Raw genomic sequence first — 72,089 nt, forward strand, 5'->3', positions numbered from 1 at the left:
CTGTCGGTCCATATCAGACCGGGGCTCTCCTCAACGCGTTTCACTAACGGCCCTTCTTAGTTCATCAGGAGGAAATTATGGGAAGGTTGTTCTGATAATTTGCAGTGAAAACTGCAGTTAACCGCGTCCTTGATGGTAGGACGCGGTATCGGATATGCTGCCGACGTGCGCGCCGGTCATCTGAGCCTTTATAATTTAACCACGCCCCCAATCCGTCCCACAACTGAGGTGGTGCGCTCCCACTGGTCAATCAATTGGTCACGCCCACCACACGGGCTTCTGATGCATTGTATATGGCGTGTACATTGGTAACAGACGCTCAAGTGGATCCTACGTAATCCTGGCTGGCGAACCTCAAGTCCCAGCCAGTCTTTAAATGACCAGAAAAGCTATCGATAAATAGCTAGATCTTACAAGTATATAGAATATGTATAATTCCAAGATGGAATAGAAGATGAATATCTAACGATGACAAGGTAAGTATGTTTCATCATACAGGGAACCATAAGTCTATCAGTAAATAATCTCTACCGTCGGATACCAAACTCACGTACAAAATGTAACAAAGTATCCATCCACGGCGCATAGGAGATAACATAAGCGCATATTACGGATAGCTACCAAGATCCATAAAGATCCTTATCCACATCCATATAATCAAGTGTCAGATGGATCATACGACACTAGTCTAGAGTCAATAAACCACTTTGTAGACCCCCCACAATAAAAATTGTGGTGTCTAGTTTAATTCACAAATGTGAACAACAAAGTAACCCATCTGTAAAGACACAGTCTTTTCCATATCAGGGGCATCCATAGCTCATACGTCTCAAATGAAACAGCTATAGTTAATGTTTTCATTTAAACCCCTTGGAGCCAGGCTTTTCATTCTAAAAGTCCATTCAGCCTCCTTTTGAAGAATTCTTTTATCAAGGTCACCCCCCTTGGATTAATCCTCACCACTTCAATACCCTGGAAGACTAAATTCTCAAGATTGCCCTCGTGGACCTCCCACATATGGCGACTCAGCGGGCGATCGTCTTTGCGTCTAACATTTCCAATATGATCTAATATCCGCCTACAAAATTTCCGACCTGTCTTGCCAATATAATTTTTTGGGCATCCACAAGTAGCCATGTACACCAATCCTGATGTTTGACAATTGATAAATCCCCTAATATCGTAGGAGGTGCCAGTCGTGGCACTCGTAAATGTGGGGCCTGTTTTGATGTATTTACAGGCTTTACAGTGACCACAATGATAATTCCCTTCTGGGATATGTCTATTCAACCAGGTTTTTTCAATTCTTGGTAACAAGTGGCTATGTATCAACCTGTCCTGTAAGTTTCTCCCCCTATGATATGTGATTGATGGGGAAGGTGACAATAAGTGCTGTATATCAGGATCTAGTTTTAGTACATTCCAGTGCCTAGACAGAATAGTTCTAATCTGTCTATTGTGATCATCATAAGTCCCAATAATACGGATTGGATTGTCTTCCAAAGTTTTCGGACGGGGATTGAGAAGTGCTGTCCTGTTCTGATTCGATGCATATTGGAAGGCTCCCCTAAGTACATCCAAGGGGTAGCCCCGATCCGCAAAGCGAGAAGTAAGATCCTCGCTTGCTGTTTTAAAATCTGAATACGAGGAACAGTTCCGCCTCATACGCAGATACTGCCCTCTAGGTATTCCTTTGCGCAATGGGAGAGGATGGTAACTTTGCCAGGACAGTATACTGTTAGTAGCTGTGTCTTTCCTATAGATATTAGTAGATACATTGCCCTGTCCATCGATCTTAATAGTAAGGTCCAGGAATGTGATTTCTTTTTCACTGATAGTTGCTGTGAATTTTAAATTCATACTGTTGTCATTCAATACCCCGACAAAGGCTTGAAATTCCTCCTTGGTCCCTGACCAGAATAACAGTATGTCGTCAATGTATCTGATCCAATTATGGATCTTGGATGTAAATCTCCCATTCTTCCACAAAGACAAGCCGCTCCTCCCACCAGCCGAGATACAAATTTGCAAAACACGGTGCGGCGGGACTCCCCATCGCGGTCCCAATCGACTGGTGGAAGAAGCGGCCGTCAAACATGAAATAATTGTGTCTGAGAATGACGTACAGTAAATCCATAACAAATTGGTTATGAGATAGATGTGTACTACTCCTTGCCTCAAGGAAGCGCCCCACAGCCCCACACCCCTGATCATGGGGTATGGAGCTGTAGAGCGCCTCCACATCGAGACTGGCAACGAGTGTACCAGTCGGAAGGACTATGTCCTCCAATTGTCTCAGTACATCCTGGGTGTCGCGTACATAAGAGGGTAGGGCAGTGACAAACGGTCTTAGGATTTTGTCAACATAAATACTGATTCCCATTGTAATACTCCCAATCCCAGACACAATGGGCCTGCCTTTTAGGGGATTTACCCCTTTGTGGATTTTGGGGAGGCAATAGAAAGTGGGGATGACAGGTTTATCAGGTATCATAAATGCCCATTCATTGTTAGTAATAATACCCTCATTTAGTGCTCTATCCAGGATGTCCCTTAGTTCGGTGGAAAATTCATTTGTGGGGTCTCTTTGAAGGATGCGATATGCGCCTGGGTATTCCAAAAGATCGAGACACATTCTTTTATATTGGGAGAGATCCATGATGACAATGTTCCCTCCTTTGTCCGCTAATTTCATAACGATAGTGTCATCTGTTTCCAAGTCTTTGAGGGCCATAAGTTGTTTTTTTGTTAAATTATTTCTAATATGATAGGGTCGAGCACTAAGTTCAGAAAATTCCCGTAGTACAAGCTGTTCAAAGATATCGATATGTCTTGTGTCAAATAACGGGGGGTTTCTCACACTTTTAGGTTTCAGATTAGTATGTGCTATGGGAGCTCCCTCACCCTCCTCCCATAGGGAATGAAGTAGTGCAACATCTGGAAGGTCTTGTTGGTTAATCCCTAATTCCAAACACCGCTGTTTATCAGAGATATTCATAAATTTCGCCCACCTCACTTTTCGGGTAAAGAGCATGATGTCTTTTACCCACGTAAATTCCTGATACTTTGGTGTGGGGACAAATGAAAGACCTTTAGCCAGAACCTCTTTCTCAGAGGTAGAAAGTGCACGCTTAGATAAATTCATAATCTGTAATGCAGAGGAGTTCCCATATTCATCAGTCCTATTTGTAATGACAGACAAAACCCTGTGTGCTATACCCCGCTCAGCCGTGTTATCAAATTCTATGTGGTGTCTCCTTTGGTTTGATTCCGCCCCCTCAAAAAATAATTTGTCATCTGAGGGCCCTCTGACAAAAAACCAGTCTTTCTCGAAGTGGATCTCTCCCTTCGTGTCTCACGATCTGAGGAAATTTCTCTGTGTGTGTCCAGTCTGCTCCTATTTCTATAGCCACCCCTTCCTCTACGATTTTTTGGAAGGTATTGTTTTGGTTTCTCATTGTCTGAACTGTCTATGTCTGATGTAGATATAGCTCTTTCAGCTGTAGGACGAAGTTGTTGATAGGCTCTATGTTCCTTGAACTCAGTACACGATGTAAGGGAATTGCTAAGACAGCAATTCCCAGAACTGTTAAACCCTGGGAGGGGCACAAGAGACAGTGAGCCCTAAGCTGAAGCCCCCCGCTTTCCCTTCCTATTGCCAGGCCCTATCCTAGGTAATAGGCGACAACCACGAGGACAATCCCTCCCTGAATATGTGAGACACAAAACGCAGACAAGACGAACAACAACAAAGGGAGGTCAGCTAGCCAGGGTTCGGTAACAGGAGAGTGATGCAGTGCCAAATCGGAGTCAAGAGAATAGTCAATGAGAAAAGCCAAAGGTCAGGTATAATAGTATAAGCAAACAGGGAACGTAAGAGCAGGTATGCGCACGGCAATAACAAGCACTGGTGTGAATGGGAACCAAGGCTAAATAGGTAGGAAGAACCCGCCCATGGAGTTCACAGAAAGGCAGCTGTCAATCAAAGGGCAAGGCCAGATTAACCACTTAATGGACAGAGGCAACCTTGGCAGAAGACGGGTGTGGTGCAAATCCAATTAAGGACTAGAGCCGTGTTCACACAGTGCAACTAAAAACTTTAAGCAGATTCTCAAACTGCACATGCCTCCTGCGCCGCAGCACGCGAGCAGAGGGTGGCGCAGAGGCCAACTTTTAGTAGCTGAGACCTTCTCCTCCGTGACACAATCTACAGAATGTAAAGCAATACAGTGGGATGAGCACTGATCTCCCCACTTTACCAATTCCTTTTTACCCCAATCCAAAATAGGGTTATGGAGCTTCAGCCAGGGGAACCCCAAAATAACCTCAGCAGAGAGATTCTCCATAACAAAAAGGCTTATGACCTCTGAATGTGTAGAACCCACTTGCAAAGAGATCAAGGGGGTTTTAAAACTGACTTTACCCCTGGCCAGTGGAGTAGAATCCGCTCCAGTAACAGACATAGGCGAGTCCAGTGGCAAAAGCTCAATGCCCAAAGATTCAACAACTGAATATTTAACAAAATTTGCTGCAGACCCAGAGTCAACTAGGGCCTTGCCAGAAACAGATCTGTCCCCAGAGGACAAAGACACAGATAACAACATCTTATTGTTATTTCCACCAAATACCTGGTTGCCTGAGTGGTTCTTCTGATTACCACTCAGGCACTGAAGTTTTTGCGCAGGTGACCAGGGTCTGATAGAGCAGTTTCGGATGACATGACCAGAGGAACCACAGTACAGGCACAGGTTATTCCTGAGACGATGCTCTCGTCGTGTCTTGGCGTCCATAGCTCCCAGTTGCATGGGTTCCTCACCAGAAGTGACGGGAGGAAAGGTAGGTTTTTCAGAGGAGAGAGAGGAAGAGACAGAAAACTTGGAGGCAACAGACCCTACTCTCTCTTTTAAATTTTCTCTAATCTTGCGGTCAATACGGACCGCCAAAGTCATGGCTTTCTCAAGCGTCGGGGGATCTGGGTGACCAACCCAGAGCTCCTTAACACGGTCACACAAACCTTTTTTAAAGTGAGCCTTTAGAGCTGACTCACACCAACCTGCAGCTATACTGTACTTACGGAACTCTGCGCAATACTCCTCTGCAGAGCGTTTTCCCTGCCGCATGGTGAGGAGTTGAGATTCCACAAGCGCAATGTGGTCTGGCTCAGCATAGATAGAGGCCAGAGACTTAAAAAAATTTTCCACATCAGACCACTCATCAGCCTCAGCAGGGAGTTTAAGGGCCCAAGCTTGTGGATCCCCCTGTAGCAGAGATATAACCACTCCCACCATTTGGGCCTGAGTCACATGTGGATTAATCCGAAAATACAAGCGACAAGACTCCCTGAACGTCTCAAATTTTTCACGGTCCCCTGAGAAATGATCAGGGAGTAACATCTTGACCTTGTAAGGTGCCAAAACAGCTGGGGATGATGCAGCAGGGTCAGTTAGGGTCTGAACCTGTTTAGCTAGCTCAGCTACCAGGCCTGTCAATCCCTCCAACTTGGCTGCAAAGCACTGAATGGGATCCATGCTGTCTGTAGGGAAGCAATGGATGTAGGTTTTTGGGCTTGTTATTCTGTAAGGGAATTGCTAAGACAGCAATTCCCAGAACTGTTAAACCCTGGAAGGGGCACAAGAGACAGTGAGCCCTAAGCTGAAGCCCCCCGCTTTCCCTTCCTATTGCCAGGCCCTATCCTAGGTAATAGGCGACAACCACGAAGACAATCCCTCCCTGAATACGTGAAACACAAAACGCAGACAAGACGAACAACAACAAAGGGAGGTCAGCTAGCCAGGGTTCAGTAACAGGAGAGTGATGCAGTGCCAAATCGGAGTCAAGAGAATAGTCAATGAGAAAAGCCAAAGGTCAGGTATAATAGTATAAGCAAACAGGGAACGTAAGAGCAGGTATGCGCACGGCAATAACAAGCACTGGTGTGAATGGGAACCAAGGCTAAATAGGGAGGAAGAACCCGCCCATGGAGTTCACAGAAAGGCAGCTGTCAATCAAAGGGTAAGGCCAGATTAACCACTTAATGGACAGAGGCAACCTTGGCAGAAGACGGGTGTGGTGCAAATCCAATTAAGGACTAGAGCCGTGTTCACACAGTGCAACTAAAAACTTTAAGCAGATTCTCAAACTGCACACGCCTCCTGCGCCGCAGCACGCGAGCAGAGGGTGGCGCAGAGGCCTGAACAGGCAGAGATGTTACACACGCCATATACAATGCATCAGAAGCCCGTGTGGTGGGCGTGACCAATTGATTGACCAGTGGGAGCGCACCACCTCAGTTGTGGGACGGATTGGGGGCGTGGTTAAATTATAAAGGCTCAGATGACCGGCGCGCACGTCGGCAGCATATCCGATACCGCGTCCTACCATCAAGGACGCGGTTAACTGCAGTTTTCACTGCAAATTATCAGAACAACCTTCCCATAATTTCCTCCTGATGAACTAATAAGGGCCGTTAGTGAAACGCGTTGAGGAGAGCCCCGGTCTGATATGGACCGACAGGGATAGATGGCCACTGTGCCTTGTTTCATCTGGCTAGTTAGCAAATGATACAAAGGAATCGATCTTACTAGCTTAAACATTTGCTGATACACTTTTTATATATCTCCAACATATAGGAGATGGGAATTATGTGTGGCATTTTCAGTGGGGATATTATCTAAGCATACCTATGACGGAAGTTACGGGATTGTTGGTTATATACGGCAACCCTGCTACCCATTGCATTAAATAGCTACACCTAACCCGTATGTATCAAGCATATATAGGCATCAATATTTTGAACCTGAGCTATCAACAGGTTTTATGGGAAATTGACACCGAGGGGTTGGATACATTTGAGGGCAAATTTAGTATCAATTTATGCCCATATTATCCAACACCCTGTGGCTTGTGTTTTATCTTTTCACAAAGAGCACTTGGGTGATATTTTAAACGAACAATAAAAGTTATGTTTTACTCTTAGCCTGTGTTAGTTGGATTTACCAGCCTGTACAATATGTCGGGGGACAAGTTCCAAACATTACGGTTATCTATAATGTTAAGAATCTCTGCAATGTACTGTCCCTTATTGTAATCACTAAAGGTAGGGATTCCTAGTATCATACATACATGGCTTAGTGCACAGAAATGTGAATCACGAAAGACAGTTCTTGTAAAACTAGCTTATGGGAAAGCATTCTACATTTGCTCTGTGCAGGAATGGGGGGAGGGCATAAATTGTCACATCGTCTATTGTCAGTAGCGGAAAAAATGATGGGTCAATGGTGTTATTTACAGAGGTGTTATATTGTATTGTATTCTTGTGCATCTTGTCTGTGATGTAATTGAAGTGACTGCTGAAAACCCCTACATAACTTTCAAGTGTCAGTCTATTATTAGGCGTAGTGGCCAGAGTAAAAATAGTAGGATTTAGTACTGTTTATAACTATAGATAGTGAATTGGAATTCTGTGATCCTAGCACTTTTTGTAAAATTCAATAGATTTGCATCACTAGCTTGGGCAGACACAAAGGCTTTTATTAAGGCTATAACTAGAGGCATATGTTTCTATACTTTTATAACTGAGGTTCCTGAATGGTATCTGGTCACCCGCTATTGTATATCCCAAAATGCAGTTAACATCTGCAATGTAGAATCATAAGACATGAAAAATGACACAAGAAATCAGACTACAAATATCTTATAAAGAATAACTTTTATTCTTTTCAAAGGCACCAGTGAAAGTAGAGACACCACATACTATAGCTATCACTATTGTTTCTGTAAAGCAGTTGTAGAGCAATGACTTCATGTAACATATACTGTATAAAGTGCGCGCCATTTTATCCAGTTTGGAATGATTTACTGACCTCATTTGCCATAGCAATATTTTTGTAACTAAGTTTCTGTACATTATGTAACATCAAGCTTACAATAGTTCAGTTTATTAAACATAAGCAAAAATTAGTTTTCATGGACTGATACAAAGAGCAATTCAGCAGCGATTGTATATGTATTGAGAAACATCATAGCATGTGCATTGCTGCTCTATACTGAAAACAGACAAGCTCTGTCCCATAGAATTCTATGGAGCATTGCACATGCTTGACCGTCTCCCCTTGCATATGCTGGTGAGGAGGTCTGGTGGATTCAGTACCTCCTTACTAGTGATCTGTGGGGTTACCAGTGGTTAGGCCCCCAACAAACTAACATTTATTATCTATTAAGCAGATATATAATAATGTTCTTTAAGGTTGAGACCCAACCTTGCAGAAAAGCAGTTTTTTTTGTTGTAGGTTTTGCTACGTTTTTTTCTTAGCCAAACCTATGAGTGGATTGAGCAGAAAGGATAAGTATAAGAGCGTCTTATATATTTTCCATTCCTATTATAGAAACTCTTGGCTTTATCGAAAAAAAAAAAAAAAATCTGCAACAAAAAAAGTAGGTTTTCTGCAACCCTGTTTACAAAAAATGATGATAAAATTGATATGGTCTCTGAATAAAAAATATTTACATTTAATTTTCCATAAGCGATTGTAGATCTAACAATTCTATAATAGTGCACAATTTTCTGTTTATAAAAACATCATATATATTAAATTATTATATTTCTATACTTTACTATGTAACAAGATTTAGGTAATTTGCATGTAGAAAACCATAAAGACGCCAAATTGTTTTTCTTTTGTATATATTTTGTTTCCCAGTTTTTTCCTATAAATTATTGTACTTATACAGTCAACACTGTAGATAGCTTAAATATATTCAATAAAAATTAGGACGGCAAAGCAAATAGTTAACCCTGTCTCTTATGTGGGATCGACTAATCCACTAAATCACTGAGCTGTGAAGTGTAGGTTCAGTTTCATCGAGTTTTTTTTTTTTTTTACTAAATCCACTGCACAAGTGGATACATTATTACAATATATTATTTTATAAAATGTCACAAGGAATTATCTTTATTTTTATTATTCACATTCAAATCAGGAAAATATGCACTGACAGGAAATGACACATTCCTGACGTCATCTCTATTTCCCCATAGATTGTAAGCTGTTGTGAGCAGGGTCTTCATGCCTCGTCTGAACTATTAACGGGGTCGTCCAGCTTGTTTTTACTGATGACTTCAGGATAGATTATCAAGAAGTGATTGGAGATCCAACTCCTTGGACCCCTGCTGATCAGCTGCTTGAAGGGGCCGCAGCATTTCCTATAGAAGTGTATGAGATGAGGCCTAGCTGCTATGAAACAGACAACATGCATTGTAAACAATGAATAGGACATGGTGCTTGTACGAGTATGGCGCAATGGCTCTTTCACACAACTGATCAGTGGGGTCCTGGGTGTTTGTCACAATCTTCTATTGAATACAGAGCATCAATAAAAATGAACTGGACAACCACTTTAAAAATTTTTTTTACATGTAATGTCTAATGTTGAATGACTTAACAAAATCAAAAATTTTGGATTTGTCTTGGATGAACTAAAATGGCCGATGTGATATGACTTGGGTGTAGGCCCATGGGAGGGGTAAAAATTTGTAAAAGACTAAACATTTATTTTCACCTTCACCTCTTTTGGTCTTCCTCGTGATGTCTGGCCATTGTGTCTTCCTCCTCCAGGTACTCTGGGGCTCTTCTACAACGTCTTGTGCTCGGGGTCATTGATGAGTCCTGTGTTTGGGCCTTAGCAATGACATGGGTACATTGATCATCATGATATCATGACACTTGGCGTGCCCATGTCACTGCTGAGCCCCAATTACAGGTCTCAGTGGTGACTCCAGACGCATGACGTAGGCTCCGGCGCTCTTCTGTGCCTGGAGAAGGAATATACAGGTCACCGGACAATGCGAGGAGGCCTGAAAGAGGTGGGAAATAGAAGTATAAATAATTTATTGTTTTACATCTCCCTTAGGCCTACTCCTATTATACTCCGGGGTCTGAAGATATCCCAGAGAATAATAATTTCACATCCAGTTCTATCTGAACAAACTCATACCGAATCAGAGGAAACAAATCCTCAGAGGTTCACCCATCCGTAGTAATGTCTGCTTTTCTTTGTACACATATCCTTTGATTTGTGAAGTGCTACAGAATATGTTGAAGCTATATAAATACTATTGCTATGGACTGTAATACAACTATCTCACAGTTGTCTTCCATAGTAACCAGTCACAATTATTAATGGATAAGGGCACTTTGTGTGTGAGATCCATCAAATAACAAGTACTATATACAAACAATGATGGTAACAAAGTTTTGTTATAAAGAATCCATGTAACCACATGTATCCAGTTGTATAAATATAATTCACAATTAATCCAGGTATACTAGATGGCTTCAGGCATCTTCCTAAAAAATCATAGAAAAAGCTCTTTATATCCTAGTGGACTTCTTTAAGAAAATTCTGTAAATGCCCCATTCATTTACAAGGTGCTTGATAAGATCACAGTTTTACCTTTTTTACTAAATAGTCATAACAATATTAATAACTATTTCATGTGATATGTGTTACTACTAGTTTTACCTGTTCCTTAGTGTTTGTGTTCCCTGTAGCGCAGGAAACCAGAATAAAGTATGAGCCTGCTGATTCCTAGTGCTACAAATATGTGGGTATGACCATATCTGATAACATCATGCTGTATCCCAATGATATTCTGCATATGTCTCACATGTTGGAGACAAAGACTAGGAGGATCTACAGTATGTGCACTGTAAATAAACCAATGGCTCCATCTACTGTCCACTGCCATTGCTGTTCTTCATGGTGACATCCCAGACACACGGCACAAGCTGTGATCCATATTTGTAGACATTGATAAAAACCCAGTACCTTGATATATATTGATTTATGTCTTTTATATTATTTATTACAAAATGTTCCCATAGCTAAGTAAAATGTTTAATATGGAATATCTTTGTCTGTAGAAAAATAGTCTCATCATATCAAATCAGTAAGAAAAAGCTATGCCCTTTAACTAGACGCTGTTGTTGCAATAAATTTTGCATAATTGAATAGTACAACAATTATAAGAAACTGTGCAATATATCTTATTACAAAGAAATGCCTCTTTCTGCTCTTATGTGTCTGGTTTCCTGGTCCCCTCCCTTTGCTAAACTGAATTTCATGCTGGGTATATGCTCTATCCATCTCAGGTCACATGGCTGAGATGACTCACTCATTGAGATGAAAGGGTGTAGGAGTAAGCAGGAGATAAGAGGCTTAGTATGATGCTGTAGCTACTTATGAGGCTGTCTATCACAACCAAAGCTTTACTCACATCAGTACAAGTCAGTACTTCTCTATATATGCCCTGCATGGTCCTTGGCTGTTTCTGAGTGAGAGAGAGACAGTTATAAAGCAGATTCTTCTCTAGTTACTGTGTACAGTGTAAGCTAGTCTCCACCCACTAGATCAGATAGGCACGCAAACTACAGATACAGCATGCAGAGGGAGACACTGCTAAAAAATTATTGCAAACTATAACTTATATAATGATCATAAATAGTGTTATTCCTCATGTACACACACACACATAAGAGCTTATCCTAAAATGTCACTAGAAACGACAAGTACACTTTAAAGGGAATCTATCAGCTGGAAAATCATTATAGGGCAGATTTTACACTTTTTAAAGATGTCTTTCTTATTCTATATTGCAAATTCATTTTCATTAATATCGCCATTTTATTATTATTATTTAAATTTGCTGAAAAGGGCTTTAGGGGCGTGGCCAGGGCATCATTCCTACTCTAGATAGCCCCCCTAACTGAAGATAAAGTGGGTGATGTCCATCAAGCAATGGGGAGAGCAGTGGGATGGCAGTTAAGGGCCGTCATCTACATCAGAGAGTGAAGCCCTGGCTGGAATTAACATGCCATAAAAGCCCTTTCCAGCTAATTTGCATAAGAATAAACTCCTGATCGTCATGAATATGGAGCTACAATGTAGAATAGGATCAGCCATCTTTGGAAAGTGTAAAGGCTGCCCTACAAGGTGCTCTCATTAGTCTATATTTCCTGCTGACACTCCCTGTAAGTTTAAAACAGAAGAAAAATAATCTTTTAGTTTCTTGCCCTGAGTGATCAACTAAAGTTATCAACACACAAACTATTATATAGAGGATGAATTATGTTGCAATAAAAATTTTAAAATAAAAAAATATATTATAATATCCCAGGTAACTGTACCTCGTGTGTTTGGTCATAGTCAGTGCTGTGATTTGTCAGTATGACAGATTATATTTCTATCATCCAATTGCTTGAGAATGTACTGCATTGTCTTAAGGTAGTCATAGAATTTTAATAGCTTTCAGGCCAAATGATCTTTGGCTGACAGCAGTTCCTCCCAACTCGCCCCATATACATGCACACTGAGTTCAACATGTATGTGTGGTCTATTAGGAGAAAGGATAAGCCACTGGTGGACACCTCTGGCGGTGGCTTATCTCTCATAGGTGCTAAAGAATTGGGCACTGCTATTCAACATGCACAATTCTGTTTTTGGGAGTCAGGAGACCCAATACTAAGATAGTTAGGGGATCTTGCTAAAATGAGGGGATTTGGCTGACTTTTCTTACTTCTTACAAGTATGAGAGCCTTTATACTGTTCCGAAATAATAAGGATTATGTGCAATTCCAGACTGCACACTCCTGAGGTACACACATATTTCAGAATATGATACCTATGGCATAGTAACATTGGACAACTTTCACTTCTGTATCTTTTATACTGTTGACCCATTAATGAAAGCATCTTGTTGCTCGTGCTCATACAGGGCAAACTGCACCGCCTGGTGAATGCTGTGAAATACCATCATTTCTTCATCCCTTTTAAAATAGTCTCCATTCCTAAGGGAATTCTTTACAGAAACGCTGCATTGAGCCAGCAGAACACGAATGCCAATGTCACCATAATCTTTCAAGACTTCTTTCAAGGTGTTTAGCCCTGCCGTATCAATGAACTGGATGGCACTACAGTCAATGATCACAGAGTGAAGGGGCAATTTTTCCTGGTAAAGCCGCTGTATGGTTTCGACAGGGGTAAGACTGGTCTCTATAATGCCCTCTTTCTTCTTCAGCTTCTCTTGCTTCTTTGCTGCTTTCTTTTCTGCTGATGCCACCACCACTGGATCCACACCAACATGTTTATACAAGGCTGACTTAAAGCAATTCTTATTCACATAGTAGAGAGCAGCTTCAAAACGAAAGACCTTAATACCTTGTGTGGTGTTCAGGTCCTTGTAGACAGCCATAGATTCATATACATCTGAGGCCTCCACCCTACCTAGCAGTGTCACCCCTGGCATCTGAGATCTTACAATGACACACAACATAGAAAAGGCAATGCCAATTAACAGTCCCAATTCTGTACTAATTAAGGCTGATGAAAACATGGTGACCAACCAAATAGATGTGTCCACTTTGTTGACTTTCCACATCTTGGGAAGATCTAAAAATTTTCTGAGAGCACCTCTCAAGTTCACTATGGTGATAACTCCAAGAACACATTTTTGGAGAGAATAAAAGAGAGGAGCAATTACTAGTAAGACCAACAGAATGACCAGCGAGGTCATGATTCCTGAAACTTGAGTTCTGCAACCAGTGGACTCTTTCACTAGTGTTTTTGCAAGAGCAGCACTTGTGGTAAAGCAATGAAAAAATGAAGGGATGATGTTGCAAAATCCAATGGCATACATTTCTTGATTGGCCTTTACCTCATACCCGTGTTTCTTGGCAAACATCTCCGAGAGGGAGACAGTGATTGCAAATCCTATAATTGCAATGGACAATGCCCCCAATGCTACGTTGGGAATTAGGCTCCATTCTGGTGGCTTTGGCATTAGAAATCCTGTAGGTATTTCACCTGCTATACTGGACTCATATTTTTCCTTGAGATGACCAAAGTGAGAAGCAAGAGTAGCACCGACTACTACAAAAAGTTCAATAGGAATGGGAGCTTTAAGTTTAGATTTGAAGCACTCATTGAGCTCTTTGGCTGGTACCAGAACTGCAAGGCACAGAATACTGGTAATAAGGTCACAAATATTGGTCTTGTGAATATTCTGGAAGATATATATCCAAGTGTATATGGAAGAGCCAATCCCATTGGCACGTGGTAGAGTTAAACCTAAAAGATACTTCACTTGAGATGTGAGGATTGTGAAAGAGGCACCTGTTGCAAATCCACTGAGTAATGCATCAGAAAGGTAGACAGAAACAAAGCCGACTTGTAGGACTCCCATTAATACCTGGAGAGTAAAAGACAAACAAAATTAACACAGAAAATACATCTAAATACAAAAACGTGTCTTTTTATACACTTAGATATTTTGGAATATTACTGAATTTGTATTAAATGATCACTTTTCAACAATTTTTGCATACATTAATAGTACAAATAATTATAAAAAAATTTATGGCTCTTATTAGGCTGTTTTGAAGCTCCCCATCCCTCTATTAAACTGAATTTAACTCAAAAAATCTCTGTTACAACCATCTCAAGAAGTCTATGGAGATGGGAGGGTAAAAAGGAGTAAAGCCTGGTACATATCTGTGCTGGAGTATCTGTTGGAGACTCCATCGCAAGAACTGCCAAAAATCGTCAGAGAGAACCCTAAAAAAAATCACGTCAAAATACACATCAAAATACACGTTAAAATACACGTGTAAAATGTCATTGAAGTCAATGGGAGTCTTATTTTTACACGTGTATTTTGCCAAAATACACACGCGTTTACTCCCTGTGAAGGGGCCCTAAGACTTCAATATAGAGGGCAAAACTCATGGACCTCAACTTGTATGGATAAGGTAGTTGAATGGACATCAGTTGCCCTAGATTTTGCTGCGAAAAGGGGACTCAGAGGTAAGCAATACAATACAATACATCTTTATACAGTGAGTGCCAAGACTACAAGGTGAATAGATTGGTAAGAGTAAGGGAGAGTGGTTGAGGGCCCATATATATCAGTAGAGACAGAGACCCAGGGGCAATTATGGTAGATGGTAGAATGCTGAAAATATACTACAGGAATGAATAGAAAACAGAATTCCGCTTTTTTCAAAGTACTTTTACAAGTGGAAATCTCTGGTAATTTAGTTTTTGGCTGTCACAGTGGACCAAATTTATTAAAGTCTATACCTTTTAATAAAGTTGTCCCAGTCTTAGTAAATGTGAGCTTTTGAGTATTTTTGACACCTATTCAAATGAATCATTAACCCCATCCATTCCGGTTAGATTGGGAAATCATAATGAAATGGTTCGGTAGGTATCTATACTGTCCCAACCGTCTACTAAAGCATAGTTTGATCCATTATAATGGAAGAGGTCGGCTATTCTCTTTGGTCTATAATTATTCTATTAAAACATAATGAAGAGTAAATAAGTCTTTTCCTAGCTTGCAGAGCGGTGATAAGAGGGAGCTGTTAATGAACATACCCAGAAACCTCATTATCTGTCCATAGAACTGCATTCCTAAATGAATTAACTCAATCGCCAATCATTGCGGCTATTCCCATATAATCTCCTTAGCGTGGAGACGTCCAGCTCTACCAAGGTAATAGCAGAAGCCTACGCTGAATTGCTGTTGTCGTGATACTATATAAATTGCTATTTCCACACAAAAGAAGTGAGAAGTTTATTTTATTAAAATTTAATTAAAACGGCAAAGAATTGGGAGGGTTCACATAAAATCAATTTCACAGCGCCCTGCGGCCTAGCACTTGACAGACACACGGACTATTCCAGTGCTGAGGCCGGAGGGGCAGTGTTGATTAAATGATTTGTGTGCTATATATAGAAGACTAAAGCAACTTAGCCAGATTACTGTATTAGCAGGGACCGTTCTCTTGTTCTTTACCTCATCCCCCAATAAAACAACACAGCTTTGTCTAAATGCTCTCCATGCATTGTGTTAATAGCATATATCTTTGTATAGGGGAACATTCCCAGGTCAAAAGATTTCAACAACTTAGGTTTGATTCAAGATAAGCTATAAAAGAGAGAACTAATAAAATTCAGTCTGCAGGTTTGCAAGGTAGAAGGGGTAGAGAAAGGGAAGATACTTAAAGGGGCTCTATCAGCAAAATCATGCTGATAGAGCCCCACATATGCGTGAATAGCCTTTAAAAAGGCTATTCAGGCACCGCTAAAGTTATATTAAACTACCCCCCAGTTTTAAAATAAAACCCTAAAAAAGAATGTGATCTACTTACGCATCGTGCACGCTGGGCGGGCATTCAGGGTGTGTCTTCTTCTTCATCCACGCCTCTTCTTCCTCCGATGTCCTCCGGTCCCGTCCTCCTCCGGCGCTCGCGAACTGACACGGATATAAAAAAAAATGGCCTGGGCGCCTGCGCAGTAGCATGCGGCTTCTACTACGGCTACTGCGCAGGCGCCCAGGCCATTTTTTTTTTTATCAGTGTCAGTTCGAGAGCGCCGGAGGAGGACGGGACCGGAGGACATCGGAGGAAGAAGAGGCGTGGATGAAGAAGACGTCGCACCCTGAATGCCCGCCCACCGTGCATGATCCGTAAGTAGATAACATTCTTTTTTAGGGTTTTATTTTAAAACTGGGGGGTAGTTTAATATAACTTTAGCGGTGCCTGAATAGCCTTTTTAAAGGCTATTCACGCATATGTGGGGCTCTATCAGCATGATTTTGCTGATAGAGCCCCTTTAAGATTGGTTTATAGTCAGTATTATTGGTCATATAGGTCTACATAGCAGCTGTATACGTAAGTTTTTTTCATTTTTATCTGAGATTTACTAAAGTAAGTGCTCCCTGACAACAAGCTGTCCGATCAGTTACCTATTATCTGTGGGAACACTTAGTAATATGTGATCAACTTTCCTACAGAGCCATCACTGGGGACGTTAAAGGGGTTGTCCAGGATATTTTAGTACCGGGGAAGGAGGCTGGGGAAGGTGAAACTAAAACAAAAAAAACATATTCATCAGTCCCTGGTGCTCCATTTTCTCTCCATCCCTGCTTGTTACTTGTTCCAGCAGAGGTCCTCGCCACATGTGACCACTGAGGCCAATCAGTGGCCTCAGCAGTCAAAGGAGAGGACACGGGATGTCACCAGTGACGCATACGAGTGTCGTCCTGGGCTCTCTCCAGTGACCAATGAGGCCACTGACTTGCCTCAGTGGTCACCGGACTTCCACCGGAACAAGCCCAACCTTTATTGACTCATTCTCTAAAAAGCTACATGAAATTGGGTGTTGTACCTGCATTTCTATTCCATCTTAGGGCAGGTTCACACCAGCGCCCGATCTCCGTTTTGCAGGTTTCCATTTCCTGCCCGAGAAACTGGACAGGAGACGGAAACCGGCAGGTAGTTTTCAAACCCATTCTTTGGAATGGGTTTGCAAAGTGTCCGCCTCTGAGCATCTTCTGCTCTCCGCCGCGAAACCGTTTTCTTTTAATCGAACACAAAGTCGGACATGCAGGACTTTGTGTCCGGTTAAAAAAAATGGCTCCCCCCCCCTCCGGTGAGCAGAAGGTGCTCAAGGGCGCTCACCGATGGACACCGAATGCCGGGTTTCTGTCTTCTGACAACAGAAAACAGAAACCTGAAAAATGGAGATCAGGTGCTGGTGTGAACCGACCCATACAAGGTTTCCTTCATTGTAGTGTACCTGGTCCTACAATGTTGTTAAAGGGACCTGTCACAAGGAAAATACTGCTCAATCTGCAGGCAGCACGTTATAAAAGAGAAGTAACTCAGCAGATTGTACAGAATTTTTTCCTACAAAATTATGCATCAATCTGCCATTTATCCATTGAAATATCTGCTCTTTCTAAGTCGAGAAGTCAAGGAGGAGGTCCTATCAATGCCTGACATTCTCCTCTCTATGATTGTGTATACTGAGAAAATTGTGGACCACTGACAGGACCGCCTCCTTGACTTCTCGACTCAGAAAGAGCAAAGATTTCAATCGATTATTGAAATTAATACGATTGCACTAAATCTATTCCAAAAACTAATGTATCAATATGCTCAGCTCCTGCTCCATAATATTCTACATACAGACTGGAATGTAATTTTCATGTTACAGGTTCTCCTTAACTGCACACTAAGGGCTAGTTCACACGTGGGCAAAGGGGAGGTTTTTGACAGCGGAATTCGCTTCAAAAACCGCTCCTTTAACATGGTGGTCTATGTAGACCACTAGCTTTTTTTTTTCCTCCTAGCGTTTTCCGCCTGAAGAAGCAACATGACCTTTCTTCAGGCGGAAAACGCTTGAAGAATTGCATAGAAGTGAATGGGAGGCAAAAACCGCGCGGTTTTTTGCACACAAAACCGCGCGGTTTTTTGCAAAAAAACGCGCGGTTTTCGCCTGCAGTTTCTATAGCACATATAGGAAAAAAAAACCCTAGCGAAAACCGCTAGCGAAAACCGCGTCAAAAACCGCGTCAAAAACCGCGTGGAATGCAAAAAACAGCGTCAAAAAAACAATACAGAATTATTAGGGTCAGTTCACACGTGAAAACCGCCTAGCTTATTTGTGCTAGGTAAAAAACCTCGAGGAGTTTTTTTGACGCTGTTTTTTGCATTCCACGCGGTTTTTGACGAGGTTTTTGACGCGGTTTTCGCTATCGGTTTTCGCTAGGTTTTTTTTTTCCTATATGTGCTATAGAAACTGCAGGCGAAAACCGCGCGGTTTTTTGCAAAAAACCGCGCGGTTTTGTGTGCAAAAAACCGCGCGGTTTTTTACCGCGCGGTTTTCGCCTCCCATTCACTTCTATGCAATTCTTCAGGCGTTTTCCGCCTGAAGAAAGGTCATGTCGCTTCTTCAGGCGGAAAACGCTAGGAGGAAAAAAAAAGCTAGTGGTCTACATAGACCACCATGTTAAAGGAGAGGTTTTTGAAGCGAATTCCGCTGTCAAAAACCTCCCCTTTGCCCACGTGTGAACTAGCCCTTACTCTACTTCAATGGTTCTTAACTGGGGTTCGATCGAACCCTAGGCCCTATGTTACGGTTCATTTTGTGTACCAGTAAAAAACATATACCTATGTCTTGAATTTGGAAAAAAATCATATTTGATTTATCACTAAAGAAGGGATCGGTGAATGTGCATATGAGACTGGTGGGTTCAGTACCTCAAACAAGGTTAAGAACCACTGCTCTGCATTATTTTGACCACAATCTGACAAATATTCCTATCTGTTCTGTTACGGCGAGGTTTTGTTGAATATAACAAATATCCTTACATTGTCATTTCTATTTTTCTGTTCCATTATATGGATCCTCCTACGCAGTGGTGCATCTAGCCTTACAATGAAGTATTATTATTTTACATGATTTGACCTTGACAAATGTTCCTATATGTTCTCTTACTGCGACACATCATGGTTATTTGAACAGATTGTAATATAAGAAATATCCTTCAGTCTGAATCACCATTCATTGAAGTGGTTTCCAAACATAATGAGCATGAACAACTACTCAACTCTTCCTGGTCCTCCGGTTCCAACAGTGGAAAGTCCAGTCTTCAGTTTACAGGTCTACCCCAGACAGCAAAGAAATCCCATTTGTGCTAGGTGAAGTCTGCAACCAGTTACAGGTGACCTCTTCACAAATGGCATGCGACTGCTGTGGCCTGGCACAAACAGCTGGGAACCTGTAAAGGGAAGACTGGACCTGCAGCCACTGAAAACAGAGGACTGTGTAGTGGCATGTAACTTTTTAAAAGTTTTTAAAACCAATCATCACTGTTAAATATTAAAATAATATGTCAGACAACCTCTTTAACCATGCATATTTTCTTTATTATCTCACTTTTTATTTTATTTTACTAAACCCAGTGTGGAACTTGGGCAAGAAATCATTTGATCAGGTAGATTATCCTGTATTTCTGTGTATTATACCTATCAGTATAGGATATATATCACATAAGTTCTTTCAAGCAGCTGTAAGGATGTTTGTCAATACCCTAAAAAACATGTCTTTCAAGCGGAGAATGCTTACTATATTTTTTTTAGCACAAATTTGATTTATACAATTGTCATTCTGTGAAAAAGGCTGCAAATGAAAATTTGGAGCAGAACTATTTTTAAAATACAGTAAAGTAATACAATGGCACAGATGGCAGACACTATTTTAAAATAAGTAGACAAATAGCACTGCAAAAAAAACCAACTTATAATAGAATGCACTAGCAGATTCTCACGCACGAAATATACAGTAGTTTAAAGAGAAAGCCCTTCTGTATAAACCATTTAGTCTTCTTTAACCTAAATCCTATAGGTCCATAATGGTTATTTACTGATTGGTTTTATACTGTCCTTACACAGTGTGGAGCTATTGTTATGTTACAGGCCTATAAGCTAATACACAGAAAGACAAGCACCGAGCAATATAACACAATTATGAGCAGTCATGTGCATTGCAATATATACAGGCCAATGAAACTACATGAAGGAGTAAGGCTAAGTTCATACAGAGTTTTTTGGTACAGAACCTGAGGCGAAGGCCATCTCAGGTTCCGGACCAAAAGCCGGGTAGCCGTGACTAAAAGCCGTAATACATTGAAAGCATAGGGAAAAAAGCCTCCCATTGATTTCAATGGGAAGTGCACATATGCCGACTCCCATTCAAGTCAATGGGAGCTGCTTTTTACGCGCTCATTCTGAACATGTTTTTACGATCATTATGAGTGCAGCGTTAAATCGTGTGAAGGCTCCCTACAAATGTTCTCTCCAATAAATGGCTTCATCATTGGTCATGTTAGCAGGATCCTTATAGAGCTCTAAAACTTCTGCACAGATATAGAATGAAAAGACAAAAATTCCCCCACTACTACGAAGAACTTCCTGTACATTGTACATAATAATGCAGTCAGGTCCCCCTAGTGGTGGCAGAATTGTAGTTTTGGTCCTATGACTAGATGCTGCAAGACTTGCACCTTAAAGGGGTTGTCTGGGAATAATTTAAGAGCTCCCTGGTGGGGCAGTAAGAATCATTTATTTTTAATTTTATCCCACTCCCAATCCACAGGGAGATTTTATTCAACCTAGACAACTCATTTAGGCTAAGGCCCCATGTAGTAGGCCGCATGTGGTTTTCCTGTAGTGCTTTTCACAGAAAGTCTGCAGAGGTTTCCTTTCATTATACCTATAGGAAAACCACTGGCGTTTCCATATGTATAATTGCCGCAACGATTTTTAAAATCAAGCCATGTTTGCTGTACGTATTTTCCTGCAATGTGTGGATAGGAGCACACCACATGAGGCCCGACCTCAAAGGGAGTCTACCACCTCCTCCTCCGCCATGTTACAGAGCACTTTACAGTAATAAACAATATATTTGTTATGTACGTTACTTTTGTAAATTTGGAGAGGAACAACTTTAAAGCCATATGCAAATGAGACAGTTTGTGCAATGGGGACGGGTCTTCAGCCTGGGGAGCACTGCTCTTATGTGGCATACATAACAAAGGTATGTTTTTTATCACTGTAATGTGCTCTAACGTGCTGTTTGCAGCTGGATATGCTTGGGGGAGGTCATGGACCTTTAAGAAGTGCAATTTTGCAATGTGTCCAGTGGTCTACACAGTCAGTACTTACTTTTGGTTTCTAAGGGAGCGTTCACACTACCGTCGGTGTCCGACGTAGTGTCCGCTCCTAGTGTCCGCTCAAAATCTGTCACGGACACTAGGAGCGGACACTAGAACTTCCTGTACATTGTACATAATAATGCAGTCAGGTCCCTGACAGAGGAACCCTGCATGCAGGGCTTTTCTGTCCGCTTGAGAAGTCGGACATCTTCTCTTGCGGACAGGGAAGGACGGGCACGGAGTGCAAAAGAACGCACCCGATGCCCATTCATTTGAATGACAGGTGTCACGGACACATCTAGTGTCCGCTCCTAGTGTCCGTGACAGATTTTGAGCGGACACTAGGAGCGGACACTACATGTCGGACACCGACGGTAGTGTGAACGCCCCCTAACTATAATGATGTTCTTTACCAAACATCAGTAAATAGGAATAATATTTACTCCAATGTGTTATGACTATGGCATTTTCTTCCATCTAAAGCTAGTTGAAAGCTAGTTGCAGATGACCGTGTGGTGGGTCAGTGTAATACCCATGTATTTCACGAATAGTACACGGACCCATTCTTTTCGAAAAGCCCTTACACATGACTGTGATTTTCACAGTCCCGTGTGCAGGCCGACAGTCCGTGTCGCATCAGGTAGAACAGGTCCTATTCCTGTTCTATTTTACGGCCTATGATTTTGTGGCTCCTATTCATTCAATGAAAGGAAGCACAGCCCGTGCACAGGTGGAATATGGGGACATCCCCATGTTCCCCATGTGCAGCCCATGCTTTTAATTCAGGGTAGGCCAGTTGTCTGAAAGCGGCCTTAATATAAATATATGAATGTATATGTACTCATATGGAAGCTGCTGACATCATTTAGAAGTAGTTGCAGTGTGCAGGGCTGGTGACGTGTCAGTGATTCCCTTCTGTCTCTCTCCTTTAGACTATATTTGTAAGCAGCGGATTATAGTGATTAAAGTAGTACTGGAATAAAAAAAAAAAAGCTGAGGATTTATATCTGTTTGTAAGTATGGGAGCTCCGGGTCGGACATGGGCAGCGTTTACTGGAGGTCACTCTGGGGCTACATAGAGATTACTGGAATATGACCAGGTCCTGCTGTCATGTGCCAGTCACAGCTAGCGACACCCAGTATACAGCCCAGGTACTTATCTGTCAGTGGGATCTACAGAAAACACCCATCTAGCTCTCTTTGCAGGTCTAACCCATGAAACCATAACACTCCTATTTCCCAAATATCATTAACAGGTAACTGCTCATAAAAACAGCCATGTGCTAGCTTTCATTAACTCTTTATTATATTACAAAACATGTTATTATCCTATGTACCAAAACATGTATATACCCTAGTCATAAAGTCCCGTCATACAGCATACAGAGACAAGGTATCTACAGAAAATACTCAACCAGTTCTATCCGCAGATCAAGCCAGGGAAACCACAACAATTGCATTTCCCAAATATCATTAATGGGAAATTGTTCTCAGATACAGCCATGTGCCTGTTTTAATTAACTCTTTATTGTATGCCAAAACATGTTATTATCCCATGACCAGTCATAAAGTCCCTTTATACAGTAAAATCATACCTCCCAACCGTCCCAATTTCCACGGGACATTCACGATTTCAGTGACGTGTCCCGCGGTCCCGGTTGGAGGGAGGTATGTCCCAATTTCAACTCAGATCTGCATCCAGAGGACGCAGATCTGAGTTGAACACATACGCGGCTAAAGCAAGGAGCTGTCACAGGTCAGCTCCTTGCTTCGTCGCTGCACGCCTCCTACTGGCAGAGATGTGAAGACATGAATCTGGGGGCAGAGATGGAGGGGCATGAATCTGGGGGCAGAGATGGAGGGACATGAATCTGGGGGCAGAGATGGAGGGGCATGAATCCGGGGGCAGAGATGGAGGGGCATGAATCCGGGGGCAGAGATGGAGGGACATGAATCTGGGGGCAGAGATGGAGGGGACATGAATCCGGGGGAAGAGATGGAGGGGACATGAATCTGGGGGCAGAGATGGAGGGGACATGAATCTGGGGGCAGAGATGGAGGGGACATGAATCTGGAGGCAGAGATGGGGGGGAACAAGAAACTGGAGGCAGAGATGGGGGGACAGGAAACTGAGGGCAGAGATGGGGGACATGAATCTGGGGGCAGAGATGGAGGGGCATGAAACTGGGGGCAGAGATGGGGGACAAGAATCTGGGGGCAGAGATGGGTGACATGAATCTGGGGGCAGAGATGGAGGGGGGACATGAAATTGGGGGCAGATGAAGGGTGTATATGAAACTGGGGGAGAGATAGAGGGGGGACATATAATTTACGGGTGACTGTAGGAGGATTATACTGTGTGCGGACACATGAAAAATTAATGAGTTGGCGGAGTCAACACAAAAGTGAGCGGGGCTAAATTTGCCGCAGCGCGCTACACACATTTTGTCCCTCTTTCGGTTCTTCAAAAGTTGGGAGGTATGCAGTATACAGAGACTCCAAGTATACAATCCCATTATCTACAGAAAACATGCAGGCAGTTTTGTCTGCAGATTTAGCGAGAGAAGCCATAACAGTCGGAACTGTTATATACAGTACAGTCATTTGTCTGATTTTATTAATACTTTACGTGGCATTACATTGTGACCAGTCATGCTTATCATATTCCTCAAATACAAAATGTTGTTATATTTTATTTGGGGTCAGATTTGGTGGGTGCACCCACTAGATTACTGATATTATGGTATCTAATAAATGCTTAAGGGGTCAGATTAAAAACAGGCGGCCGTACCAAATGGTCAAAGTTAATAGCAGAATGGTTTTGCAGGTTACCACACAGCCACCAATAAACAATTAGTTTGCAATGACTTAAAGGAGTATTCCCACGTCGCATACTCACCCGTCTTCGTTTCTGTGAAATCTTCTGTCTTCCGGCTTTGTTGCGTCATTGGTGGGCAGGGTCACATATGCAAAGCCAAGCGGCGAGATGCCGCCGGCCCTGCGTGCCCGCTCATAGACCAGTCTAGCCTTCACAATGCGAATACAGACCCGACACCCTGTCGGGTCTGTATTCGCATTGTGAAGGCTAGACTGGTCTATGAGCGGGCACGCAGGGCCGGCGGCATCTTGCCGCTTGGCTTTGCATATGTGACCGCGGAGCGGAATAACAGCATCGCTTCTGCCGCTGCTTGCTTCATGCAGGGCAGAAGCATAGCGATGTTGCTGGCTTCACCTGTGCCGGCGTCTAACAGTCCCCAGCATCCGCCTCTCTATTACAGCGGATGCCGGGGAGTGTTAGACACCGGCACAGGTGAAGCCAGCAACATTGCTATGCTTCTGCCCTGCATGAAGCCAGCAGCGGCAGAAGCGATGCTGTTATTCCGCTCCTCCGCCCCCCCCCCGGAATAGCAGCATCGCTTCTGCCGCTGCTGGCTTCATGCAAGCATAGCGATGTTGCTGGCTTCACCTGTGCCGGCGTCTAACAGTCCCCAGCATCCGCCTCTCTATTACAGCGGATGCCGGGGAGTGTTAGACGCCGGCACAGGTGAAGCCAGCAACATTGCTATGCTTCTGCCCTGCATGAAGCCAGCAGCGGCAGAAGCGATGCTGTTATTCCGCTCCTCCGCCCCCCCCCGGAATAGCAGCATCGCTTCTGCCGCTGCTGGCTTCATGCAAGCATAGCGATGTTGCTGGCTTCACCTGTGCCATTACTTATGGCAAAAAAATTGTTATGGTGCAGAGCCCCTACCCACTTTTAATAAAAGTGGCATATTTACCCCAGACAATGGATGTACATACATACATACATACATACATACATAAATATCCTCTATATAGCGCTGAATGATAAAACTTGATTTGCTCCCTCTAGTGGCAGCTGCAGGGAAATGCATTGAATTAGTGAAGCAGAAGATGAAGAGCACTGACTCCTCTTCTCCCATAGCAGCTGCTTGCTCTACCTACATGGTAGGTACACCACCTGCTCTGGGTATGGTGTTTTGTGGCATTTTATTTTACACTTCTTCACGAGACGCCAGCAAAATATCTTGGGCTAAATAATGTTGATCCAGGGTTTTTATACTGACTGTCAGATTGGAGATGGGAAGGAATTTTTTCCCCTGAAATAGGGCAATTGGCATGAGCCTCATGGGGGTTTTTCGCCTTCCCCTAGATCATCACTGTAGGGAATTGTAGGGTTATAGGTTGGACTTGATGGACTGATCTCTTCTTCCAACCTCATCTACTATGTAATTATGTGGAGATATCTTGAGTTCATAACCACCATAACTTTTTTTTTATTGTAGACTATATGAAGGCTCATTTTTTGCATTTTGGAGTACATATAATATACTAAAAAACTTAAATTGCATTTTTATTTTTTTTTTGAGGGAGGGGGTGAATAAAAAGCCCATTTTATTTGCACTTTATCTTGCATTCCAATCCATCACAACTATGGGGTTAGGTTCGAGTAAAAGTGGCAACAGCCGTTTTGATTCTACCTGATGCGTCTTCCAGGTCAGATATTTCCAAGGTAACCATGGTGGAAGAGGAGTCAGACATGTGTAAAACATGCTGCTTTCACTCACATCTAGTCCCATATTTAGAATGGATTGTAACAGATTAAAGGGATCCTATCACACACACATATTTTTTTCTTAGTAACACGTCGGAATAGCCTTAAGAAAAGCTATTCGTCATCTACCTTTGTTGTCTTCTCCGCGCCGCCGTTCCGTAGGAATCCCGGTTCATGTCGGTATGCAAATGATTTCTCTTGCAGCACTGGGGGCGGGACCCAGCATTCAAACAGCACTGGGGGCATCCCCAATGCTGCCAGAGAACTCTCTCCAGCGCCGCCTCCATCTTCGTCAGGAACATCTTCTTCTTCCGGTGCAGGTCTCAGACTTCTAGGCCTCGGGCAGAGCAGACTGCTCATGCCCACAGGCCACGAGAAAATTGCCGCTACAAGAAGAAGACGAGGAAGACGGGACCCGAGGACATCGCTGCAAGAAGAAAGAAGATGTAGGTGTGGCTAAAGATGACGTGGGACCGTGCATGCCCGCCCAGCGTGCACGATAGATAAGATTATCATATTCTTTTTTAGGGTATTATTTTAAAACGGGGGGGGACAAACCCTTTTATAAAAAGTCACTTAGTGCTATTAATAGGTTAATAAGTGCTCCTAAATACCTGTAGTTTTTTGAGTGATTTCTGGGTTTCTCTGGGAGCTCCTGGCATCCTCTGCCTTTGTTTTCCTACAACTATCATGATGCACTGCACTTCATGAAGAGCTGACTCACACTAGCTCCCCCTCTCTCACATCCCCTCCCAGTTTCCCTAGCAAGCCCACCCACTACTAACTACCCAACTACTACTTCCCAACTAACTAACTAACTCAACCCCCCTCCCCCGACATCATACTTACCTGTCTTGCTGTCCGGATCTTCATATCGGCTCTATTGTACAGGCTGGCAGACGTCAAGAACAGGAGGAGCTGGCCTCCCAGATGGAAGTGATGTTCCATGCCCAGAAGATCTGGACATGAAGACAGGTAAATATGATGGTGTGGGGGTGGATGGGGGTTAAGTATTGGTGACATTTTGTTCCCAGAAATGGCACGTCACTGGAAAATATGCCTGTGGTGGTCACATGACTGCCCCGGCAATCTCGGATAACATACGTTATTTGTAAAGTCCAACTCCTTTAATTTTATGGTAGCTCTGGTACAATGTAGTATGTAATGCAACAATCACTACAATGCCAGTGAAAATGTGTGTTCCCATTTCCCATACATCTTGTCAATACATTATGCTGTTCCACTTTTACTTATTCTTCTACTTTCTACAGCACCTTTTTTTAGCAGGAAGCATAGGACATTTTACCTCATTGATCTGGGTACTTCTTCCTTGAAAATTGGGCCTTCAAAAGAAATGAATCGTTTAGTCTATGCTTAATGACTGACTTGACTCATAAGACTATTGAAAATTCATATATACTGTATTTCCCTTTCTAGCGTCATGTGATTCTCAGCTGTTAGATTGTGACATCTAATCGGAGACATCACGTCTTGGAGCAGCATTATTAATAGGTGTATATGGTCAACATTCAGTATACATATTCTGTAAAGATAAGTCATTTGTTACTCTCATAATTCATATTAAAGATATTCAGGGAGATTTATCATCTCTGATGGACAGGACAGGAAAGAGGAGTAGTTGTCCACAGCAACTCATTCATAAGAGCCTCTGAAAAATTGGAGATTTGGAATCTAAAGGGTTACTATAAACATCTACTCAGCATTTACTTTGCACAACTTTTGGTAAATCTCCATTTTTTTTTTTGCTTCCTACAACTTACCTGATACACTCCAGCCATAAAGGTTACGGTGGCTCCTATTGTAATTGCATAGCAGCTTCTGTCACAAGTCATTCTCGAAGTCTGGTTCGCATCAAGTGTTTCATTGGTCACTAAACCAGCCAAGGATGCCAGCTTATTTTCTTGGTCGCCCAGTTTGTCGTAACCTGCAGCTTGCAGTTCTCGGTCCACTACTTCACCCACCATCAAGCAGAGTACCCCAAATATTCCAACATGAATGTGTTTAGAGGTTCCCATGAAAAAATATATAATGCATGCAAAAAATGAGGTGTAAAGGCCATAGATGGGTTCCTGTCCAGCCAAAAGTGAGTAAGCAATTGACTGTGGAACTAGCAGGATCCCCACTATAAGGCCAGACATAGCGTCACCCAGCAAGTATTCTTTCAGTTTGTATTTAGGCAGCCATTGCAGCACAGGCAGGAAGCTGAGTAATGTATCTTTGGCTTTATTTGGGGAACAGCTGCAGGTTTTCCTTATCTTTTCAGTTAATCGGGTTTTTAAAGGGATTGTTTTCTTCTCTTTTTCTTCCAAATGTATGGTCCCTGGTGGACGAGGGCTTCGATGAACAGCTTTGATGTTGCCATTATCCTCCATTGTCATCTCGATTTCTGTTTCATTTATCTACAATAAATGGACAGCCATTAGAATGATGCTGATAATACATAACTTACCAACAAATCGGGTTTATTTTGTGTGTTTTCCCAGGAATATACTCATATCTGTAGCACTGTGTGATCAGAATAGTTGCATCATATTATAGGTGAGTGATAAAGTGAATAGGAATGTACCATATTGATTTCGCGGGTAGAATAGACTAATGCCAGGTATTCCTCACAAACTGGAGTACTTATAGTTTAAGATTACTTATGCCTCTTGCTCCAGTATTCTTTAAACAGTTGTTTATCTATGTTATTATCTATATGTAAAAAATCTTGCAATTCCAACTCTTCCCACTAAGCCTAAACTAATTTGTGACCTGTTAAACCTGTAGGCCTTGGGCCTAGGGCAAAGCTGATTGTGCATGCCCACCGGCCACAAGAAAAAAGCCGCTTATACAGTATTGTAAGCAGCCACTTTCTTGTGGCCGGCAGGCATGTGCAGTCAGCTGCCAGAGGCCTAGAATTTTGCAGCCACCGCCGGAAGAAGAAGCGAAGAAGACCCATTCCTGAAGAAGATGGAGGCGGCGCTGGAGAGTTCCAGTGCTGCAAGAGAACTCATTTGCATACCGACGAAAACCGGATTATATACTGAACAGCAGCGCAGAGAAGACATCTAAAGGTAGGAGAAGAATAGCCTTTCTAGCTATTCCTTCGTGGTAGGCAGAAAAAAATTGAGTTTTAATGATAGGATCCCTTTAAGGCAGTTTTCCTAAATCTGCCCCTCAATGTTGTATTTGTTTGTGCATTGATTTACCTGGCATCATTTCCTATTTTTATGAGTATTAGTATTCTGTACTTGCTGCATTTTATGCCAGTTTAGTTTAGTAATATAGTTCTACATGAAATGAAAGGTCTATTTCTCTGGCGTATAAACAGTAAAACAGTAAGGTCTTTTACTGACTAAGTAACACTTAGTCCTAAAAATATTAGGATAATCTTTACTCAAGAAGAACATCCATACATAAGCACTGGATGAAAAAGTAAAAGCAAAGCAAGAAGTTAGAATTCTTTGTGGTTCACAATATATTTTCTGCATCAAACAGAAGACAATACAGATAATCTGAGTGTCTGAATCAGCACAAAAATAGAATATCAAGGGGAAAGGAGCAGCCTTGGAAGAGGATAATTCAGAGTATCCCACAAAATACGAAAAGAGTATATACCCGATAGAGATCCATCTGTTGCCTAAAAATTATTTTAAAAACATATTTTTACATTTATATTAAAATTTGAGTGATTTGGTCAACATGAAGTGCATTAAAAACTAACTTGATGCCTAATATTAAATAGAGATGAGCGAACACTGTTCGGATCAGCCTGTGTACATCAGCCTGGCATGTACACTTTGCCGGCGGCCGGTCACCGTGCCAGGTGCTTCCATTCATTTCTATGGGAGCGTGCTGTTCGGAACGGCTGATCCGAACAGTGTTCACTCATCTCAAATATTAAATTATAAATTGTAATATAGTAACCATATAATAGCACTACTATCCAATTCTTCCTCCAATGTAAGTTTTCAGAAGGTAAAAAAAAATCTCGATTGTCTGTATCTGGGGTTAAAAGTGTAACTAAACCTTCAAACTAATATTGTATACGCCCCCTGCCTCGGAGACAAATGCAAAATGTGCTGCAGCCATAATGGAGATATTAGCAGCAGAAAAACTGATAAGACACCATGTTTGTAGACTTATACTGTCATAGAATAGACTACAAGACTCTGCAGTTAAGTACTCTTTAAAATGCCTGATATATAAGGCTTGGTTCACATCTGCGCTCAGTATTCTGTTCGGTAAATTTGCTTGGGGATCCCCCGAATGGGATACCGAATGCATTGACAAGCAGTGAGCTTATGACAGCACACGGACCCCATAGACTATAATTTGATCTGTGTGTATTGCGCGTGCTGTCTGCATGGAACATGCGGAGAGAAACATACTTCATGAACTACTTTCCTCTCCGCATAACTAGTGCGAACACTGCACGCGAAACACACAGACCCCATTATAGTCTATGGGGTCCGTGTGCTTAACTGCTTGCAGTTCCGTTGGTATTCCGTTCGGGGGGGTCCTCATGCGGACTCCTTCCAGACGGAAGCCCAACGCTAATTTGAATGGAGCATTATTCTCTCCAATAATTAATGTACTTTGCATTGTAATTTGTAGCTGAGTTAGTGACAGTCAGTTTTAGGATTAGGAACACATACAGAACATACATATCTATAACAGCAGGAAGCAGGTACTAATGAATATTTTTTACGCTCTATATTCATTAAAAACAAATTACTGCAATACTCATCTGCAATGAATTTTAATCCTTTTCCTTCCTGATTCCACATATTAGTTAATATCATCAATGCAGTCACACTGGGATTATTTCTTTATTACAGAAGTTTAACCATTTATGTTCTGGCATGTAAGATGCTACTCACCCTGTGCAGATTTAGGGCCCTCTCCTGTATACGGATGGTATATGCACAGAGTGAATTTATACCTGATTCTGAACCAAAGGATTAGCTGTAAACTTACATAATAGGTAGGTTAGGATATTAGTACATAGTGTACAGTATATAACAAAGTACGTGGTTTACAAACAAGCAGTAATTTTTTCATGTTATCCACCTTGTATCCCAACTAAATGAAGCAGACAAGTATTTAGAGTTATTTGCTGCAACTGGAATTTTTTTCATTGTAGATTAAAGCAAACACTAAGGGAGCATTCACACTACCGTTGGTGTCCGACAGGTAGTGTCCGCTCACAATCTGGCACAGACATTAGGAGCAGACACTAGCTGTGTCCGTGACACCTGTCATTCACTTAAATGGACATCGGGTTCGTTCTTTTGCCCTCCGTGCCCTTCCTTCCCTGTCCGCAAGTGAAGATGTCCGACTTCTCAAGCGGACAGAAAAACCCGACATGTAGGGTTCTTCCGTCCGCTTGAGAAGTCGGACATCTTCACTTGCGGACAGGGAAGGACAGGCACGGAGTGCAAAAGAACGAACCCGATGCCCATTTAAGTGAATGACAAGTGTCACGGACACAGCTAGTGTCCTCTCCTAATGTCTGTGCCAGATTTTGAGCGGACACTAGGAGCGGACACTACCTGTCGGACACCAACGGTAGTGTGAACGCCCCCTTACAAAAAAATACTCCAGATAGTCTTTCACTTTTGGCAGATGTTTTTATGCACAAATGTGTTTTGCAATCTACAAGTAAACCCGATAGCAAATATTTAATCCCTTATTAAACATTTAGGAGACGAAGCATTGCATGTCTATTGAAAATGGGCTTTCAGGATAATACATGTACCATTTCACAGAAATGACAGATATGGCACTAAAGAAGTTATTGCTAACTTTAGAGTAACAAGTATAAAGATCTATCTATCTATCTATCTATCTATCTATCTATCCAACTATCTATCTATCTATCTATCTAACTATCTATCTGACTATCCATCTATCATGTATCTATCTATCTGTCTGTCTATCTATCTATCTATCTATCTATCTGACTATCCATCTATCATCTATCTGTCTATCTATCTATCTATCATTTCTTACTTATACTAGGAACACTGGAGAGGTTTTATCTAGTAATAGTTATCCATTCCTGATCTCAAATGTGTAACAGGGTCCTAACAAGTACAATGTGCATATGCCCCTTCTAGCTACAGTATGTCCCATATAGAATGTACAAACATAGGTAACATGGCACTCATGGGTTTCATATTGTATGCTATTTACTGCTATAGTACAAATTGAACATCTTCATTAAAAAGTATTCACCTATAAAACATTCTGTCAATAACAAATGTGCTAGATATTGATAGTAAGGTTTAGTAGATGTTAAAGTACTGTCAGTTTGGGTGCTTGATATGCTATTTCAGCTCTGTAATGTCAGAAGGGTGGTGTCAGGCAGGGGGTGTGATTCAGAGCTCCAATCAGAGGCAGGCAGTGTCAGAGCTCAGAATCGTCCCCCTTGTCTGCTCCTGCCTGACACCACCCACCTGACAGTACAGAGTCTAAATAGCATATCAGACACCAAAACTAACAGCATTGATTGCTTGGGAATGGTGGGGGCTAGAGAAAAAAAATTAAAATATGTTAGAGTCAGTGGAACAGCACGTATTACTTGATGTAAAGAGCTGGACTTATTGAGCAACAGCAATAAAGCACTGTGGGAAAAACCGTGCCAGCAACGTATTGTTTTTCCTCACAGCGCTTTTCACAGAAAGTCAGCATATGTTTCCTCTGTGGACTTTCTGCTTCCATTAAACCTATAGGGAAACAACCAGAGTTTACGTAGGTATAAGTGGCATGCTACAATTTCTTAAACCACAACGGTTTTGGAAATCGCAGCGTCTGCTGCCTGTATTTTTCTGCAAGGTGTGAATGGGATTTAGCTAGAATCCCATCCATCTTGAGGTCTAAAAGAATTTTCCAAGACTATAATATTACTGACTAAGGATAGCTCATCAGCATCTGATTGGTGGGTATCTGACTCCTTTACCGATCTGCTGTTTAATAAAGCTGGGTGACTGCCTGACTGTACTGTGACCTCATCACTGCAAACCAAGCACAGCACTGTATATTATATAGTAGCTTTGCTTAGTATTGCAGATCAATTGCATTCATTTGTTTGGGACTGAACCGAACTATTTAGCATCATTGATCTCAGAAGAAGGGTACAGGGTACACCCTCTTCAAAAAGCTGAACAGCAGGGGTATCTGGTACCTTACTTTCACTGATCTGGTAATGATGACCTTACAAAATGGTGTTTAGCTGTATGGCCCAGTTCACATCTGCGTTCAGGTTTCTGTTCGGGAAGTCCGCTTGGTGACCTCCCGAATGAAAACCTATATGCATTAAAAAGCAGTTACCTTCAGGAAACCCGCAGACCCCATAGACTATAATGGGGTGTGTGTTGTTTACACTCAGTTTCCGCACAAAACATGCAGAGAGAAAAGTCCTACAAGCAGCACTTTTCTCTATGCATGTTTTGTGCGGAAACCACATGGACCCCCACTTGGGGACAACCCCCCCCCCACGAACGGAAATCTAAACGCAAATGTGAACCAAGCCTAAATCTGGTTACTCAAGATGTTCGGATTGTACTATGTTAATTTCTTTATTGTTTATTCTATTTCTGAAACATTCTTTCCTTCACATGTCTGCTTGTAGAGCTGCAAATTCAGATCTCAGTGGGCATCTCCCTTCTCTAAAAGATGTAACGTAGGTATCTGTATCATCTTTCCCTCACTCACATTGACATGCCTGTGTAACTTGTGGGAAATCTACTGTGCATGAATAATACAGACCTACTAGATTATATCGTAAGATTTTATATACTTATACAGTAGCCATATACATAGCACGATTAGACAGTTTTAATAATTTAAAGTCATTCCACACTCATGTCCTTACTTAATCTTATGGTGAACTTTTAACAAAATAAAAAAAAATTATATATATATACTACTACTACAAAGTTGATAGACAGCCAGCACAGGTGGCCAGGCAGAAATGCCAATGGAAGACTGCTATTAAGAAAAATACAGCACTGGGAAAAGTCATTTTTGACTAAGCACATCCATGCATAGCCTTTAGAAAGGCTATTCCACACCTACCTTTAGTATGTAGATTGCCTCAGTAGTTTTTGAATGAGCCCATTTTTATTCATATGCTAATTAGCCTCCTGGTGCACCCCGGAAGTCTGATCGTGCACCCTCTGCCTATTCTTTCCTATGGGTGTATACAGCACAGGCTGCTGATGATGATGATGACTTCCTGCTTCCTGTTTGCACACACACATAGAAGATAATAGCAGGGATGAGTGCTGCTGGGAACTTCCTGTGCTTGCTGGAAGCTCATTAGCATATGAATAAAAATGGGCTCATTCAGAAACCACTGAGGCAATTTACATACAAAAGGTATGTGTGGAATAGCCTTTCTAAAGCCTATGCAAGTATGTGATTATTTAAAAATGACTTTTCCCAATGATAGAGCCCCTTTAAAGCCTCATTTGCAGATACGGATCAGATTACTGATTTACTTGCTTTATTATTTGAAAAATCCAGAATCAATGTTAGAATTATTAAAGGTGTTGTCTGGCACCAAATAGATTTTTTTTATACTGATGACCTATCCACAAGGTTAAAAGTTTTAGAGAAAAAAAAAATGACATCTTCGTTATCTTCTGCAAAATGACCACCCCTCCCAAGTATGACTCTCCAGATAACATGAGCTGAATACTAGTGTTGCGCAGTTTCTGGATGATTTCAACATTATTTATAATGCATATTATTTTAAAGCATATTTATCAACTCTGCCATCACATCTGGGTGGCTCCCAAAAAGAGGGGTTGTTTTTCTACAAATCTACCAAAATGATGTACACGAGTATGCCGTTTATAACTGTAATGTGTAAGATGGCAGTGACAGTTGAATATACTTGGCGTAAGTGGTAGAATCACTGTCAATAAAGCTCTATTAGGTAGAACCAGTAAGATTTGGTTCACACCTGCGCCTGAATCCGTCCCCGAATCCGATTAAAAAATGCGGAGAGAAAAGTCCTGCAAGCAAGATTCTCTTCGCATTTTTTTGGCAGAAACCTGGCGGACCCCATTATAGTCTATAGTCAGAAGAACGGAAAGCCAAACACTAGTTGAACACAGCTTCAAATACAAATAAGTAAAATATGTACAGATGGGACAATTCACATAATTGATACAATAATTACTGAAAATAAAGTGAATTGTAAATGTAAAGCGCCATGGAATCAATGGTGCTATATAAATAAATTATTATTATTATTATTATTATTATTATTATTATTATTATTATAGTTCAGGTCTGTTAGGGACAAAAAAAAGGCAATTGGAAATAGCCAAGTAAAGAACCTTCAGTGGGAGGGGGTTTACACGACACGGATGTACGAAGGGATGAGCCAATATCTAGCCTATAGACTTGGTGACATTTGTTTACTCAATAAGAGGTGGAACTCTTGGAATGCAGTCTGACATCATTATTTAAGAACAATAACAGAAATAGAATATTACTCGTATTTATTACTTATAAGCAGTGACCCTCCCCACACTTTTAACAATGAGGTGACATTATGTTTTCTCAAACAGAATATTAGGTCAAAGCTGTCAAAGCTCCAGCACCTCTGTAATATGTACAACACACTTTAAGTCTACTGCTATAATTCAAAGAAACTATCCAGGATTAGAAAACATGGCTGCTTTATTCCAGAAACAACGCTACACCTGCCCAGCTTATTTGAGGGAGCCAAGTTAAAATACTGACTGGTATCTTTGTATTAATAATAGCTGTGGGGCTTAGCTTCCATTACCTTTAACGGACAGTTTGCTGGACAATGATGAAGGAACAGTAGTGGAGTATCAGTGCGACTGTCTCCACAGCATGAATTACCCCTTGAACTTGGGAGTTTTATATACTTGTTGTTTTCACTTACTTTTGGTTGAGTAGTGTATGGAACCAACTATAAGTGAACAGTATACTAGTTGTCTAGAAAATACAAACAAAAAATATATAACCAGTTTAAAATGTAAACTTTATTAATCCCAGTTAAAAAAAAAAAATCAAGCTAAATCAGTCACGACTCACAGTCCAAAGGTGACTATTACAGGATACCTGCACACAGCATAATAATCACTATATTACTCAAGGATGAGCACGATCGGAATTTGATTCCTCCACATTTGAGCAGTCCATATCTGTGTATAGTGATCATGCCTTGAAGGACTAATTCTATTTCAACACATACAGTGTAATACTGTTTATCACAGGTTATTTGGCACCCACATGGGCTACGAGTAGTCACCCCTTCAACAGCATCAGCCTTATTTCTACAATGTGGATCTAAATCACCCATTCATCATTACTTCAGCCAATAAAACAGCTAAGGCGCCTATAAATGTTTATTATACAGCTGGAAACGTGTTAGCTTAAGACGTAAGGCAATATCTATTTACCTGTGATTGCTAAATATATCATTGTTTGCCGAACACTGGGCAACAGTGAATACTTTCATTAGCAAAATCACTGTATCAATAATATGTAATATATTGTTGCAGGACGGGCAATGCATGTATTTATGGCAGCATAAGAGTCATAACACCCATCTATACATTGCTGACATGAACGCTACATAAGAAATATATACTATTGTTGGTAGGAGTGCGTTCAATACTGTTTGGACAGACTAGTTGAAATAAGTAACATCACCCCCTGACTGTTTCCGATAACAGTTATATGTAATACTAATCCCACTATTGTAGCTTGAGCTGCATAATAAACATTTATTGGCTTCTGTAATAGTGAATGGGTGATTTATATCCACATTGTACACATAAGACGGATATTACTGACCTAGGTGACTACTGATAAACTATATCACCCTGTACGTGGTGAAATAAAACTAGGCCTTCATGGCACGATCACTATACACAGATATGGACTGCTCAAATGTGGGGAATAAAATTTTGATCATGCCCCATCCTTGCGTAATATTGTGATTATGTCCTAGTATGATAGTAAAGATGTAAGTTCCCAGTATACTGTATATAGTATATTCTTACAAAGAATTGTCTAACTGTTAATGTTTAACAAGCATATGTAAAAAATGGCTCCTTCTTTATGTATATAAGCATCAAATGAATTGTCCATTGTTCTTGCTTCCTCATACAATGAATGTCCCATTATGACACAGTCCCACAACCAGCTGATAAGATCGTTTGTTAAAGAAACATAATGTGGATAAATTATCCCAATATATCAATGACACTAAAGCTACTGAATTCTGTAAGGAAAGATGAACCATGTGAAGCCATACCATTCTCATTCCATGGATATGGCTACAACATATAGTAAAAATTAGCTGAAACACTGAGGAAAGATGGTGCCGACACACACCTTATATATCAGGCTGTTCTCCTCCTGTTCTACACAAACAGTAATGTAGATAGGCAAGGAAGGGAATCAGCCACTGTTCACACTGCACATGTGATTTGACTGAGGCTACATTCACACTGAAAACGGGCCGTGTGATGTCCATTTTTTAATTTTTTTATGGATGTCACATGGCAGCATTAATTTCACTGTCAGTGAATTACCGTATATACTCGAGTATAAGCCGACCCGAATATAAGCCGACCCCCCTAATTTTACCACAAAAAACTGTGAAAACTTATTGACTCGAGTATAAGCCTAGGGGGGGAAATGCAGCAGCTACTGGAAAATTTCAAAAATTAAAATGGTCAGAGTTTTTGGGTGCAGTAGTTGCTGGGAAAGGGGAGGGGGTGTTTTGGTTGTCTGTCTGCCCCTTCCCTGAGCTTGAGGACTGGGTTTTTTCTCCCCCCCACTTGGAATTCAGTCTGGCTGAATATAGGGTATCTGCAGTGCTTCTATTAACCCCTTCCCGACGGAACAGGAGCACTGCAGATCCCCTATATTCAGTAGACCGGGCACTTTCAGACACAGGGATACCTAATGTGTATGTGTTTCACAGTCATTTTCTACTTTTGTATGTATTCTAGGAAAAGGAGTGTTTTAGAACTTTTATGTTTTAAAAAAAATTTTTTTTTTATCTTTTGCACTATTTTATGGGAGATTCTATACATTAATATTGTGGCTGATCATAGACCCTCCCTCCTAAAAAAAAAAAAAAATTTTTTTTTTTTGCTGACTCGAGTATAAGCCGAGGGGGGCTTTTTCAGCACAAAAACTCGGCTGAAAAATTCGGCTTATACTCAAGTATATACGGTAGATCTAATCTCATGACCGTTATTCTGATGATCCGTTCTCACGGATCACTGAAATATAGGTCATATCCTATTTTCATCTGTTTTAACAGATTCCCCCATACAATGAAAAGTATGAGGGTCTGTAAAAACGGTTCCCCCTCGGGTGCATGATGGCCGTGAAAAATTGATGTTTTTCATGGCCATTTTGCACCACTTTCATGTGCATCTAGGCTGATGCATGGACAGTGTGACATAGCTTGGTTTGCACTACCCCAGGGGTAATTCAAGTATTTTTGGTAACGGTCCACTGACCAGGGCCCAGAGTGAGGTGACGGTCCAGGCTGAAAAGTATCTGAGCATATCCAGTATTTACATTTTTGGCACATCTGACTATAAGATATACCCTAGTTTTCGGCAACAAAAATTTGGAAAAAATTATTCATATAGAGTAGAGGTCGCAATGTCACTAAATAGGAGGCTAAATAGGAGGCTCCGAGGAGCATATTATACTATATGGGATCTTTATACTGTGTGAAGAGCATCTTTAGTGGCCTTCACGTGTTATAATGTTCCCACGCAGTATAATGCTTTTGAGTACACAAGAGCGCACTTGTAGTTAGTACCTGGAAACAGGGCACTAGCCCAATCCTGCTCAGCAGTCACACATGTTCTAGAAGTCAATTGTCACATCCACATGGTATTGGAAGCATGGTGCCTCTTGCTGGAGCTCCAGAGAACCACTCATTACATGCGTCATGAAGTGTTGCTGTTCTACTATACCTACATCGATCAATCTGTAGCCTACAGCTAAGGCCCTGGTGTCGCCAGTTTCCAAGAGAGGGGCAGTGTGGCTAAGTTGTCCATAAAGGCCATCCAGACAGGCAACACGTTGGTAACTGAGGACTGCACAGCGTCGGACGTGGCCAGGTGAACACATTGTAGCACTAGTGCAGAAAGCAGGACCATGACCATATTGCACATTGTAGCACTGATGCAGAAAGCATGACCGTGCCATATTGCTCACTGTCCCGCTGGTGCAGAAAGCAGGAATGTGTCGTGCACCAATAACACATTCAGTAAACTTTTTGTTTTTAAACATGACTAGTTAGAGGTGTAATGTTAGACCAGACAGCCTGGGAATACAACAGCTTATCACACAGCATCAGACACTTTTCTAACCCCTTTAATCTGACGCAGGTTTAAGACTGTCTGAATTTGCTCTGTCTAATTTAAAGACGATATTAGTAAATCTGCCCATAGTTATTTGCTACCTTCTCCATCCAGTTCATACAGCCAAGTACTGATACCACACAAAGAAATAACTTCTACACACAGTAGCTAAGGGCAGGTTCACACCTGCGCCTGATCTCCCCCATAAGCGCCTGAGAGCATCTTCTGGTCTCTGCGGCGAAACGTTTTTTTGTTTTTTTTAACTGGACACAAAGTGTTACATGTCCGACTTTGTGTCCAGTTAAAAAAACTGGTTTCACCGCAGAGACCAGAAGATGCTCACAGGCGGACACTTTGCAAACCCATTCAAATGAAAGGGTTTGAAAACTGACTGCCGGTTTCCGTCTCCTGTCCAGTTTCTCAGGCAGAAGACGGAAAACTGCAAAGTGGAGACTGGGTGCAGGTGTGAACCCGCCCTAAATAGTTTTACATCACCAGTACATTAACAAAAAGAGTGGTGTACCTGAGCTTTATCTACAAACAATAAAATACAACCAAGTACACAGCTTTACAACAATATGTGTGGTCAGAAGAGGAAGTCTTGTCAGAATTCTCAAGACTGATCGTGTGATTCTTACTGGTAAAATACATTAATCTCTGACTGTCATGTCACATGAAACAAATTCACACCAGGCTCCAAGCTGGCGGAGAGAAATGATGACAGGTTAATAAAGATATTAACACACTAATTAATGCACTATTATTTACAAAGGACATGTAATACGTCAGGACTGAATGGGTGGAAATGCATGTACAAATAGAAAATAATTTCACAATCCACTGACTAATGAAACCAAAACATGAGGACATGTTAGATAACTAACTAATGGCAGCCTAACAGATTGCTACAAGAATGCTTAAAACATAGACATAGAAAGACATTAAAATATCTCAAAGATTAAAGGGGTTGCTAAGAGTTAATTTTGAAGGCGGCCAATTGTTAGCATAGGTCATTATTATTATATCAGTGGGGATCCGATGTGCAGAGCCCCACTCTTAGGCCCGGTTCACATTTGCGTTCAGGCCATTCTGTTCACTTATCCGCATGAAATATGCAGAGAGAAAAGTCCTGTAAGCAGCACTTTTCTCTCCACACATTTTGTGCAGAAACCGAGCAGAAACCACACGGACCCCATTGGGGTCTGTGTATTTCCTTAGGCAACTGCTTTTTATGTTGACAGGTTTCCATTCGGGGAGTCCCCAAGCGGACTCCCCTAACGGAAAACCGAATGCAGATGTGAACCAGGCCTTAAACTGTGCTGGATCACAGAGATGGAAGTAGGTGCCTCTGCAACACTATGCAATGACTGTGCCACACTACTGTAGCTTAGTTCCCATTCAAGTGAATAGGATTTGAGCCGCAATGGCACCATACAGAGATGCACATTTACACTGCGTTCCACCATGCAGGTCTGTACACAGAACATTATCAGGCACATGATACCTAACTGTGTAGCTGTCCCCTGAACTCCTGCAATGAATTTTACTCTGGTTAGAGAAAATTCACAGAATTCTGATTCAGCTTTTAACATAATTGGAGAATAAATAGGTTTTGTTTGTCAGGTATAAATAGGATTTATTATTACATAGCAAGCCTGTCAATTCATTTGACAAGTTTGAAATGTATAAGTAGTAAGCTGCTGTGTAGATACAACCTGCAATTCTCACCAGCTATCAGATACAAGTGGCAGGGTCTCAGGGACTTATGGGAATATTGCTTTGTTGTCAAAATTCAAGGTCTGTTTGGGTGCGATAATATTTTTTCACAGCTGCCAAGCTTGACCTCAGACGTTCATTGGGAAGTGTTAAAGGGGTTGTCCCATCACAAGGATCCTATCTATACTGCTAGTTTATGTGGATTTAAGACTTTTCCTAAATGCATTGCTTTACCAAAACTGCTTTGTTTGGCCGCTATCTTAATTTATTCACTTCGGATTATCTGCTCATTTGTCAAGTGATGTAGCTGCCTGCTCTCAGAGAGGGAGGGAGAGGCTGGGAGCGGCTCTGAGCTGTTTGTGTCTTTTAAGTAGCGGAGCTTCTCAGATAGGGGAGGTGAAAGCTCCGGGATTTCTGAGCTCTTATCAGTCGGTTTAATTGAATTTGGCTGATAAGAGCTGAGCTAGGGAGTCCATTACCTCTGTATGTAATGCAAGCTGACTCAAATCCAGCTCTGCTACATCAGCTTCACACTGTGGTAATTCATTTACAACCAATCCCATGCAAGTGAAACCCCGCCCACCAATGTGCCGAGAAAAGCAGGAAGTGAAGAGAGCACAACAGCCTGCAGGTTAGTGAACAAGCGTCATGGGAATACCTCTTTAATGTGGGTAACAATATGCATAGACGTAGAAGATTGATGGCAGAAAAAGACCACATGGTCCATCTAGTCTGTCCTTCTATTATTTCTCTTATCTTAGGATACACCATTAGTCACCCCAAATACACTTACATTCATTTGCTTTAGATTTTCTAGCTACTTCTTCTGGAGGTTTGTCCCAAGCCTCAACTACTCTATTATTAAAAATAATATTTTATGATGGTGACAATGAAATGCAATAATGTATATCAGAAATACTATAATTTAGCACTGAACTACTATCAGGGATATAATATATTAACCACCATTCTTATCCTAGATCACAGGAATATTTAGTGCTAATCCTTAAAGTGATGCCCTCGCTAGACAATGCCTTTCCTAATGACCTGATAAGGAATATGGATGTGAGCAGAGAACTGCTGCAAAGTGTAACTCCTGCTTTAGTGGATTGGTGCAATCCCTAGAAGGACCTGGAACCTTAGTATTATCAACCACATGTTAAGTAAGTGTCCCATAACATATTTTGTGTTAAGGCCCAGGAGCTTCAAGTTACACCTCTGTCAGTAGCAGAACCACTCTGAACTAAACAGGGACAGCTTGGCTAGGTTCATACCTGTATATGTCAAAACAGACATCATCAGATCCGTTCTATGACGGACATGAATGGAGACCGAAGGACCCATTGACTAGAATGCAGTTTGTCAGGTGTCCATATTTTTTTTGTAACTGAAATTACCAGACGAAAAAGTTGGGCTTTCAGGACACTGCGATAGGGTATCCGAAAGGAGACTCTGATGCAGATGTGAACCCTTAGTCATTCTATTATACTGTATATGTTTCTACATTGGCTATGCTGAGAATACAGTGACTACAGTACAACTAAATCCAGTGACTAACAAGCAAAGTCTTCTCTTTGAGTCGTTCATTTTCCATTTTCTTCTCTATCTAACCCAAACTGCCATGACGACTTCTTACAGCTACTACTCTTCTCTGCAGAATCTACTGTCCTGATGTCTTCAACTCTTTGCTTTTTAACCACCCATCCTACACTGTTTCCAACTTTGTTCTGTATGGTCATTGCACAACCAGCAGGCGCAGTGAGTAACTGTTTGGTGGTGGGTGTCGGCATCAGGACCTTAGTGACCCCTTTAAAGCTCACCTAATTTCATCCTACAGGGAATGGCTATGATTAGTCTGCAGGCCTCTTTCCTAAACTGACATCAAGTCCTAATATCTTGTTACCATCCAGACAATTTAGGCCTACAGCTTATAAGATATCTGAATGGGACCCGGCTCCAGGCAGGCACCATGCAGTGACGTTATTGCACAGCCTGTCAATAGCAGGACTTACATAGTGAATGGTGGAGCAGGGAGCTGATAGTTGCTTGTTCAACCATTATACTCTAACTTTATTGGCATCCTGAGTACGCAGATGGAAATGAAAAGGGGCAAAGTTGTATGGGGTGCAGAGGTAGCAGTCGCTAACATACCCTGACCCCTAAGGGGGACCCATATAATTAAAATATAATAGCATTCTAAATGGCACATTGTAGATGTTGCATTGGGGTCCAGTCGGCTTCCTGAAATCCAGGAATATCCTGCTAGATCCATGATGTTTAGATGGTATGGTACAACTCTAGGCTAAATTTCAGTATTAACCCCAAATCAGTAGTTTTTGTCACAGTCATAAGTAAAACCACTACACTGAAATATATATATTAATATGTAATACCGCCGATTGACTACCTGAACCGTTCTGACCATGAGATGGGGTTTTCTAGTATTACATATAATTTACACCTGGATTTCAAGCACAGATGCTATTGTACTAATAATACATCTGAATAATAAGAGTCAGGAAAGACGATCAATGACATGAATGAAATCTTTATCATTTCTTTTATAACTTATGACTGGTCCGCTAGCCTATCTATTGAGGTTTCCAGAATTTTGACAGTAGGTATGTCAGGACATGCTACTCTGTACGTAGTGTCAAAAGTGATGGGACTGTCAGCAGAAACCCACAGTGTCAGTGTGAACTAGCCTCAATAATAAGTACATGTATAACCTATGTTGTGACAGTAGTTTAGCACAGCCATAATGGTTTGTACATGTAATATCTATTAGATATCTCTAGATCTGGTATGTCTAGTATACAGGCGTAGTAACACTTGGCAGCACACCCATGCTTCCTGAGCCTGGTACCTGTGTGCTGGCAGCCTAGGCTGGGGCACACTGCCCTCATTCTGAGCTGCTGTCATTCACAAGTGTTCAGTCCCGCCCCCTGTCTGCCAGCTCCAGCTCTGCCCGGGGTAAAGATAACCTAGTACATGTTATATATAGTATAGCAGAACTTCTTACAGTCCATGCAGTAAGTATAGGGTGCAGAGGAGCAGGACGTATACTTCCACCCCTCTCCTGCCCACAGACTAGAACTGAGAAACTTCTCCAAGTTCTTGCACAATCCACAGCTCATAGACAGGCAGCAGAGAGCTGCAGGGCCAGTCATCCCCCTGCTGTCATGTGCCTGCTGTCACACTGCTCCCCATTGCTATGCTCAGTGCTGGTACTCACCGGGCTCCCTGCTGTCTGCACAGTGACATGAGCGGGCTGCTATGGCCCTGCTAAGGAGGCAGCAGCTGTCATGGGGCAGTCCTGTACACAAGGGGCGGGAAGCTTCCTCAACAAGTGAGGTGTAACTACACCCATATTGGGAGGAGAAGGCAGACAGTGTGGTCTGTGGCAGGACGTGCTGTGTGCTAGAGCCCTGCCAAGTGCAGCCACTACAGGGTCTCTGTCAGCCTCGTGTACAATGGAGCCAATTCAGCTCTTACTGGACCTGAGCACCACAAGGGCTGCTGTGAGGGAGGATGGCAGCTTCTTACTTATAGTGAAGGCCAAATGGATGAGGCAGGAACCAAGACAGCATCGTGAATGCTAAGAAGAAAGGGTGGTGAAGACTGTGTCTATAGGAAGGATGGCTACATACATACTGGACATGTGTTTACCTCAGAATTATACAATATTTACATGTCTAATCCAGAAAAATACATAACAAGATCATGAGACCCTTAACCTATAGGTGTATATAGGCATATAGACTTCTGGGCCACTGTATAACACCATTCACATGGTGACCTTATTTGGAATCCTAAATATGGAGCCCCTAGCCATACATCATTTACCTAGCTTTCTCTCTTGGTCTAATTTTAACATGGAGGCACACAAAGTTACTTAAAGGGGTTGTCCAGCTTCAGACCAATATTAAGAGACAAATATTATTGTTTATATAAAGAAAAATACATTCTGTATCAATCCCTCATGGTTTTCTAGATCTCTGCTTGCTGTCAATTATTCTATTTCCTTCCAATCCATAAAAATCAGTCCATGGTCATGTGATCTACAGTCCATGGTCATGTGATATACAGTCCATGGTCACGTGATCTTCAGTCCATGGTCATGTGATATACAGTCCATGGTCATGTGATATACTGACCATGGTCATGTGATATACAGTCCATGGTCATGTGATATACTGACCATGGTCATGTGATATACTGACCATGGTCATGTGGTATACAGTCCATGGTCATGTGATCTACAGTCCATGGTCATGTGATATACAGTCCATGGTCATGTGATCTACAGTCCATGGTCATGTGATCTACAGTTCATGGTCATGTGATCTACAGTCCATGGTCATGTGATATACAGTCCATGGTCATGTGATCTACAGTCCATGGTCATGTGATCTACAGTCCATGGTCATGTGATCTACTGACCATGGTCATGTGATATACAGTCCATGGTCATGTGATATACAGTCCATGGTCATGTGATATACAGTACATGGTCATGTGATATACTGACCATGGTCATGTGATGTACAGTCCATGGTCATGTTATATACAGTCCATGGTCGTGATATACAGTCCATGGTCGTGATATACAGTCCATGGTCATGTTATATGCAGTCCATGGTGATGTGATATACAGTCCATGGTCATGTGATATACTGACCATAGTTATGCATATCTCCCAACCGTCCCGGAGTCTGGGTTGTGTCCCGCGGTCCCGGTCAGCGGGAGGTATGTTCATGATTCAACTCATCATCCCATACTTTTAACAGTAGGGAAAAAGGCAGCATGAAAGTAGACGTACATTGTTCTGAAAGAAACTGTCTGTGGCTCTTTTTACATCTGTCATAGAAGCAAAACAATGAAAGAATAAGCAGTGGCAGATCCATTACATGATGAACGCCATCAGACCCCTACAGACCGCATTGCCTATGATTTGGTCTACTGGTTTGCGCCATAGTGTTCATCACTTAGTGTCCATGCAGCAGCCTGTGCTTTTTTTTTTTTGTTTGCCCCTTGTTTGACTAACTCTCCAATGCAGATATGAGCACAGGATCAGTAAATATTCCCACTCAGGGGTGCCTGAATGGGTTTAAAGGCTGCAGTCACACATAGGCCCTGGTGTCCTAGGGCGCGCATAGACTTCTGTGTCACAACGTGATATTGGTATCAGTAAAAATGGCACAGAAGGACCTTTTCAGAGAATTTGTAATAGTTTTCTAAATGCCATGGTGCACATTTATAATAGTACTACTTGTGTATTGAGAATATGGTGCACCTTACAGATCTACCTACTACCTTGCTACTATGGGAATCAGCATAGCAGTGGAAAATTTTCTAAATGGTTGCACACCCCTATTTATTCCAGCACCTATGGAAATTATGTAGTTATAAGACAGAGTGGTGAATGTATACAATACTTTAATTTTGTATTTTTTCAGATAACTGACATTTTAAGTAAAAAGTAAGTTTTTAAGGAAAAAGCCTCTGAATGAAAGTGTGTGCTAGAATAGCACACTTTTAGACCGGGTTCACACGGAGTATTTTGGCTCGTGATTTGGTACATAGATGCTGCGGGATCTTTTGCCGGCCTTAAGTGGGAATCCATGACTGGTCATTTCAGAGGGGCGCGTTAAAAAATTTGAGTATGTCCAACTACAGGATAGGAGGTGGCATTGTACTGTACTTATGTGTGATTTCTGAATATTTGAGGGTATGAAACAAGTGAATTGAATACTATTAGTTCATGCCTCTTGCAGTAAACTCAAGCAGTAGTTCAACAAACTCAGATGAACTTGAACTGGTTAACAGGGATCTGTACGGAGGTCAAGCAAGGGTATCAATTTAAGCAAACGAACTTGTCTCTCTAGTCCTTGACCTTGTTGTGATCATAAGCCACAGCATTCAATGGTAAAATAATATGGGCACACAGGTAAACCATGATCAACGCTATGAAAAGCCACTTATGCCTGTATGTACTGTTACTTAGGCTTGTCTCAATGAGAAGTACTATAGGCTTAGCAATCTTTAGAGGATTTGATATATCATTTGTAAACAAAAAAAGTTAAAATACAAAATTTAATGAAAAGCAAACGAAGAGTAGCCCATTTGTGCCAGTGCTTGTACATGTAATGTGGTAGAAGTCAGTCCCATCCACAGTTGTGACTTAATTGCAAGACGTAAAGGGGTCCCCACTCTGGATAGATTTGTAGTATTCATTGCATGCATTTACTCTCTGTGTTGTAAGAATAAAGTACTGCGTTGTGTGTACAGTTCACTATCGCTGATGACTCGTATATTTACACTGTAATACTATATTATGTTACTGCCACTGCTGAGTCATTTTGCCTATTTTGGTCTTGTACTTTCTGAGAGAGGGCAGAAATTGAGCTGAAACCCGGTGGACCCCATTATAGTCCGCAGGTTTCCATGGGTAACTGCTTTTTAAGCGGATTAGGTTTCCGTTTCTCAGGTTGCCAAGCGAACGTGAATTGAGCCTGAAAACACTGCAGCAAAATGTGCAACAAAAGAAGCAGCAATTATGTAAAGTGGGACATTATCCAGTGGCGGAACTACCGCCGTAGCAGCAGAGGCAGCTGCCACAGGGCCCGGGACATTAGGGGCCCGGTGACAGCCGCTACTGCTGCTATCATTATACTCGGGGGGTCTTTTCGGGCCCCCGAGTATAATGATCGGCGGCCCAGGAGAGGTAAGAAATATAACAAACACTGTTTCTTACCTCTCCACGATCCGGGCAGGCTTCAGCCTAGTCGTCTGACATCTCATGACCCCGGCCTGCGTCCTGGGTCATGTGACGTCTGACGTCATTGAAGATGGACTACTTCGGAGGCCGACAGCGTAAGAGCCGGGAGATAGGTGAGGTTTTTTCATGTTTTTCTCCCCTTGGGTCTCTGATTATTATACTCTGGGGTCTGAAAAGACCCCAGAGTATAATAATTGTTTATGGGTGTTCATTATGGGGCATAATACTGTGTGGAGGGGCCACTATGGGGTACAATACTGTTTGGAGGGGCCACTATGGGGGATAATACTGTGTGGAGGGGCCACTATGGGGTACAATACTGTGTGGAGGGGCCACTATGGGGAATAATACTGTGTGGAGGGGCCACTATGGGGGATAATACTGTGTGCAGGGGCCACTTTGGGGCATGATACTGTGTGGAGAGGCCACTATGGGGGATAATACTGTGTGGAGGGGCCACTAGGGGGCATAATACTGTGTGGAGGGGACACTGAGGGACATAATACTGTGTGCAGGGACCACTATTGGGGATAATACTGTGTGCAGGGGCCACTATGGGGGATAATACTGTGTGGAGGGGCCACTATGGGGGATAATACCATGTGGAGGGGCCACTATGGGGGATAATACTGTGTGAAGGGGCCACTATGGGGGATAATACTGTGTGGAGGGGCCACTATGGGGGATAATACTGTGTGCAGGGGCCACTGAGCGACATAATACTGTGTGCAGGGGCCACTAAGGGACATAATACTGTGTGCAGGGGCCACTATAGGATATAATACTGTGTGCAGGGGCCACTATGGGGCATAATAGAGCACGCAGGAATGCGTAGGAGGGGTCGGTCAAGGTCGTCGGTGTCGATGGGGGTTCCCCATGTCAAAAGTTCGCCACGGGGCCCTGCCATTCCTAGTTACGCCACTGACATTATCCTAAAGTGAGCTGTAGACATTGAGTGAAATCTTGAATAGTACAGCTTGATCTCATGTCCAACAGAACATATGTCCGATCTAAATGTGAGACCTCTTAAAAGTTTCCTTGGCACCCTTTCATGTCATACAGTATAAAAATAGGGAAAAACTGTAACACATAATAAGATTATTCATGCAGAATAAATACAGCGCTGAACTAGACTTTAAAATCATTATATAATTAATCATATTAATTGTTAACACTATCAGTGCTGGTATTATAATCTACCATCATAATCTTTCAATATACAATTTATATTTTAGTTTTGACAGCCTGACTTTTGTGTAGGATAGGTCTGGTCTAATAGCTGTCTGGGATGGTAGTTGCGCTGTACTCCAGGTTAGCTGTATGCAGGGAGTGGTATATCAGTAGAATTACTTAGGTGTGAATAGGTTAATACAAAAGGTACTGCACAAACAATACATAAATCAATCTCATTTTGCTCCAAGAGTGACCAAATGTTTTGCTTTGATTACAGATGCGATAATTTTTTATTGTGTATTCATTCTGCTATTGTACATTGTGGCAGGTTACTACTGTATGTCAGCAAAAAAGAAAAGAAAAAAAAACACTAAAATGATGCAATAACTTCAAAATATAAATACGAAGCCAAGGTTTTGTGTACATTTCTATATCTGGGGAGTGATATGGTCAGTACTACTTTAGTTACTCATTGCAAAGTACTATGTTTCTCTTTCTCAACACAGCCAATTTTTAAACGGGAAAGTATTAGATAATTTGTTTTCTTAGACCGGGGACCCACGGAGACGCTGCGGGAAAAATCACGGCTTTTTACAGTGCAAGTAAAGGGGATGGGATTCATGTGAATCCCATGCCCACTTTGCAGAAAAAAACTCAGTGTGGACACACTGCAATTTGCAAAGCCGTTGCGGCTTTGCAAATGGCAGCATGTCAATTATATCTACGGAAACGCCATCGGCTTTCCCATAGATATAATGGGAAGAGAAAGTCCGCAGAAGGAAACTCCGTGAACTTTCTCTTCAAAGCGCTGCGGAAAGAACCACAATGCGGTCATGCAGCGGTTCTTCCCGCAGCGCTTTATCACTGTGTTTACGGCCCGTGGGGCCCCAGCCTTAGTGTGTTTTTTTGTTGGTGTTTCTTAAATGTATTAAAACTATAGATGAGTGAGTAATGAAATATTCGAGATTTGATATTCGTTTCAAGTAGAGCCTCAATATTCGACTACACAATCGAATATTGAATCCCATTATAGTCTATGGGAAAAAATGCTTGTTTCAGGAGAAACCACTATTCGAGTAAAGGAGAGTCACTAAGTCCACGAGTAGCAGGAGAAGAGTGTTTAGGTGGAGCGCTGTCCAGTTAAATCGCATGGACCCCATTATAGTCTATGAGGTCCGTGCGCTTTAACTGTACAGCGCTTGCAGTTGCGCTGATATTTCATTCAGGGGGTCCTCCTGCGGACTCCATCCGGACAGGAGGCAAGTGCTAATGTGAACCAGCCCTTACTCGTCCTGCAGAACCATCTTTGATTGGCTGAATGCTATACACTGTATATCATTCAGCAAATCAAAGCCGGTTCTGCAGCAGGCTCGTCCTAGCTAGTCGGGAGAGCTGGCAGCTTGCGTTTATGCGGGAGCTGAATTTTTCTCATAGGAAAGCATTGACCAGCGTTTATTGGCCGAATGCTATACAGTGTACAGCATTCAGCCAATCAACGCTGGTTCTGCCGGAGGCTCGTCTGTGAGGAGGCGGAGTCTACGATCGGACCACAGCAGTCTCCATTGTGGTCCGATCTTAGACTCCGCCTCCTCACAGACGAGCCTCTGGCAGAACCAGCGTTGATTGGCCAAATGCTGTACACTGTATAGCATTCGGCCAATCAACGCTGGTTCTGAATCGAATCTTTACTGCGAACGAGTACGAGTATTTCGAATACCGTAGTATTCTATCGAATACCTACTCGATTGAATACTACTCACTCATCTCTAATTAAAACACATTAGAAAAAAATGTATAAAGAAGCAGAACAATAAAAGACTATAGGGGTTATTTATTAGCTGTGCCATTTTTATAAAAAAAATTTTTGCAGTTGCAGCTTTTTTTCTCAGCTTTTTCAGTAGTAGGTACAGTTCCAAGATAAATGTTGAGCTCATGTTGCACTAGGACACACCTGCTTTGATGTTTCTGTTCTTTGGGTCCAATTGGGACCTGAAAAACGGAAACCCAATATGCTTAAAAAGCAAATTCTGGCAGACTCCGTAGTCTATAATGGGGTCCACCAGGTTTCTGTCCAATTTCAGTCCTATGAATTGCATTTTTTTCAAGTGGAAAAAGTCTATCCACTTTGCAGGGACTGTAAAATGCCCCCTTTTCTTCCTCTTCAGCCTCAGGGTCCATTCACATGGAGTAACGTGCCGTGTGACCTGGCATGAATACGGTGTGTGAGATTTTGAGCGCCGTAAAAGCTCCCATTGATTTCAATGGGAGCCTGGATCGCAAAATCACGGCCGCAAAATAACGCGGCGTATACAATCCAGGCTCCCATTGAAATCAATGGGAGCTTTTACGGCGCTCAAAATCTCACACGCCGTATACGTGCCAGGTCACGTGGCACGTTACTCCGTGTGAATGGACCCTCACACTGTATTTAAGAACAAAAACTTATGAACTTTTTGAAACCAAAAAGAGCTAAAGTGCATACAGCTTATAAAGGTGCATCTAAACTAACACATTCACTAACACATTTAACAAGGTGGCGTACCAACATCATAAATAAGCACCTTAGCAGGGCAACATGGTGGCTCAGTGGTTATCACTGCAGCCTTGCAGCACTGGAGTCCTGATTTCAAATCCTGCCAAGGACAAAATATCTGCAAGGTGTTTGTGTGTTTTCCCCGTGTTTGTGGGGATTTCCTCCCATACTACAAAGGCATACTGATAGGCAAAAGTGTACATTGTGATCCTTATATGCGGCTCACAATCTACATAAAAAAATAAGCACCTTAGTAAAACTAGTCTAAGAAATGGGGCAACTGACAATGATAATAAATAACCCCCAATGGGTCCATTTTTAATGTCCATCAAAACTGATTTGCATCTGTGTGATGGCCAGCCAAACAACTACTTTGAAAACAATAAAAGTTTATGGCTGCTTCACACATATATTTTTCTGACTATGAATAATATCCAGCAAAAAATTGGACATGTCCTATTTTTGGCTGTTTTCACAGCCTGACGGACCCAGTACCCAGTCAGTGGGTCTGATTTTTGGAGTTACCGTTGGGGAAATAATCATAAGCCCCTATAAGGCCAGTCTGAGGGTGTATAAGTGGTTTTATTTTTGAGCTGGGTATTGAGCCTATTCTATATGTGTTTTGACACTTCTATGTGGGGTCTCCTCAGATCCCAGATTAAGTAACTACTTAGTTATACTCGCCTTGGCTCACCTCTCCTGGGAATCCATCTGGCCCTTTCGGGCCTCGTCTTTCCTCTGTCTGACATTGGCGCCCCCATGTGACCACTGAGACCCAATCACAGGCCTCAGGACATGTAACTCAGCCAAAGGCTAGAAGTGGCTTAAAGACAAGGCCGCTGAACCTCCAGACATTGCAAAGATGCCTATCTTGTTATTATAACTCACTTCCTTGTTTTCTATTTATTATACTTTTGGGTTGAGTTTCAGCTTGAAATGAACCTTATTTGTCAAAAAGAATCTCATGATGTTCGCCCTTTTGTGTCCTCAACTCACATGTGAAATATACAAACATATCTATTGTATTGTACACACATGTATGCTATACATTTATTTTTAAAAAGTAGTGAGTAAATGAAAAAAATGAACAGAAAAAAAAGTTAAGAATAAACGTTCACTAAGTTGCCAGAATTAGATTTAAGTTTATCAATCTCGCATCCAAAAATGTAATGTTTACAAATGATATCAATACACCTCAAATAGCGTGTTCCCCAATCATAAACAATTTGTGGTGTGTTATGACGGCTCAGCTTATGTTTAAGCTGAGCCGTCTGAATGATCCCTTTCAAAAGGAAGCTGCTTGTGGCCACGCATTTCACGTTGGGGGGGGGGGGGAATGTAGTCTTTACATTGCACCTATTAAAATGAATCAACAACCTTGTGTAACAGGACTGTGCTGGGGAAGAGCTGGTCTTTCTGATCTCAGTTCTGAAGATTAAGACTAGTCCTTAGTGGAGAGTGTTTTCTATTAACTCCGTATACCCAAAAAGTGAATATGGGCAAGGTCTTATAACCCTCTTATATATCATTAATAGGAATAAATTAGCTAACCTAACAGACGTGAAGATGTGATTTTCAATGACTGATGTCGTATTCACTGCTCTTAGGAAGACGATGGTGGGATCTGAGCTCACATGATAGCAAGATTTTTTACATTTTAACACAGTGTTGAACCTGAAAACAGTAGTGGAACAGGGATATAAATTGTACAAACATTACAGTAGACGTTCAGACTAATGGGAAAATTGTAGGATTGTCAGAGTTCTGGCACTCGAGCACCCTAGCATTTTTTTTGTCATGGTACTTTTAGACTAAGGCCCAAAATATCAAAACTCAGCAAAAAAACATTTCAAAAGCATTCTCATTGCATTTTTGCCTCATTTCTCTGTGCCCCTATTATACGTACAGTGTTGGCCAAAAGTATTGGCACCCCTGCAATTCTGTCAGATAATACTCAGTTTCTTTCAGAAAATGATTGCAAGCACAAACTCTTTGGTATTAATATCTTCATTTATTTTGCTTGCAATTTAAAAACACAAAAGAGAATGAAAAAAAGTCAAATCATTGAATCAATGATAATTTTACACAAAACTCCAAAAATGGGCCGGACAAAAGTATTGTCACCCTCAGCCTAATACTTGGTAGCAAAACCTTTAGACAAAATAACTTACAATGCTCTGCTGGAATTTTAGACCATTCTTCTTTGGCAAACTGCTCCAGGTCCCTGAGATGTGATGGGGGCCTTCTCCAAACTTCCATTTTGAGATCTCTCCCCCACAGGTGTTCTATGGGATTCAGGTCTGGACTCATTGCTGGCCACTTTAGAAGTCTCCAGTGCTTTCTCTCAAACCATTTTCTAGTGCTTTTTGAAGTGTGTTTTGGGTCATCGTCCTGCTGGAAGACCCATAACCTCTGAGGGAGACCCGGCTTTCTCACACTGGGCCCTACATTATACTGCAAAATTTGTTGTTAGTCTTCAGACTTCATAATGCCTTGCACACGGTCAAGCAGTCCAGTGCCAAAGGCAGCAAAGCAACCCCAAAACATCAGGGAACCTCCGCCATGTTTGACTGTAGGGACCGTGTTCTTTTCTTTGAAGGCCTCTTTTTTTTTTTCCTGTAAACTCTATGTTGATACCTTTTCCCAAAAAGCTCTACTTTTGTCTCATCTGACCAGAGAACATTCTTCCAAAACGTTTTTGGCTTTCTCAGGTAAGTTTTGGCAAACTCCAGCCTGGCTTTTTTATGTCTCTGAGTAAGAAGTGGGGTCTTCCTGGGTATCCTACCATACAGTCCCTTTTCATTCAGATGCCGACAGATAGTATGGGTTGACACTGTTGTACCCTCGGACTGCAGGGCAGCTTGAACTTGTTTGGATGTTAGTCGAGGTTCTTTATCCACTATCTGCACAATCTTGTGTTGAAATCTCTCGACAATTTTTCTTTTCCGTCCACATCTAGGGAGGTTAGCCACAGTGCCATGGGCTTTAAACTTCTTGATGACACTGCGTACGGTAGACACAGGAACATTCAGGTCTTTGGAGATGGACTTGTAGCCTTGAGATTGCTCATGCTTCCTCATAGTTTTGCTTCTCAAGTCCTCAGACAGTTCTTTGGTCTTCTTTCTTTTCCCCATGCTCAATGTGGTACACACAAGGACACATGACAGAGGTTGAGTCAACTTTAATCCATTTCAACTGGCTGCAAGTGTGATTTAGTTATTGCCACCACCTGTTAGGTGCCTCAGGTGAGTAACAGGTGCTGTTAATTACACAAATTAGAGAAACATTAAATGATTTTTCAAACAGTGCCAATACTTTTGTCCACCCCCTTTTTTATGTTTGCTGTGGAATTATATCCACTTTGGCTTATTGACAATTATTTTTGTGGTTTTCTATTGAAGACAAATTAAATTAAGATAATACCGAAGAATTTGTGCTTGCAATCATTTTCTGGAAGAAAATGAGTATTATCTGACAGAATTGCAGGGGTGCCAATACTTTTAGCCAACACTGTATATGGACAATGCTAGTGTTTATGGTTGACACGCTGCGATTTTCAAATACATCGGCATTTATGAAAACGCAACTTTCACGCTGCGGATATTTTTCTGCAGTGCATGGATGGGATTAGCCTGAATCCCATTTACTTTGCAGGTAATGTAAAGTGCAGGGTTTTTTTGGCCGTTTTCACAATGTGGGGCTTCAGCTTGAAAAGCGGTGCTGTGCACACTCAGAATGAAGTACAGTAGAATACTTTGCAACATCAGTTATTGTAGCAATGGAGTTAAAATAGTTGAGTATTCATTTTATTACTTTTCAGGTGTACTTTTACTTTTTTTTTTGGCTTACTTGGTAATTCAGACAGGAAATTGTAGTTGGCATATCGGTCAGATTTCAAGGTCCAAACCAAGAAGGGAACCCTTCCTATCATACCCTTAGGAGGTATGCAGATACATCATTAACCAATGGCCCTGAGTGTTTATGGCCACCCTGATATTTATAGCCTTTCAGAGAGTAGCAGTGGTAGGAAATGCTCGAACTGTATTGAAAACCTCACCACACTTGCTGCTCTGGGCTATATTATTTGAACAAGAAGTTTCATTGTAAAATAGTTCTGTTCTCATATTCTGCCTCATGTATTTATCCTTCTTATTTCGTTACGAACCTGTAAGATAAAATATTGTGGTAAGTTCCACTGTATGATGTTTTATAGAGGTGTTGGCACCAATATACACCCATAAAGACTAGAGATGAGCGAACACTAAAATGTTCGAGGTTCGAAATTCGATTCGAACAGCCGCTCAATGTTCGTGTGTTCGAACGGGTTTCGAACCCCATTATAGTCTATGGGGAACAGATACTCGTTAAGGGGGAAACCCAAATCCGTGTCTGGAGGGTCACCAAGTCCACTATGACACCCCAGGAAATGATGCCAACACCTCTGGAATGACACTGGGACAGCAGGGGAAGCATGTCTGGGGGCATCTAACACACCAAAGACCCTCTATTACCCCAACATCACAGCCTAACAACTACACACTTTACACACTCAATACCACCTCTCTGACAGTAGGAAAACACCTTGAAACATGTGTATTTGGCACTTGCAGTGAGGAGAGCTTGTCACCAGCAGTGAATTTGGCCCTTGTAGTAAGTTGAGGTTGGCACCAACATTTGTTTTGAAAATCAGGGTGGATTGAGCCTCTAACCAGCAGAGTTTGGGCAAATTCATGGTGGAGGGAGCCTCTAAACACCCCAGTTTGGGCAAATTCATGGTGGAGGGAGCCTCTAAAAACCCCAGTTTGGACCAATTCATGGTGGAGGGAGCCTCTAACCAGCCCAGTTTGGGCAAATTCATGGTGGAGGGAGCCTCTAAAAAACCCAGTTTGGACCAATTCATGGTGGAGGGAGCCTCTAACCAGCCCAGTTTGGGCAAATTCATGGTGGAGGGAGCCTCTAACCAGCCCAGTTTGGACCAATTAATGGTGGAGGGAGCCTCTAACCAGCCCAGTTTGGACCAATTAATGGTGGAGGGAGCCTCTAACCAGCCCAGTTTGAACCAATTCATGGTGGAGGGAGCCTCTAAACAGCCCAGTTTGGGCAAATTCATGGTGGAGGGAGCCTCTAAAAAACCCAGTTTGGACCAATTCATGGTGGAGGGAGCCTCTAACCAGCCCAGTTTGGACCAATTAATGGTGGAGGGAGCCTCTAACCAGCCCAGTTTGGACCAATTCATGGTGGAGGGAGCCTCTAAACAGCCAAGTTTTGGGAAATTCATGGTGGAGGGAGCCTCTAACCAGCCCAGTTTGGACCAATTCATGGTGGAGGGAGCCTCTAAACAGCCAAGTTTTGGGAAATTCATGGTGGAGGGAGCCTCTAACCAGCCCAGTTTGGACCAATTCATGGTGGAGGGAGCCTCTAAAAAACCCAGTTTGGACCAATTCATGGTGGAGGGAGCCTCTAAACAGCCCAGTTTGGGCAAATTCATGGTGGAGGGAGCCTCTAACCAGCCCAGTTTGGACCAATTAATGGTGGAGGGAGCCTCTAAACAGCCCAGTTTGGGCAAATTCATGGTGGAGGGAGCCTCTAACCAGCCCAGTTTGGACCAATTCATGGTGGAGGGAGCCTCTAACCAGCCCAGTTTGGGCAAATTCATGGTGGAGGGAGCCTCTAAAAAACCCAGTTTGGACCAATTCATGGTGGAGGGAGCCTCTAACCAGCCCAGTTTGGGCAAATTCATGGTGGAGGGAGCCTCTAACCAGCCCAGTTTGGACCAATTAATGGTGGAGGGAGCCTCTAACCAGCCCAGTTTGGACCAATTCATGGTGGAGGGAGCCTCTAACCAGCCCAGTTTGGACCAATTAATGGTGGAGGGAGCCTCTAAACAGCCAAGTTTTGGGAAATTCATGGTGGAGGGAGCCTCTAACCAGCCCAGTTTGGACCAATTCATGGTGGAGGGAGCCTCTAAACAGCCCAGTTTGGGCAAATTCATGGTGGAGGGAGCCTCTAAAAAACCCAGTTTGGACCAATTCATGGTGGAGGGAGCCTCTAATTAGCCCAGTTTGGACCAATTAATTGTGGAGGGAGCCTCTAACCAGCCCAGTTTGGACCAATTAATGGTGGAGGGAGCCTCTAAACAGCCCAGTTTGGGCAAATTCATGGTGGAGGGAGCCTCTAACCAGCCCAGTTTGGACCAATTAATGGTGGAGGGAGCCTCTAACCAGCCCAGTTTGGACCAATTAATGGTGGAGGGAGCCTCTAACCACCCCAGTTTGGACCAATTCATGGTGGAGGGAGCCTCTAACCAGCCCAGTTTGGACCAATTCATGGTGGAGGGAGCCTCTAAAAAACCCAGTTTGGACCAATTCATGGTGGAGGGAGCCTCTAAACAGCCCAGTTTGGGCAAATTCATGGTGGAGGGAGCCTCTAAAAAACCCAGTTTGGACCAATTCATGGTGGAGGGAGCCTCTAACCAGCCCAGTTTGGACCAATTAATGGTGGAGGGAGCCTCTAAACAGCCAAGTTTGGACCAATTCATGGTGGAGGGAGCCTCTAAAAACCCCAGTTTGGACCAATTCATGGTGGAGGGAGCCTCTAACCAGCCCAGTTTGGACCAATTAATGGTGGAGGGAGCCTCTAACCAGCCCAGTTTGGACCAATTAATGGTGGAGGGAGCCTCTAACCACCCCAGTTTGGACCAATTCATGGTGGAGGGAGCCTCTAAACAGCCAAGTTTGGACCAATTCATGGTGAAGGGAGCCTCTAAAAACCCGTTTGGACCAATTCATGGTGGAGGGAGCCTCTAACCAGCCCAGTTTGGGCAAATTCATGGTGGAGGGAGCCTCTAAACAGCCCAGTTTGGGCAAATTCATGGTGGAGGGAGCCTCTAACCAGCCCAGTTTGGACCAATTAATGGTGGAGGGAGCCTCTAACCAGCCCAGTTTGGACCAATTAATGGTGGAGGGAGCCTCTAACCACCCCAGTTTGGACCAATTCATGGTGGAGGGAGCCTCTAAACAGCCAAGTTTGGACCAATTCATGGTGGAGGGAGCCTCTAAAAACCCCAGTTTGGACCAATTCATGGTGGAGGGAGCCTCTAACCAGCCCAGTTTGGACCAATTAATGGTGGAGGGAGCCTCTAAACAGCCAAGTTTTGGGAAATTCATGGTGGAGGGAGCCTCTAACCAGCCCAGTTTGGACCAATTCATGGTGGAGGGAGCCTCTAAAAAACCCAGTTTGGACCAATTCATGGTGGAGGGAGCCTCTAACCAGCCCAGTTTGGACCAATTCATGGTGGAGGGAGCCTCTAAACAGCCCAGTTTGGGCAAATTCATGGTGGAGGGAGCCTCTAAAAAACCCAGTTTGGACCAATTCATGGTGGAGGGAGCCTCTAATTAGCCCAGTTTGGACCAATTAATTGTGGAGGGAGCCTCTAACCAGCCCAGTTTGGACCAATTAATGGTGGAGGGAGCCTCTAAACAGCCCAGTTTGGGCAAATTCATGGTGGAGGGAGCCTCTAACCAGCCCAGTTTGGACCAATTAATGGTGGAGGGAGCCTCTAACCAGCCCAGTTTGGACCAATTAATGGTGGAGGGAGCCTCTAACCACCCCAGTTTGGACCAATTCATGGTGGAGGGAGCCTCTAACCAGCCCAGTTTGGACCAATTCATGGTGGAGGGAGCCTCTAAAAAACCCAGTTTGGACCAATTCATGGTGGAGGGAGCCTCTAAACAGCCCAGTTTGGGCAAATTCATGGTGGAGGGAGCCTCTAACCAGCCCAGTTTGGACCAATTAATGGTGGAGGGAGCCTCTAACCAGCCCAGTTTGGACCAATTAATGGTGGAGGGAGCCTCTAACCACCCCAGTTTGGACCAATTCATGGTGGAGGGAGCCTCTAAACAGCCAAGTTTGGACCAATTCATGGTGGAGGGAGCCTCTAAAAACCCCAGTTTGGACCAATTCATGGTGGAGGGAGCCTCTAACCAGCCCAGTTTGGACCAATTAATGGTGGAGGGAGCCTCTAAACAGCCAAGTTTTGGGAAATTCATGGTGGAGGGAGCCTCTAACCAGCCCAGTTTGGACCAATTCATGGTGGAGGGAGCCTCTAAAAACCCGTTTGGACCAATTCATGGTGGAGGGAGCCTCTAACCAGCCCAGTTTGGGCAAATTCATGGTGGAGGGAGCCTCTAAACAGCCCAGTTTGGGCAAATTCATGGTGGAGGGAGCCTCTAACCAGCCCAGTTTGGACCAATTAATGGTGGAGGGAGCCTCTAACCAGCCCAGTTTGGACCAATTAATGGTGGAGGGAGCCTCTAACCACCCCAGTTTGGACCAATTCATGGTGGAGGGAGCCTCTAAACAGCCAAGTTTGGACCAATTCATGGTGGAGGGAGCCTCTAAAAACCCCAGTTTGGACCAATTCATGGTGGAGGGAGCCTCTAACCAGCCCAGTTTGGACCAATTAATGGTGGAGGGAGCCTCTAAACAGCCAAGTTTTGGGAAATTCATGGTGGAGGGAGCCTCTAACCAGCCCAGTTTGGACCAATTCATGGTGGAGGGAGCCTCTAAAAAACCCAGTTTGGACCAATTCATGGTGGAGGGAGCCTCTAAACAGCCCAGTTTGGGCAAATTCATGGTGGAGGGAGCCTCTAACCAGCCCAGTTTGGACCAATTAATGGTGGAGGGAGCCTCTAAACAGCCCAGTTTGGGCAAATTCATGGTGGAGGGAGCCTCTAACCAGCCCAGTTTGGACCAATTCATGGTGGAGGGAGCCTCTAACCAGCCCAGTTTGGGCAAATTCATGGTGGAGGGAGCCTCTAAAAAACCCAGTTTGGACCAATTCATGGTGGAGGGAGCCTCTAACCAGCCCAGTTTGGGCAAATTCATGGTGGAGGGAGCCTCTAACCAGCCCAGTTTGGACCAATTAATGGTGGAGGGAGCCTCTAACCAGCCCAGTTTGGACCAATTCATGGTGGAGGGAGCCTCTAACCAGCCCAGTTTGGACCAATTAATGGTGGAGGGAGCCTCTAAACAGCCAAGTTTTGGGAAATTCATGGTGGAGGGAGCCTCTAACCAGCCCAGTTTGGACCAATTCATGGTGGAGGGAGCCTCTAAACAGCCCAGTTTGGGCAAATTCATGGTGGAGGGAGCCTCTAAAAAACCCAGTTTGGACCAATTCATGGTGGAGGGAGCCTCTAATTAGCCCAGTTTGGACCAATTAATTGTGGAGGGAGCCTCTAACCAGCCCAGTTTGGACCAATTAATGGTGGAGGGAGCCTCTAAACAGCCCAGTTTGGGCAAATTCATGGTGGAGGGAGCCTCTAACCAGCCCAGTTTGGACCAATTAATGGTGGAGGGAGCCTCTAACCAGCCCAGTTTGGACCAATTAATGGTGGAGGGAGCCTCTAACCACCCCAGTTTGGACCAATTCATGGTGGAGGGAGCCTCTAACCAGCCCAGTTTGGACCAATTCATGGTGGAGGGAGCCTCTAAAAAACCCAGTTTGGACCAATTCATGGTGGAGGGAGCCTCTAAACAGCCCAGTTTGGGCAAATTCATGGTGGAGGGAGCCTCTAAAAAACCCAGTTTGGACCAATTCATGGTGGAGGGAGCCTCTAACCAGCCCAGTTTGGACCAATTAATGGTGGAGGGAGCCTCTAAACAGCCAAGTTTGGACCAATTCATGGTGGAGGGAGCCTCTAAAAACCCCAGTTTGGACCAATTCATGGTGGAGGGAGCCTCTAACCAGCCCAGTTTGGACCAATTAATGGTGGAGGGAGCCTCTAACCAGCCCAGTTTGGACCAATTAATGGTGGAGGGAGCCTCTAACCACCCCAGTTTGGACCAATTCATGGTGGAGGGAGCCTCTAAACAGCCAAGTTTGGACCAATTCATGGTGAAGGGAGCCTCTAAAAACCCGTTTGGACCAATTCATGGTGGAGGGAGCCTCTAACCAGCCCAGTTTGGGCAAATTCATGGTGGAGGGAGCCTCTAAACAGCCCAGTTTGGGCAAATTCATGGTGGAGGGAGCCTCTAACCAGCCCAGTTTGGACCAATTAATGGTGGAGGGAGCCTCTAACCAGCCCAGTTTGGACCAATTAATGGTGGAGGGAGCCTCTAACCACCCCAGTTTGGACCAATTCATGGTGGAGGGAGCCTCTAAACAGCCAAGTTTGGACCAATTCATGGTGGAGGGAGCCTCTAAAAACCCCAGTTTGGACCAATTCATGGTGGAGGGAGCCTCTAACCAGCCCAGTTTGGACCAATTAATGGTGGAGGGAGCCTCTAAACAGCCAAGTTTTGGGAAATTCATGGTGGAGGGAGCCTCTAACCAGCCCAGTTTGGACCAATTCATGGTGGAGGGAGCCTCTAAACAGCCCAGTTTGGGCAAATTCATGGTGGAGGGAGCCTCTAAACAGCCCAGTTTGGGCAAATTCATGGTGGAGGGAGCCTCTAACCAGCCCAGTTTGGACCAATTAATGGTGGAGGGAGCCTCTAACCAGCCCAGTTTGGACCAATTCATGGTGGAGGGAGCCTCTAAACAGCCCAGTTTGGGCAAATTCATGGTGGAAGGAGCCTCTAACCAGCAGAGTTGTGGGAAAGCAGGGTGGAGGGAGCCTCTAACCAGCAGAGTTGGTGGAAATCAGGGTGGAGGGAGCCTCTAACCAGCAGAGTTGGGGGAAATCATGTTGGAGGGAGCCTAGTATTAGCAGAATTGTGCAACGCTTATGGTGGATGAGTATGAGGATGCGGAGGAATTGGAGAGGTTGAGTACAGACATGGAGTTTCATGTTGGGGTGCTTTACACAGGTGGGCACAAAAATGAAGGCTCTATCCAGTGGTGGTTCATTTTTATCAAAGTGAGCCGGTCGGCACTCTCAGCTGACAGACGGGTGCGCTTGTCAGTGATGATGCCACCGGCTGCACTGAACACCCTCTCAGATAGGACGCTGGCGGCAGGACAGGACAGCACCTCCAAGGCATATAGGGCAAGTTCAAGCCACAGGTCCAACTTCGACACCCAATACGTGTAGGGCGCAGAGGGGTCGGAGAGGACAGGGCTGTGGTCGGAAAGGTATTCCCGCAACATGCGCCTATACTTCTCACGCCTGGTGACACTAGGACCCTCCGTGGCGGCACTTTGGCGAGGGGGTGCCATCAAGGTGTCCCAGACCTTAGACAGTGTGCCCCTCGTTTGTGTGGACCGGTGAGAACTTGGTTGCCTACTGGAGGAACTGCCCTCCCTGCCGCCACTGTCACATGCTGGAAACATCTCCATCATATTCTGCACCAATTGCCTGTGGCAAGCATTGATGCGATTGGCCCTCCCCTCTACCGGAATAAAAGACGAGATGTTGTTTTTATACCGGGGGTCAAGGATAGCAAAGATCCAGTACTGGTTGTCCTCCATGATTTTGACAATACGCTTGTCGGTTGTAAAGCACCCCAACATGAACTCAGCCATGTCTGCCACAGTGTTAGTTGGCATGACTCCTCTGGCCCCACCGGAAAGTTCAATCTCCATTTCCTCCTCATCCTCCATGTCTACCCATCCGCGCTGCAACAATGGGACGATTCGAAGTTGCCCGGAAGCCTCCTGTATCACCATCACATCATCGGACAACTCTTCTTCCTCCTCCTCCTCCTCCTCCTCCTCCTCCATTAAACGCAGTGAAGCGGACAGATGTGTGGACCTACTCTCCAGCTGTGACGGATCGGATGCTATCCCTAACTCCTCTGTGTGATCTGAGTTATCCCTGATGTCAATCAGGGATTCTCTCAGAACACACAAGAGCGGGATTGTAAGGCTCACCATCGCATCCTCAGAGCTCACCCTCCTTGTGGACTCCTCAAAGACCCGTAGGATGTCACAAAGGTCTCTCATCCATGGCCACTCATGGATGTGAAACTGAGGCAGCTGACTTTGTGGCACCCTAGGGTTTTGTAGCTGGTATTCCATCAAAGGTCTCTGCTGCTCAACCACTCTATTCAACATCTGAAACGTTGAGTTCCAGCGTGTGGGGACGTCGCACAAAAGCCGGTGTTGTGGCACATGCAGGCGTTGCTGGAGAGATTTTAAGCTAGCAGCGGCTACTGTCGACTTGCGAAAGTGGGCGCACATGCGCCGCACTTTCACCAGTAGCTCTGGAACATTGGGGTAGCTCTTTAGGAAACGTTGCACCACTAGGTTGAAGACGTGGGCCAGGCATGGAACATGTTGGAGTCCGGCAAGCTCCAGAGCTGCTACCAGGTTCCGGCCGTTATCACAAACGACCATGCCTGGGCCCAGGTGCAGCGGCTCAAACCATATTGCCGTCTCATCGAGGAGGGCATCCCTCACCTCGGAGGCAGTGTGCTGTCTGTCCCCCAAGCTGATCAGCTTCAGCACAGCCTGCTGACGTCTACCAACGCCAGTGCTGCAACGTTTCCAACTCGTAGCTGGGGTCAATCTAACAGCGGAGGAGGAGGCGGTGGCGGAGGAGGAGGCGGAGGAGGAGGCGGTAGAGGAGGAGGAGGAGGGGGGTGTTCTTCTCGTGTCCCTGCCAGGAATGTTAGGCGGGGAGACGAGGTACACCGGGCCAGTTTGGGAAGCAGTCCCAGCCTCAACTACATTTACCCAGTGTGCCGTCAGTGAAATGTAGCGTCCCTGTCCGCATGCACTTGTCCACGCGTCGGTGGTCAAGTGGACCTTTGTGCAAAGCGCGGAACTAAGGGCCCGCCTGATGTTGAGTGACACGTGCTGGTGCAAGGCGGGGACGGCACACCGGGAGAAGTAGTGACGGCTAGGGACGGCATAGCGAGGTGCCGCAGTTGCCATCAGGTCCAGGAAGGCGGGAGTTTCAACAAGCCGGAACGCCAACATCTCCTGGGCCAGCAGTTTAGCGATGTTGGCGTTCAAGGCTTGCGCGTGTGGGTGGTTAGCAGTGTATTTCTGCCGCCGCTCCAATGTCTGAGAGATGGTGGGTTGTTGTAAAGAAACGCCTGATGGTGCCTTTGATGGTGCAGGAGAAGGAGATAAGACAGGACCAGGGGAGGATGAGGTAGAAGTCAACAAAGTGGCGGAGGCAGATGAAGTGGTGTCCTGGCTCGTCCTCTGGAGTGCATCGCCAGCACAGTCAGCAGTGGCAGTGGCAGAGGCAGAGGCAGAGGCAGTGGCAGTGGCGTGAACGGCAGGCGGCCTTTGTCCTGCCGTTGCTGCCTGCCACTGATTCCAGTGCTTGGATTCCAAATGACGGCGCATTGAAGTGGTGGACAGGTTGCTCTTCTCAGAGCCCCTAATCAATTTCGAGAGGCAAATTGTGCAGACAACACTATATCTGTCCTCGGCGCATTCCTTGAAAAAACTCCACACCTTCGAGAAACGTGCCCTCGAGGTGGGAGTTTTTCGGGGCTGGGTACGAACTGGAACATCTTGGGAGATTCCGGGTGTGGCCTGGCTTCGCCTAAGCTGCTGACCTCTGCCTCTGCCTCTAGCTACCCTTTTTGGTGCTGCACCTGCCTCAACATCCACACTACTTTCCCCGCTTGACATCCCCCCTGTCCAGGTCGGGTCAGTGTCCTCATCATCCACCACTTCCTCTTCCAACTCCTGTCTCATCTCCTCCTCCCGCACAATGCGCCAGTCAACTGGATGCCCTGACGGCAACTGCGTCACATCATCGTCGATGAGGGTGGGTTGCTGGTCATCCACCACCAAATCGAACGGAGATGGAGGAGACTCTAGTGTTTGAGCATCTGGACACAGATGCTCCTCTGTTAGGTTCGTGGAATCGTGACGTGGAGAGGCAGGTTGAGGGACAATGAAAGGAGCGGAGAACAGCTCTGGGGAGCAGGGACAGTTTGGGTTATTGTTCTGTAAAGCTTCGGAATTTTGGGAGGAAGGAAGACAAGACTGTTGGGTAATAGGAGGAGAGGAGGCAGAGTCTGACTGGCTGCTGGACAATGTGCTGTAAGCGTTCTCTGACAGCCATTGCAAGACCTGTTCCTGGTTCTCGGGCCTACTAAGGTTTGTACCCTGCAGTTTAGTTAATGTGGCAAGCAACCCTGGCACTGTGGAGTGGCGCAATGCTTGCTGCCCCACAGGAGTAGGCACGGGACGCCCTGTGGCTTCACTGCTACCTTGCTCCCCAGAACCATTCCCCCGACCTCGCCCACGGCCTCGTCCACGTCCCTTTCCGGGAGCCTTGCGCATTTTGAATTCCTAGTTAGAAATTGGCACTGTATACCAGTAGTAAAAATTGTGGGTGCACGTAACCCCAATATATTCTTTGAATTCCCAGTCAGACACTGGCACTATATGGCAGTAGCAAGAAATGAGGGTATTTGTATTCCCAATATACTCTTTGAATTCCCAGTCAGACAATGGCACTGTATACCAGTAGTAAAAATTGTGGGTGCACGTAACCCCAATATATTCTTTGAATTCCCAGTCAGACACTGGCACTATATGGCAGTAGCAAGAAATGAGGGTATTTGTATTCCCAATATACTCTTTGAATTCCCAGTCAGACAATGGCACTGTATACCAGTAGTAAAAATTGTGGGTGCACGTAACCCCAATATATTCTTTGAATTACCAGTCAGAAACTGGCACTATATGGCAGTAGCAAGAAATGAGGGTATTTATAACCCCAATATATTCTTTGAATTCCCAGTCAGACAATGGCACTGTATACCAGTAGTAAAAATTGTGGGTGCACGTAACCCCAATATATTCTTTGAATTACCAGTCAGAAACTGGCACTATATGGCAGTAGCAAGAAATGAGGGTATTTGTATTCCCAATATACTCTTTGAATTCCCAGTCAGACAATGGCACTGTATACCAGTAGTAAAAATTGTGGGTGCACGTAACCCCAATATATTCTTTGAATTACCAGTCAGAAACTGGCACTATATGGCAGTAGCAAGAAATGAGGGTATTTATAACCCCAATATATTCTTTGAATTCCCAGTCAGACAATGGCACTGTATACCAGTAGTAAAAATTGTGGGTGCACGTAACCCCAATATATTCTTTGAATTCCCAGTCAGAAACTGGCACTATATGGCAGTAGCAAGAAATGAGGGTATTTGTATTCCCAATATACTCTTTGAATTCCCAGTCAGACAATGGCACTGTATACCAGTAGTAAAAATTGTGGGTGCACGTAACCCCAATATATTCTTTGAATTACCAGTCAGAAACTGGCACTATATGGCAGTAGCAAGAAATGAGGGTATTTATAACCCCAATATATTCTTTGAATTCCCAGTCAGACAATGGCACTGTATACCAGTAGTAAAAATTGTGGGTGCACGTAACCCCAATATATTCTTTGAATTCCCAGTCAGAAACTGGCACTATATGGCAGTAGCAAGAAATGAGGGTATTTGTATTCCCAATATATTCTTTGAATTCCCAGTCAGACAATGGCACTGTATACCAGTAGTAAAAATTGTGGGTGCACGTAACCCCAATATATTCTTTGAATTACCAGTCAGAAACTGGCACTATATGGCAGTAGCAAGAAATGAGGGTATTTATAACCCCAATATATTCTTTGAATTCCCAGTCAGACAATGGCACTGTATACCAGTAGTAAAAATTGTGGGTGCACGTAACCCCAATATATTCTTTGAATTCCCAGTCAGACACTGGCACTATATGGCAGTAGCAAGAAATGAGGGTATTTGTATTCCCAATATACTCTTTGAATTCCCAGTCAGACAATGGCACTGTATACCAGTAGTAAAAATTGTGGGTGCACGTAACCCCAATATATTCTTTGCATTACCAGTCAGAAACTGGCACTATATGGCAGTAGCAAGAAATGAGGGTATTTATAACCCCAATATATTCTTTGAATTCCCAGTCAGACAATGGCACTGTATACCAGTAGTAAAAATTGTGGGTGCACGTAACCCCAATATATTCTTTGAATTACCAGTCAGAAACTGGCACTATATGGCAGTAGCAAGAAATGAGGGTATTTGTATTCCCAATATACTCTTTGAATTCCCAGTCAGACAATGGCACTGTATACCAGTAGTAAAAATTGTGGGTGCACGTAACCCCAATATATTCTTTGAATTACCAGTCAGAAACTGGCACTATATGGCAGTAGCAAGAAATGAGGGTATTTATAACCCCAATATATTCTTTGAATTCCCAGTCAGACAATGGCACTGTATACCAGTAGTAAAAATTGTGGGTGCACGTAACCCCAATATATTCTTTGAATTCCCAGTCAGAAACTGGCACTATATGGCAGTAGCAAGAAATGAGGGTATTTGTATTCCCAGTATACTCTTTGAATTCCCAGTCAGACAATGGCACTGTATACCAGTAGTAAAAATTGTGGGTGCACGTAACCCCAATATATTCTTTGAATTACCAGTCAGAAACTGGCACTATATGGCAGTAGCAAGAAATGAGGGTATTTATAACCCCAATATATTCTTTGAATTCCCAGTCAGACAATGGCACTGTATACCAGTAGTAAAAATTGTGGGTGCACGTAACCCCAATATATTCTTTGAATTCCCAGTCAGACACTGGCACTATATGGCAGTAGCAAGAAATGAGGGTATTTGTATTCCCAATATACTCTTTGAATTCCCAGTCAGACAATGGCACTGTATACCAGTAGTAAAAATTGTGGGTGCACGTAACCCCAATATATTCTTTGAATTACCAGTCAGAAACTGGCACTATATGGCAGTAGCAAGAAATGAGGGTATTTATAACCCCAATATATTCTTTGAATTCCCAGTCAGACAATGGCACTGTATACCAGTAGTAAAAATTGTGGGTGCACGTAACCCCAATATATTCTTTGAATTACCAGTCAGAAACTGGCACTATATGGCAGTAGCAAGAAATGAGGGTATTTGTATTCCCAATATACTCTTTGAATTCCCAGTCAGACAATGGCACTGTATACCAGTAGTAAAAATTGTGGGTGCACGTAACCCCAATATATTCTTTGAATTACCAGTCAGAAACTGGCACTATATGGCAGTAGCAAGAAATGAGGGTATTTATAACCCCAATATATTCTTTGAATTCCCAGTCAGACAATGGCACTGTATACCAGTAGTAAAAATTGTGGGTGCACGTAACCCCAATATATTCTTTGAATTCCCAGTCAGAAACTGGCACTATATGGCAGTAGCAAGAAATGAGGGTATTTGTATTCCCAATATACTCTTTGAATTCCCAGTCAGACAATGGCACTGTATACCAGTAGTAAAAATTGTGGGTGCACGTAACCCCAATATATTCTTTGAATTACCAGTCAGAAACTGGCACTATATGGCAGTAGCAAGAAATGAGGGTATTTATAACCCCAATATATTCTTTGAATTCCCAGTCAGACAATGGCACTGTATACCAGTAGTAAAAATTGTGGGTGCACGTAACCCCAATATATTCTTTGAATTCCCAGTCAGAAACTGGCACTATATGGCAGTAGCAAGAAATGAGGGTATTTGTATTCCCAATATACTCTTTGAATTCCCAGTCAGACAATGGCACTGTATACCAGTAGTAAAAATTGTGGGTGCACGTAACCCCAATATATTCTTTGAATTACCAGTCAGAAACTGGCACTATATGGCAGTAGCAAGAAATGAGGGTATTTGTATTCCCAATATATTCTTTGAATTCCCAGTCAGACAATGGCACTGTATACCAGTAGTAAAAATTGTGGGTGTATATAGCCCCAATTCTATTGCTAGGGGACTTGCAGGGTATTTCTGGGGTGAAGGTGGGGGGGCACACCGTTGGAACGGGTATCGGGGTATATATCGGGTATACGGGAATACACTGACAGTGTATTCCATTCAGGATCCTGGGAAAGCTGGGTTGCGGCGATTGAGCCCGTCAGTGCCACGTTACACTGACAAGCTTCTCCCTGGAATTTAGCTCTTACAAGAGCTGTTGGTTGTCTTCTCCTTCCTATCCTAGCCTGTCCCTGCCTACCCAGAATCTAAGCCCTAGCTAGCTGGACGGAAACCTCCGTCCTCGGTGAATTGCAAGCTCAGAATGACGCGAAGCTGGGCGGCGCTGTTCTTTTAAATTAGAGGTCACATGTTTTCGGCAGCCAATGGGTTTTGCCTACTTTTTTCAACGTCACCGGTGTCGTAGTTCCTGTCCCACCTACCCTGCGCTGTTATTGGAGCAAAAAAGGCGCCAGGGAAGGTGGGAGGGGAATCGAGTAATGGCGCACTTTACCACGCGGTGTTCGATTCGATTCGAACATGCCGAACAGCCTAATATCCGATCGAACATGAGTTCGATAGAACACTGTTCGCTCATCTCTAATAAAGACTCTATGTGCTGCCATATAGTGCATAAATGTGTTTGACAGTGACAAATTGTGAATAAAATGAAATGGACTGTTGGCCAGTATGGATCCCAGTTTTATTCTGTCGATAATACATCTGGGTGAGCAGTTTCAGAGCTTCCTGTCATATGAGCCAAAGTTAATGAATTTAGTATATTGTACCTTTCCTGTTTCCTGCATTATTGTATTCTCCTTTTCCTTTTGGGATGCTGACACTTCATTTTATTATGTTATGCACAGCAAATAGTTAAACTTATTTTATATTGTTTAGAAGACTCTAAGAATTAAAAAAAAAAAATGGGGAAAAATATTCATACACACCGGGGCAATAATAAGGGCAAAATTGGGTGTGGACCATTCCCTGAGGCTGCAAGGGGGCTCAAAGAAGTTGCCCATTTGCCCCATTATAATCCACTGATGCAGTTGATAACTTTGGTGGGGCATGGAATCAACTTCTCCCTCTGTCCTACAATTTTCCTTCATAACCTATAAATCACTTTATGAACAATTGGGATCAGCGGCACAAGAAACGGTAGTGAGGTAACCATTTGTTGGGTGAACCTTGCAACATTCGCCATATGAATATTTGCAAGGTTTCCTCAGCAGTTTCTTTCAGACTGAACACAGTCCAAACCAGAACTGTTATCATTATTCACTGGGATCTCTTCACACCCCAGAGTATAATATGCAGTAGCCCAGGGGAGGTAATGAAAATAATTTAAAAAAATGAGTCACACCCTTCCTCACCTCTCCTGGGCATCCAGTCCTCTTTCTCAGCATCCAGCCTTCACCCACTGGTCTTGCAGCCTCCTCTGGCATCTTCTCCGAAGTTGCAGGCCTTGGGGTCACATGGGGTGCATTAATATCATGACGTTTAAGGTGAATATTAGTGTATCACTTAGATGGAATCACTGATTGCAGGATACCCGAGGAGCCAGTGGTGAGTATTGAGAAACATTGCAAATACACTGAATACATAGATCACAGAAATCAGATCAGTGCTGCACATACAACAAACAAGCAAAACAAGTTGTAAATCCAGCTCACCCTTATTCAATATGTACAATGTCCAACCAACGAGCACGGAAGCCTCTGTAGGATGCCAGGTCCAAAAATTGAAACAGTAGTGAATAAAATCCAGCTCCAGTTGTAGTCGAACAAATCACGTAGCGTGGTAGAATAAAATATAACTTTTATTATATAAAAATAATAAAACCGTCACATAGTGACATAGGAGTCAATGTTACAGAGCCTGTAACATTGACTCCTATGTCACTATGTGACGGTTTTATTATTTTGATATAATAAAAGTTATATTTTATTCTACCACGCTACGTGATTTGTTCGACTTCAACTGGAGCTGGATTTTATTCACTACTGTTTCAACAAACAAGCAAAGCCAGAGACGGATTTGCCATTTCTGGGGCCCCAAACCAATTTGTGTTTGTGGCCCCCATAATAGTGTCCCATTAGTTCCCTACACAGTATACTGCCTTATTATTGCCTCTACTCACAATATAATTCCCCTATAGTGTCCCAAACGCTATAATAATGCTCTCCTTAGCATCTCCCCACACAGTATACTGCCCCCTTAGTGTTCACCCCTACTTACAGTATAAAGCCCCCATAGTGACCTCTTCCCATACAGTATGCTGCCTGCTTAGTCTGAAAAGTTGCCTGTCACATCAGCTGAAAGACCCCAGGCAATTCCATAATGGAGTGGCTTCAGGAGGTTCTGCACATTACCTTCAGATACTGACAGCATCAATATGGGAACACTTTGGGCTGAGGAGGAAGAGCCAGGAGCAAGAAGCGGTGAGTGTTGATATTGGACGTCACCTACTGAAATAGTCCAATAGGTAACAGACAATTAAAAAATTAAAACTTTGGGTTGGTATTTGTTCAGCAGGTACCCCATGCAATTGCTTGTGTTACATGGTGGGTAACACAGTCCCTGTATATGCAACAATGTGCGTGCATGCATATGTCACAGCAGGCTCTACCTGCTCATGAGGCTGAGGGCCTTCAGAG

At 43.2% G+C, this 72,089-nt stretch overlaps 1 protein-coding gene across 2 annotated transcripts; it reads right to left on the bottom strand.

Moving 5' to 3' along the window:
* Positions 1–10,855: 10,855 nt before the first annotated feature.
* LOC142203704 (sulfate transporter-like) lies at positions 10,856–44,584 on the bottom strand. Of its 2 annotated transcripts, none has more exons than XM_075274675.1 (3): positions 44,478–44,584; positions 27,914–28,552; positions 10,856–14,245 (listed from the first exon to the last, which is right to left on the bottom strand). In XM_075274675.1, exons 2-3 carry the CDS (start codon positions 28,529–28,531, stop codon positions 12,722–12,724), a joined length of 2,142 nt encoding a protein of 713 aa, XP_075130776.1. In that variant the 5' UTR covers positions 28,532–28,552; positions 44,478–44,584; the 3' UTR covers positions 10,856–12,721. The 2 variants fall into 2 exon arrangements, with proteins under 2 accessions (XP_075130776.1, XP_075130777.1); XM_075274676.1 differs by lacking the exon at positions 44,478–44,584 and adding an exon at positions 36,067–36,092.
* Positions 44,585–72,089: the final 27,505 nt, after the last annotated feature.

Source organism: Leptodactylus fuscus, chromosome 5 (assembly GCF_031893055.1).
Source record: "Leptodactylus fuscus isolate aLepFus1 chromosome 5, aLepFus1.hap2, whole genome shotgun sequence".
NCBI classification, from domain to species: Eukaryota; Metazoa; Chordata; class Amphibia; order Anura; family Leptodactylidae; genus Leptodactylus; species Leptodactylus fuscus.

What these genes read in the sequence shown, in the direction of transcription:
- LOC142203704 (XM_075274675.1), bottom strand. Translation starts at nt 28,531, where the DNA reads ATGACAATGGAGGATAATGGCAACATCAAAGCTGTTCATCGAAGCCCT. An exon ending in TTATGGCTGGAGTGTATCAG is followed by an intron (nt 14,246 to 27,913) that starts GTAAGTTGTAGG and finishes TTTACTCTCCAG; the next exon opens with GTATTAATGGGAGTCCTACA.